The sequence below is a fragment of the Vulpes lagopus genome, chromosome 3, assembly GCF_018345385.1.
Source record: "Vulpes lagopus strain Blue_001 chromosome 3, ASM1834538v1, whole genome shotgun sequence".
Taxonomy (NCBI): domain Eukaryota; kingdom Metazoa; phylum Chordata; class Mammalia; order Carnivora; family Canidae; genus Vulpes; species Vulpes lagopus.
In genome coordinates, this window is record NC_054826.1 from 59040039 (window position 1) to 59107128 (window position 67090).

Genomic DNA, 67090 nt, shown 5'->3' on the forward strand with positions numbered 1-67090 from the left:
AAGTTCCACGTCGGGCTCCCTGCATGGACCCTGCTTCTCCCTCTGCCTGTGTCTCTGCCTGTCTCTCTCTGTTTCTCTCATGAATAAATAAATAAAATCTTTTAAAAAAGGGGGGGTCTCTAACTGATAGAGCAGATAGCATGCAAGAACAATAATGTAAACAGAGACATGGAAAAACTAAGAAAGAATGAAAAATAAATACTACTGATGAAAAAACTAACAGAAATGAAGAATGCTTTTGACTAATGCTTATTGGCATACTGGACACAGAAAGTATTTCTGAGCTAGAGAATAACCCAAAAGCTAATAAAGGAATACTTAAAAAACTCTATGCTTACAAATTTGACAGCCTAAATGAAAAGTTGACAAATTTCTTAAAAGACACAATCTGCTAAAACTCACATAAAAAGAAATGGACCAGGGCAGCCCGGGCGGATCAGTGGTTTAGCACCACCTTCAGCCCAGGACGTGATCCTGGAGACCCGGGATCGAGTCCCATGTCGGGCTCCCTGCGTGGAGCCTGCTTCTCCCTCTGCCTGTGTCCTTGTGTGTGTGTGTGTGTGTGTGTGTGTGTGTGTGTGTGTGTGTCTACTCTCTGTTCTCTCATGAATACATAAGTAAAATCTAAAAGAAGAAGAAGAAGAAGAAGAAGAAGAAGAAGAAGAAGAAGAAGAAGAAGGAAGAAGAAGAAGAAAGAAAGAAAGAGAACAAAAAAAGATAGAGGACATCAGCAAGATAGTGGGCTAGAAGGTCCCTATGCTTATCTCCCCCCAACAGCAACAAAAAAAAATTTTTAAGACTTTATTTATTTATTGATGAAAGACAGAGAGAGAGAGAGAGGCAGAGACACAGGCAGAGGGAGAAGCAGGCTCCATGCAGGGAGCCCGATGTGGGACTCAATCCTGGGACCCCAGGATCATGACCTGGGCCGAAGGCAGGCGCTCAACTGCTGAGCCACCCAGGCATCCCCCCCAAAAAATTTTTTTAATAAAAATAACTAACTGAAATAAGTTAGGTGGAGAAAGACAAACACCGTATGCTTTCACTCATATGTGGAATTCAAGAAACAAAGCAAAGAATAAAAAGACAAAAAAACAAACTCTTAACTGTAGAGAGAATAAACTGGTGATTAACAGAGGGGTGGGAGGTGGAGGGATGGGCGAAAGAGGTGCTAAGCATTGAGTACACTTATGATGAGCACCGAGTTAATGCACAGCACTGTTGAATCACTCTGTTGTACACCTGGAACTAATATAATACTGTACGTTAATCACACTGGAACTAAAATTTTTTAAATTTAATAAATAAAATGAGGTGAAAATAAATATAAATAAATAAATACCAAGAAAATAGCTCAGAGAAAGTTCCAGATGTCTAAGAAGCAGCAAAAACCCTGCGGAGCTCAACAGTTGAGAATGGCCGCATGGAAGGGTATAGGAAACACATGCACTTGTATCGTCCCATTCCCCAATCAAGAGCAGCTTGGAACCACAAGAGATCCCCTAAGAGGAGTCTCACTGCACGGGGCAAAGGAGAGCAGGACGACCCCAGAAAGCCTCAGCACTGTGAACTTGTGCAGCCTTTGCTCCAGAGTATCCCAGAGTCTGCACCAACGCTCATCCCAGCTGGTGGAGTCGCCTGGAGTCCCCTCCACTGTGTCTACTCCCTGTGCTGGAGCTGTCACCGTGGTGAGGCTTACCCTCAGAAACCCCAGTCGCTGCTGTGCCCCACTCTCTGCACTCAGGATACCCCTCTCACCATACACCGACTGGAGCTGCCTCTGCTTTGTGCACACACACACTCCCTCCCCACACACACACAGGCCCTGGCCCCAGGGCAAGGCTTTGTCCTACCATGACCCAGCAGCCTCTGCTGCCTTGCACCCCGCCCGCTGTATCTCAGGTTGCAGTTCTAAACTGTCATTGCTGGGCCTGGCCAGCTGCTGCCCTGAGCCCTGTCCCCTGGGTCCCTGGGTCTCACTCAGGTCATGGCTCTGACCATCAATGCACCTGGTCTGCTGCTCCCCCGAGCTCCATGATGCATCCAGGTTGCAGCTCTGGCAGGTCATCATCCAAGAACAATTCCGCTGCCCCGAGCCTGCAGAGTCGCAAGTCACAATGCTGAGCCGTCATTGCCTGAGAGCACTGCCAGCACTCTGAGCCCAGGAGACAGCTCATGGCCCTGACTTATCATTGCTGGGGCCACCCCGAGTCCCAGGACATGGCTCTGAACTGTCATTGCCTGGGAGCATGGCTGCTGCTCTGAGCCCAGGTCTCAAAATATGGCTTTAGTGAACCCTCTACCATGAAAGTATCCTGTTGCTGTCCCGTGACTACCCCTTGGGGCCAGATTTGAGATTTTGATCCACCATCCCCAGGCTTTGCTGCCACCGTGCCCTGCTGCTTGGGTCCCCGCCATTACTACAGCTTATCATGCCAGGGCCCATGCTGCTGCCTTCCCCACACCCCGCACCAGCTGGAGTCACTGAGCCCCTGAGGCCCAGGTCCTGGTTCCATGGAAGATCGCCACACACCCACACCTCAGACACCTGGGCTCTGCTACTGCTCTGAGTGCCAGCACACCAGACCAAGCGCTAAGCAGGACACCCTCAGCCAGAACTTCATCCCACAGATAAAAAAGAACTGGAGGACTTGAACAGCCTTCACTTCTGAGGGTCCCAGTAGCCCTGCTCACCACTGCCACCTGCATGACATCTGTGATGTCGGCCACAGGAGACTCCCACCATCTGCCCAACATCAAGCTCAGCTGAGAAAGCTATTACTATGCCCTCCCAAGAACCAAAGATGCTGCATCCGCACAACCAGTGCTCTGAACCACCTCCAGATGGAAGTCTTTCCCCACGGAAGTCATTCTGAAAAGGCCAAAAGAGATGACCATGCCCTCAAATGCACAGTCATCAACACAAAGCCAGCAGACACGAAAAGCAAGGAACCACGACACCACTACAACATCACAGTAATTTTCAAGCAACTGACCCCAAAGAAATGGAGAGCTGTAAGTTATCCGAAAAAAAATTTTAATTTTTTAATAACTATTTTAAGAAGCTCTGTGAGATTCCAGAGAACAAAGAAAACTCAATGAACTTAGGGAAACAATAACAATTGTTGGTGAAACCCTTGTGCACACTTGGTGGGAATGTAAACTGGTCCTGCCTCTGTGGTGAACGGTATGGAGGTTCTTCAAACAATGAAGGACAAAACAACCATCTCACTTCTGGGTGCATAGCCAAAGGACATGGTAACAGGTTATAGAAGAGACATCTACGCTCCTGGATTTACTGCAGCATTATTCACAACAATCAAGACATGGAAACAACCTAAGTATCTATTAACAGATAAATGAATAAAAAAGATATGGTATATATATGTAGATACATACTGGAGTGGAAACCATTCAGCCATGGGAAAAGGGAAATCCTGCCATTTGTGATAACATGGATGGACTTTGAAGATGATAAGTTAAATGACATAAGTTAGACACAGAAAGACAAATACTGTATGATATCTTCTACATGTGAGATCTTTAAAAAAAAATCAAACTTGAGGGACACCTGGGCAGCTCAGCGGTTGAGCGCCTGCCTTTGGCCCAGGGTATAATCCTGGAGACCCGGGATTGAGTCCCGCATCGGGGTCCCTGCATGGAGCCTGCTTCTCCCTCTGCCTGTGTCTATGCCTCTCTCTCTCTCTCTCTGGGTCTCTCATGAATAAATAAATAAAATCTTTTTTTAAAAAAAGAAAAAATCAAACTTGAAAAACCAGTGGAATAGTGGTTACCAAAGGCTGGGGGGATAGGGGAAGGAGCTGAGAGAGAAAGGTGTTCAAGGATACATGCTTGAAGCTAGTAGATACCTAAGTCCTGGATATCTAAAACAGTACAGGGACCACAGACAACAAAACTCTAGTGTAGGGACACCGGGGTTGCTGCCTTCAACTCAGGTCGTGATCCCAGAGTCCAGGATCGAGTCCCACATCAGGCTCCTGAGAAGAACCCCCTTCTTCCTTCTGTCTATGTCTCTGCCTCTCTCTCTGTATCTCTAATTAATAAATAAATAAATCTTTATTTAAAAAAAAAACAACTCTAGTGTAAACATTAAACTAAGAGTTTAGATTTCAGTTGTCCTTATCACTAGGGGAAATGATAATTATGTGACATGATAGAGGCCTTAGCTAATGCTACAAACACAATCATACCCCAGATAAATGTATCACCTCAATAGTTGTACATTTAAACTTATACAATGGTACATGTCAATTACATCTCAATTTTAAAAATTATCCTTATTTTCTATTTTGCCCTTTCTTTTGAAGTGATAATTTCTGAAATATAGTATTGTATATCAAGGTGTATGTTGTTCCACTTTTGTATAACAAAAATATCCTTGAAAAAGATATTAGTTTATTGTGTTCTCAAATTGCATTCTGTCCCATTGTATAATTTTGCAGTCATTTACTTTCTCTTTTTTGCACTTGAGGTATTAGAATGAGGTCAGTACATACAGATCTAGTTCATAGCTTATATCTGCAAACACACCAGTAGTGTGAAATTACTGCACTACTACAAACAGCCGTGCAGTGGATATGATTTATGGTGTGTCTAGATATCCATTTGCAAGGGTATATAACCTAAAACCCAAGTGTCAGAACATTCCAACCATAGTATTTATTGTCAAAGTACAATCATCAGATGTTATTGTGCCTAATATGAAATGTACATTCATTAATCATCTGGAAATCAAAACAGACATGCATGTGTACATGCACATGCACACCCAGATATTAGTGGCACAAATTTATCTGAAAAAATTCTGATGTGATTATTTGACAACATTGATACCATGCCATTAGTTTTATTTTTAAATTGTTTCCTAGGATGACTCTGGTCTCCTAGGTAATTCTCAGGATTTGTCAGAGGTTGGAGTTCTTAGTGTCACTAATCACTTTCCCAGATTTGCAACATATATGTAGAAAGAGTTCTATAACTTATTAAACTGAATCTGATGGGGATCCCTGGGTGGCTCAGCCGTTTAGCGCCTGCCTTTGGCCCAGGGCACGATCCTGGAGTCCCGGGATCAAGTCCCGCATCGGGCTCCTGGCATGGAGCCTGCTTCTCCCTCCTCCTGTGTCTCTGCCTCTCTCAATCTCTCTCTCTCTCTCTCTGTCTATCATGAATAAATAAATAGATAAATAAATCTTAAAAAATAAATAAATAAAATGAATAAACTGAATCTGATAACTGCCGATTGAAATAATTTAAAGTTTTGTATAGAGTGTGAGACAGGTGTTCCTTTGTTCTTCTCCATGTGAATATCCAAGTTCTCCCAATGCCATTTCTTGTAAAGCCTATACTTTTTCAATTGAACTGTCTTGCACTGATGTCAAACTGTGGATCTGGATGTGTGAGTTTGTTCCTAGACTAAAAAATCTATCCAGTTGATTTCTGTTTGGAACTGTGTCAGGACCACACAGTCTTGATCAACATAGCTTTGTAGTAAGTTTTAAAATTGGGAAGCCCCCCAACTTTGTGCTTCTTTTTCAAGATTGTTTTGGCTAACCCCAATCCCTGGCACTTCCAAACGAGTCTTAGGGTCAGCTTGTCAGGTTCTGCCAAAAAAAGTAATCGCAATGTTGACATAGAATGCCTTGAATCTGTAGATTTCTTTTGGGAGTATTGCCATTTTCGCAATACGGAGTCTTTAATTATAGGGGCAGGTGATGCTTCTCCATTTATTTATAGCTTTTATATTTTCTTGTAATAATGTTTTATAGTTTTCTTTGTGCAAGTTAAATCTATTCCTAAGTATTTTAATATATGGCTGCGCATAAATTTGTTTTCTTAATTCTATTTTCCATTGTTCATTACTCACGTATAGAAATACAACAGATTTTAAATTTCTGGATAAAACCCCCGAGGTGACAAAAGACCAGAATGAGGCACTACTTAGCCAACAGCAGAAACAGAAAATCCAAAGTCTTTCTTGCTAAGAACCTGCCTTTCCCAGCAAACAGTGGGACGACGTTTGTATCTCTGACACTAGGAAGCCCCAAAGCTGTTATTATTGGTTCCTATTCTAAGCACTCTTTGCAGACAATTTAAAAAACATGCAGAATTGTTGACCCTCTCAAGGAGGGTCTGTTGATAAACTGCATTATGACTGGTGGGTTCTTACCGTGAGTCCTAAACGGAGAGTTTGTCCTGTCCCTGGGTTCGATATTCTCCTCAGCAGCATTCAGATCTCAGTCATTTGTCTCAATCTGTGGTCTTCAAACCAAATCTAAATGGAAAAGAATGTAAGTCATGTAACTCAGTCTATACCACCCCAAACATCAATCCGAATGAATCACAAAGCTGGTTTGGCATCTGCGGGTGGGATGTTATCCATAACAGATAGGCAACAGGAGAGGGAGGAAGATGGCAGAGGAATAGGAAATCTTAGTTTTGTCTGGTCCCAGGAATTCAGCTAGATAGTCATCAAATCGTTCTGAACATCTGCGAACTCAACCGAAAATCTAAGAAAAGAATTGCTGCAATTCTACAAATAGAAAAGCGACCACTTTCTGCCAGGTAGGAGGTGCAGAGAAGGGAGTCCGAGATGATATATGGGCAGATAAACCTGCCTGGAGGGAGCCTCTGATACCTGGCTACCAGAAAGACCTGCTCTCTAGCAGCAGAGTGCAAAATTGGGACTTTTAGAAGTCTACTCCAATGAGGAGTGTCCCTGCCTGAAAGGTGCTCAGGGGGCAAAGCAAGGCGGAATCTGAGGTGGGACCGCGTCGTCTCAGGACCCCGGGGTCACAGGGAGATGGGGGTGCCTGAGTATGGCAGAGATCCCAGACATCAGAGTGGGAAACCTGCTGCATCAGCAGGCCCAGGAGTGGGCTGTCAGCTGGGGGTGGCTGTAAACTGGAAACGGGGGCCCAGTTGGCTGGACCACTCTCTCAGCAGGGGCCCAGCAATCAGCAGAGCCAGCTAGACACCCCCTTTCCTCCCCAGGAGGAGTGACTTGGGAGTGTGCTGCAGGAGTCTGCAAGGTTTGGGGACTCCAAATGGGTCATGTGCCTGAGATAGAAATGGTTGGTCACAGGCTGGGTAAGCATGGAGTGTGACAGGGACCAGGGACAGAGGAGGGATTGACTGCTTTTCCCTGAGGGTGCGCTGAGGAGTGGGGTCCCAAGCTTTTGGGTTCAGGGCTGGAGATTGGGAGGCTGCTGTTTTCACTCTCAGCCCCTAAAGCAGTGGTGAAAGCCTTCAGGGAACAAAAACCATCTAGAGCAATCCAGAGCAGATTAGTTGGCCTGCCCCCTGGCAAGGTCAGTACAATTCCCCACCCCACCCCCGCCCTGGGGCAAAGAGACTTAAGAATCCACACAACAGTCTCCTCCCCTTGAAGGTCAACAAGAACATCCAGCTAAAGCCAAGTTTACCAATCATTGAGAACTGCAAAACTCCAGCACTAGGGGGAATATAGCATATAGAATTCATGGGTTGTTTCTCATGATTCTTTATTCAATTTTAAATTTTTTTCCTTGTCCCCTTCAGCCAATTTCTTACTTTATTGAATCATTTTTTTAAGTTTTTGTTTTTTTAATTTTTTTACAGCTAGAGGCCATCCTTTCATTGTATTTAATTTTATTTTTGTAAATATGTAAGTTTTTCTTTATTTACAATTTTGAGATGTAGTTTCTTCTAACAGACCAAATTACACCAGGAATCTAGTGTATTGCTCTATGTGGTTCACCCGTCTGATTATCTCTAATTTTTAAATTTTCCTTTCGGTTTTGGGTCTCTTCTGATTTGTTTAGTGTACATTTCTCTGGGGTCGTTGTTGCTATATTAATATTTTGTTCTCTTATTCATCTACTCTTCTCTGGACAGAATGACAAGATGGAAAAACTCACCTCAAGAAAGAATAAGAGATAGTACTGACTGCCAGGGACATAATTGGTATGAGTGTAAGTAAGATGTTGGAACTAGAGTTCAGAATAGCAATTATAAAGATACTAGCTGGGCTTGAAAATAGCATAGAAGACACTCCCTTTCTGGAGAAATAAAAGAACTAATACCTAATCAAGTTGAAATCAAAACAGCTATTAATGAGTTTCAATAAAAATGGAGGCACTGACTGCTAGGATAAAAGAGAGAATTGGTGATATAGAAGACAAAATGATGGAGAAAAAAGAACTTGAGAAACAGAGAAACAACTACTGGATCATAAAGGAAGAATTTCAGAGATAAGTGATTCCATAAAGCAAAACAATATTAGAATAATTGGGGGTCTCAGGATAGAGAGGTAGAGGACCAAAAGGTATATTGAAGCAAATTATAGTGGACAACTTGCCTAATTTGGGGACAGAAACAGACACTCAAGTCCAGGAAGCACAGAGAATTCCCCTCAAAATCAATGAAAATTTGTCAACACACTGACATATAATAGTGAAAGTTGGAAATTTCAGAGACAAAGAAAAAATCGTAAAAACGGCTCAGAGCCAAGAGGCCCTTAACCTACAGGAGGAATAACATCAGACTGGCAGCAGACCTGTCCACAGAGACCTGGCAGGCCAGAAAAGACTGGCATTATATATTCAGGATGCTACATGAGAAAAATATGCAGACAAGAATACTTTATCCAGCCAGACTAGATAGAATGGAAGGAACAATAAAGAGCTTCCAGAACAAACAGAAGCAAAAAGTATTTGTGATCACTAAACCAGCCCTGCAAGAAATATTAAAGAAGAGCCTTTAAGTGAAGAGAGAGCCCCAAAGTACCAGAGACCAGAAAGAAACAGAGATGATATATAGACACAGTGACTTTATAGGGAATACAATGATACTAAATTCATATCTTTCAGTACTCTGAATGTAAATGGTCTAAATGTCCAATCAAAAGACACAGGGTATCAGATTTGATTTATTTTTTAATTTATTTTTTATTGGTGTTCAATTTGCCAACATATAGAATAACACCCAGTGCTCATCCCATTAAGTGCCCCCCTCAGTGCCCGTCACCCAGTCACCCCCACCCCCTGCCCACCTCCCTTTCTACCACCCCTTGTTCGCTTCCCAGAGTTAGGAGTCTCTCATGTTCTGTCTCCCTCCCTGATATTTCCCACTCATTTTCGCTCCCCTCCCCTTTATTCCCTTTCACTATTTTTTATATTCCTCAAATGAATGAGACCATATAATGTTTGTCCTTCTCCAATTGACTTATTTCACTCAGCATAATACCCTCCAGTTCCATCCACATTGAAGCAAATGGTGGGTATTTGTCGTTTCTAATGGCTGAGTAATATTCCATTGTATACATATACCACATCTTCTTTATGCATTCATCTTTCGATGGACACCAAGGCTCCTTCCACAGTTGGCTATTGTGGAAATTGCTGCTATAATCAGATTTGATTTAAAAAAAAAAAAAAAAAAAGGAGGACCTGTCAATATGCTGTCTGCAAGAAATCTATTTTAGATCCAAAGACACCCCCCAGATTGAAAGTGAGGGGGTGGAAAACAATTTATCATGTTAATGGATATCAAAAGAAAGCTGGAATAGCAATCCTTATATTAGACAAATTAGATTTTAAACCAAAGACTGCAATAAGCGATGAAGAAGGACACTATATCATAATTATAAGGGTCTATCCAACAAGAAGATCTATCAATTGTAAATATTTATGGGAGCAGCCAGTTATGTAAACCAATTAATAACAAAATGAAAGAAACACATTGATAATAATACAATAATAGTAGGGGACTTTAACACCCCACTCACTGCAATGGACAGATAATCTAAGGAGAAGATCAACAAGGAAACAAGGGTCTCGAATGACACACTGGACCAGATGGACTTCACAGATATATTCAGAGATTCCATCCTAAAGCAACAGAATACATGTTCTTCTTGGGTGCACATGGAACATATTCCAGAATAGATCACATACTGGGTCACAAATCAAGTCTCAACAAGTACTTAAAGCCTGGGATCATTCCTTACATATTTTCAGACCATGATGCTTTGAAACTTGAACTCAATCACAAGAGCAAATTTGGAAAGAACTCAACTACATGGAGTCTAAAGAGCATCCTACTAAAGAATGAATGGATCAACCAGGAAATTCAAGAAGAATCTAAAATCTCATGGAAACAAATGAAAATGAAAACATAACAGTACAAAACCTTTGGGATGCAGTAAAGGTGGTCCTAAGAGGGAAGTATATAGCAATACAAGCCTTTCTGAAGAAATAAGAAAGTCTCAACTACATAACCTAACCTTATACCTAAAGAAGCTGGAGGAAGGACAGCAAATAAAGCCTAAACTGAGCAGGAGAAGAGAATTAGTAAAGATTAGAGCAGAAATCAATGAAATAGAAACCAAAAGAACAGTAGAACAGATCAACAAAACTGGGAGCTGATTCTCTGAAAGAATATAAGAAAGATAAACCCCTAACCAGACTTACCAAAAAGAAAGAGAAAGGACCCAAATAAATAAAATTATGAATGAAAGAGGAGAGATTACAACCAACACCAAAGAAATACAATTATAAGAACATATTATGAGCAACTATATACCAGCAAATTAGACAATCTGGAAGAGATGGATGCCTTCCTAGAAATGTATAATCTACCAAAACTGAAACAAGAAGAAACAGAAAACCTGAACAGACCCATAAGCAACAAGGAAATTGAAGCAGTAATCAAAAATCTCTCAACAAACAAGAGTTCAGGACCAGATGGCTTCCCAGAGGAATCCTACCAAACATTTAAAGGTGAATTAATACCTATTCTTCTGAAGCTGTTCCAAAAGATAGAAATGGAAGGAAAACTTCCAAATTCTTTCTATGAGGCCAGCATCACCCTGATCCTAAAACCAAAGATTCCACCAAAAACGAGAATTACAGACCAATATCCCTGATGAATATGGATGAAAAAATTCTCACCAAGATACTAACCAATAGGATTCAACAGTACATTAAAAGAGTTATTCACCACAACCAAGTAGGATTTATTCCTGGGCTGCAAGGGGCAGGGGGGTCCAACATCCACGAATCAATCAATGTGATACATTGCACTAATAAAAGAAAGGGCAAGAACCATATGATCTTCTCAATAGATGCAGAGAAAGCGTTTGACGAAGTATGGCATCCTTTCTTGATTAAAACTCTTCGCAGTGTAGGAATAGAAGGAACGTACCTCAATATTGTAAAAACCACATATGAAAAGCCCACAGCAAATATTCTCAATGGGAAAAAACTGAGAGATTTTCCCCTAAGGTGAGGAACATGCAGGAATATCCACTCTCACCACTGTTGTTTAACATAGTACTAGAAGTCCTAGCCTCAGCAATTAGACAACAAAAAGAAATAAAAGGCATTCAAATTGGCAAAGAAGAAGTAAAACTGTCACTATTTGCAGATGACATGATACTCTATATGGAAAATCCAAAAGACTCCACCCTCAAACTGCTAGAACTCATACAGGAATTCAGCAAAGTGGCAGGATATAAAATCAATGCACAGAAATCAGTTGCATTTCTATACACTAACAATGAGACAGAAGAAAGAGAAATTAAGGAGTCAATCCCATTTAAAATTGCACCCAAGATACCCAGGAATAAACCTACCCCCCCCAAAAAAATAAAATAAAATAAATAAACCTACCCAAAAAGGCAAAGGATTTGTACTCTGAAACTATAAAACAGTTATGAAAGAAATTGAGGAAGACACAAAGAAATGGAAAAAAGTTCCACGCTCCTGGATTGGAAGAATAATATTGTTAAATGTCTATGCTACCTAGAGCAACGTATACATTTAATACAATCCCTAACAAAATACCGTCATCTTTCACAGAGCTGGCACAAATAATCCTAAAATTTTTATGGAAACAAAAAGACTCTGAATAGCCAAGGGAAGGTTGAAAAAGAAAACCAAAACTGGTGGCATCACAATTCTGGACTGCAGGTTTTATTACAAAGCTGTAATAATCAAAAACAGTACAGTACTGGCACAAAAACAGATATATTATCAATGGAACAAAATAAAGAACCCAGAAATGAACCCTCAACTCTATGGTCCACTAATCTTTGACAAAGCAGGAAAGAATATCCAATGGAAAAAAGACAGTCTCTTCAACAGATGGTGTTGGGAAAATTGGACAGCCACATGCAGAAGAATTAAACTGGACTATTTTCTTACACCATACACAAAGATAATCTCAAAATAGATGAAAGACTTAACCTCTGGGACCTTGGCTGCATGTTTCCAAAGGCAAGGGAAACAAAGTCAAAAATGAACCACTGGGACTTCATTAAGATTAAAAGCTTTGCACAGCAAAGGAAACAATGGACAAAACCAAACAATAATCTACAGAATGGGAGAAGATATTTGCAAATATCAGATAAAGAGCTAGTATCCAAAATCTATAAAGAAATTATCAAACTCAACACGCAAAGAATATATAATCCAGTCAAGAAATGGGCAGAAGACATGAACAGACATTTTTCCAAAGAAGACATACAGATGGCCAACAGAGACATGAGAAAATGCTCAACACCACCTGGCTCCAGGGGAATACAAATCAAAACCTCAATGAGATGCCACTGCACACCAGTCAGAATGGCTAAAATTAAGTTAGGAAACAACATGTATTGGTGAGGATGATGAGAAAGGGGAGCCCTCTTCACTGTTGGTGGGAATGCAGGCTGGTGCAGCCACTCTGGAAAACAGTATGGAGTTTCCTCAAGAAGTTAAAAATAGAACTACCCTATGACCTAGCAATTATACTACTAGGCATTTACCCCAAAGATACAAATGTAGTGATCCAAAGGGGTGCCTGCACTCCAATGTTTATAGTAGCGAAGTCCACCATAGCCAAACTATGCAGAGAGCCCAGATATCCATCCACATATGAATGGATAAAGAAGATGTGGGATACACACACACACACACACACACACATACATACATACAATGGAATATTACTCAGCCATCAAAAAATGAAGTCTTGCTATTTGCAAGACGTGGATAGAATTAGAGGATATTATGCTAAGTGAACTAAGTCAATCAGAGAAAGACAATAATCATATGATTTCACTCAATGTGGAATTTAAGAAACAAAAGAGGGGCATAGGGGAAAGGAGGGGAAAATAAAACAAGATGAAATCAGGGAGGGCAGCCCAGGTGGCTCAGCAGTTTAGCACTGCCTTCAGCCCAGGATGTGATGCTGGAGACCCGGGATCGAGTCCCACATCAGGCTTCCTACATGGAGCCTGCTTCTCCCTCTGCCTGTGTCTCTGCCCCTCCCTCTCTCTCTCTGTGTTTCTCTTGAATAAATAAATAAAATCTTAAAAAAAAAAAAGAAATCAGAGAGGGAGACAAACCATAAAACCCTTATCATGGGAAACACACTGAGGGCTACTGGAGGGAAGGGGTGTGGGAGGATGGGGTAACTGGATGATGGACATTAAGGAGGGCACCTGAGATAATGAGCACTGGATGTTATATAAGACTGATGAATCACTGAACTCTACCACAGAAACTAATAATACAGTATATATTAATTAATTGAATATAAATTTTACAAAAAAAAAAAGAAAGAATGGGTCTGGCTGGATGATCAGAAACAGTCACAGGTCATTTGAGTGCTGGCCTGCAAGGGGAAGGATTATACAGGGACTTGATCATTAATGGAGAATTTTAATAGAGTTTCAGTCTTGCCTAGTAGAAGAAGGGAATCAGAAATCTTCCTTAAGGGATCCCTGGGTGGCGCAGCAGTTTAGCGCCTGCCTTTGGCCCAGGGCACAATCCTGGAGACCCGGGATCGAATCCCACGTTGGGCTCCCGGTGCCTGGAGCCTGCTTCTCCCTCTGCCTATGTCTCTGCCTCTCTCTCTCTCTCTCTCTCTCTCTGTGACTATCATGAATAAAAAAATAAAATAAATAAATAAAAAATTTAAAGAAATCTTCCTTAAGGTGAAGTCTAAGCTGGGTTTTGAAGGATGTCCAGGATCCCATTGGTTGGGAAAGGCATAATGGGCAGAGAAACCAGCATGGGCAAGGCTCAGAAAACTAGACACAGCCTTGGTGTATATGAGCGACAGGGGGTAGATTCAGTACTGCAAGAGTGAAAATTGAAGACAGAACACGGCAGTGGCTGAAGAGACATGCAGGGATCAAGTCACGGTATTCTCCTTCTTGTGGCTTAGCTGGGGGTAACTGTCTCTGGCTACTGCTGTCCTCTCCCTTGGAGACTGAATTCAGAATTCTCCCCCCGACCTGAGCAAATTTAGTATGTCCAACAGGAAAATTAAGTGCACAAAAAGAAAAAAAAAAAGAAAGAAAGAGAGAAAGAAAGAAAAAGAAAGAAAGAAAGAAAGAAAGAAAGAAAGAAAGAAAGAAAGAAAGAAAGAAAGAAAGAAAGAAAATTAAGTGCACAGCTTACCAGGGGAAAAAAATGAAATCACAACTTAATGTTGTACAAATAATGCTTTTCATTTGATCACAATTGATCAAATTTTCACATTGATCATAGCAGAACGATTCTGAAATCCTAGTCACTGTATGTCTTTTTTTCTTCTTCTTCTTCTTCTTCTTCTTCTTCTTCTTCTTCTTCTTCTTCTTCTTCTTCTTCTTCTTCTTCTTCTTCTTCTTCTTCTTCTTCTTTAACTTCGTGCTACTGATAGAACTTAAAATGTCTGGCGCCTGGGTGCTTCAGTGGCTTACACATCTGCCTTTGGTTCAGGTCATGATCCCAGGATCTTGGGATCGAGTTCTGCATCATGCTCCAGGGAGCCTGCTTCTCCCTCTGCCTAGCTCTCTGTCTCTCATGAATAGGTAAATAAAATCCTTAAAAAGTATTAATAAAAAAAAATTTTAATATAAATAAAAAACCCTTAAAATGTTTGCTCATAAGTACTTAGCTGGAGAAAAGGATATATTGATTAGATGTTAGAGACTGGGAAGCAACAGGCCAGGGAGACCAGTAAACAAGTCTAAAGTTTCCAGAGTTACCAAAGGAGGCATGCAGAGAGAAGGTTCTACTTCTCTACTACATGCAGAGAGAAGGTTCAGGTAACGTGATCCAAAAGGCACATGTGTAAAGAGTGGTCAAATTGAAGTCGATTGTATTTGTGTTTTTCTCTAATAGTGTCCTTAAGAAAAAAACCACAGCATATTAAAATATTAAAATAACCAACTTTATTAGGACATCTAATCATTTTGTTTGAGTAGTTCCATAATATGTTATTACTCCAACCCTTATTCAAGAGAAGAGAGCAATCATATAATCGTTGAAAAATGGTTGTAGTGGCAACTCCATGGTAATGTAAACTGATCTGTAGGACAATTTGAGCTCTATAATATTCTATTTATCTATTAAATGAAGGTTACATTAAATTGTATTGCCTAATTAAATAAACTTAACCTGGTGATATTTGAAAAAAAAATAAAAAGAGATAAGTAATGTGTTATTTTAGGAATGATGTTATCATCTCAAATATTTGCATGAAATCCAGGACAACACCCCATCTGCACAAATGATCCTATCTTCTATGGTCATTCTCATGGCATACAAAGTAAATTTCCCTGATTCAAGGCACTCTCTCCATCTGTCTCTTGCTCTCTGGCTCTCTTTCTCTCTGACAACCAAATACAAGGTGTTCCCACATGAAGCACTTTCATTACTGGGGTTTGAGTAAATCCTGTCTTCCCTACTGAGAACCAATAACATAAAGAAAGAATAATTTTTTTTTCTTTCCAGCATTCTCAGAAACTGAGGTCATTATACAGCCTACAATTAATCTAAGGGTATTTACCTCTAAAAAGATATTTTTCCTTCTCTTTGCCAGTTTATTATCTTTTTTAAAGATTTATTTATTCACGAGAGACACACACAGAGAGAGAGAGAGAGAGAGAGAGAGAGAGAGAGAGAGAGACAGGCAAAGGGAGAAGCAGGCTCCATGCAGGGAGCTCAATATGGGACTCAATCCCGGGACCAGAAGATCACGCCCTGAGCCAAAGGCAGATGCTCAATCGCTGAGCCACCCAGGCGTCCCCTTTTTTCCAGTTTAAATACTGTTTCACCTGATATAATTGTGTATCTTTACATCTGTCTCTTTAATAACTAAAAGAAATCCAGCATAGTTGCATTTTTCACATCAATACTTTTATTCAAAATAATTCAGGACAGAATTTTACTTTGAACATTCTTGTTATGAATCGTGTTTGAAACATTAATTAAAAAAAAAAGACTAGCCTACAAACTGGAAATTTTCATGAGTTCGTACGGTCTTCTCAAAATTATACATCAATTATTGTTGTGCTGCCCATAATCTAATCACTAAAAACACAACATCATCCTCGTACTTATATAATTACCTGTACTCTATGATCTCAAAGTGTGATTTCATGATCTCCTACGGGGGAGGGAGGAGCCTGAGTCAGTACATTATCCTTCCCCCATCAGTGAAAACACACAAGCAATATTTCCACTCTTAGTAAAAATCATAAACAGAATTCTTGGGTCTTGTGTGGTATTTTTCCATTCAAAGACAGGACAAAAACTTCTTGCAAAATACCTAACAGAAGAGAATTGCTCAAAAATGTGTCGCCCAGCTTTCTTGTTACCTTGACTCTGAGGGAAAATGAAATAGAGATGAATGCCAATGTGAATTCTAGACTCTGGAATGCCAATTCCTTTGGCCAGTTGTTCCCTGGTAGCTATTCCAGAATAGGGGTTCTGGTCAAACCATGATTGGGAACTACCCCTTTGACTCGGGTTCAAAACAATCCTCCTTGGCTGGGCTCTCTTTGTAGTAAGTCTGATGAAGAAGAATGGGATAAAGGAGTATGAAGGATATGTTCACAGATTTAAAACTCTGGTGTGAGCACATACTTTGTTTATTCCAGCTTGAAAGTCTGTGCATCTGATAATGACTATATATTTTTACTTTAGGGATACAGATTAAGCCCTGCTAATAAGGACATGTTAGTACAAATACATATTTTGGAAAAGATGATAATCCATAATCTAAGTATACAAAGCAAGAGATTACAGAAAATCCACAATACTACATGCAGAGAGAATGGGAAGCAATAGAAACTAGGAAAATTCATGAAACTAAATGAAACGAATACTATGAAAAGATGTAAGTGTTATAATAACAAAAGATGACACTTTGGAATAAAGAACCCATTTTAATAAAATTAAATGTAAAACATGAGGAACTCCACTTCTTTCTCCAATTAAAATAACACAGTAGGTAAAAGACTCCACGGGATGCTTGGCTGTCGTCTTACATTTGAAATTCCAGTATCCAGTTTCAAAACAGTCATCAATCGTCAGACCCAGTATACACCATAGAAAGACTTCTCCTCCCAAAATAGAAAAATAAAATAAAATTTTAAAAAAAGAAAGACTTAAAAAAGAAAGAAAAAGAAAGAAAGAAAGAAAGAAAGAAAGAAAGAAAGAAAGAAAGAAAGAAAGAAAGAAGGAAGGAAGGAAGGAAGGAAGGAAGGAAGGAAGGAAGGAAGGAAGGAAGGAAGGAAGAGAGAAAGAAAGACTTATCCCTCCAGTCATGGCTGTGATTTAAACAATACAAATAGCACTAGGTAGTTTGCATCTATCTTAATACCCTTCCAAATATGACTTCGCTTCTGTGTTTTCCAGTTTATAAACTATTTTCTATAAGTGACTGTAAAAACATTTTGTTCTCTGGTGTGTCCGAGTTCTCTTGTTTCTTAATTTAATGCTGGCTTGACTTATTTAATGTATGGACAACCTTGTCTCACTATGTACTCTTCACTTTGCCTCCACTTTTCCAGAAACATTTTATCCCCTCAATATGAAGATCTGGCCGATGTGTCAATTGGACTAGTCTCAGCTCCTTGGTTTATCAATCACACATTCGTGTGGGTGCTAATGTGAGGTATTTTGGACCCATGATTAAAGTATAAAATCAATTGATTTTTTTGTAATGTTCTTGAAGAATGTTTAATAATATGGGAAAGAACTCTTGACATATGAAATGAAAAAAAGAGAGCACTGTCAAATTCTGTCCATTTGATGATTTCAATGTTGTTAAACTTAGGTAAGAAGCCAGGAATGTTACTAAAATATTCACGGTGGTTTCTCTAGATGGAGTGGGGTTCAAATTATCTTCCTTACCTTTCTATATATTTACCAAATTCTTTTAGGAGGATATGTTATTTTTAAACTTGAAAAAACATATTAAAAATAAAAAAGTCCTATCATTGTCCATGGTTCAGCTTCAATTGTACTGTTTCCTGGAAATACTCCCAGTGGATGTGACAAGTATTTCAAAGTTATGGAGATGAACATGACAAGAGCCTGTAACTGTCAGATCTGGTCACTGAATCTCAGCCCTTGGGTTTCTTTTGTGAACTCATCTCAATCCGTCTTGCTTTAGAGTTACTTATTGTGCTCACCTACTGTCTTCTCCCCAGTTCTTCCTCCCGAGGGAGACCAGAGGAACAGGACTGAGTCTCTTTTTTTGGTCCTGTTTTTTTCTAGGACCAGGCACAGTGAATGTTCCCTGTATTTGTTGAATGTGATCAATTAGATTATCGATAAAAAGAAAATTTTTTTTAAGATTTTATTTATTTATTCATAAGAGACACAGAGACAGAGACAGAGACAGAGACAGAGACAGAGACACAGGCAGTGGGAGAAAGAAGCAGGCTCCTCTAAGGGAGCCCAATGCAGGATTTGATCCCCGGACCAGGGATCACGCCCTGAGCTGAAGGCAGATGCTCCACCACTGAGCCACCCAGGTGTCCCAATAAAATAAGAAATTCTAATTGGATTTAGAATTGCAGTTCCACTGCAAGGCCAGTGGAGCTCATACTCTAAATAAAAAGATGCTGAGTTTAGGATTAAGACCTCTGCTTCTCACCATGGCCTCTAAGAGAGGAGCTCAGCCAGCCTCTGGGCACCCACACCCACAGTGGGCCAGCCCTCAGTCACCACTCCTTTTACACACTTGCTATCTTTCTTGGGCTACAGGCCATGCCATTTCCTTGCACCTCCCGGGCCTTCCCACCTATTCTCTGTGCATGAAAGGTCTATCCCTGGGGTGCCTGGGTGGCTCAGTCTGTTGAGTATCTATGCCTTCAGGGCAAGTCATGATCTCTGGGTTGGAACCCAGACTCAAAAGGAAGTCTGCTTCTCTCTCTCTCTCTCCCTCTCCCTTTGCCTCTCTCTACTGCTCATTTTTTCTCCCTTTCAAATAAATAACATCTTAAAAAAAGAAAAGGTGTATCTCCTTCCAGCTGGCCACTTCCCTGTTGTCCTGAAAGTTTTGACTCTGTAATAAGCTGACCTGGTCCCTCCCAATAGTGCATTCTGCTTTCCTTCTTGCCCTTTCCATAATCGTCACTCTTTATTTGTGTGAATATTTGCTCTCTGCTCCTCTTTCCTGCTTCTCTGGGATCTTCAGAAAGTCAGGTCCATCTTGATTATGGCTGATTCCAGCATCTGGCACAGAGCTTGGCACAATCATGGGCTAAGGTGAACAGAGCTGGCTCACTGACACCAAATAGGCTTGCACGTCAGCACGACTGGGACTCTGTGGAAGGGGCTACCTGGAGGCCGCCACCTTCCTGGAACCCCCTCCAGATGCTGGGAAGACAGGCATGCACCTCATTCTGCTTCCTTCACTTAAGAGACACGGTCTCATTTCCAGGCAGCTCTTCTCTCTCCACAGGGAGCATGGTGCCCCCTGGGAAAAAACTTCACTTGGCAAGCTGGGCCCCTCCCTTGGCCTCCGTGTCCTCAGCTTTGGTCCTAATCAAAAGATGATCTTAAATTTAAAAGCAGATTACCCAAGATAACTGGGTCGGGCGATTCAATCAGTGAATATTCTTAAGAGCAAAGCTGAGAATTCCCCAAAGAAGAAATTACCAAAATGGAAAGCAGCTTCAGCGCTTGCCTGCATTTCCAGAGAATTTTCCCTACAGATTTCATTCCCTCCTTTGCAACTGAAATAAAATCTCCATGTATTTTAGGACATAAAATACACTCTTTTTTTAAGATTTTATTTATTTATTCATGAGAGACACAGAGAGAGAGAGGGAGAGGCAGAGATACAGGCAGAGGGAGAAGCAGTCTCCATGCAGGGAGCCCAATGTGGGACTTGATCCCGGGTCTCCAGGATCAGGCCCTGGGCTGAAGGCAGGCGCTAAACTGCTGAGCCACCCAGGCTGCCCTAAAATACACTTTCTAAGTGAAATTTTCCAAGAGGCTTGCCATTGTCTCAGGTTGGAAGCCAATGAGGTGCCCATAAGACAAGATTCATCACATCAGAGATGGCAGGGAAGGTGTTCGCTCAAGTGCTCACGTGATGTGCAGAAAGAAGCTGAAGGAGACCCCAATGTACTAAAGAGAAAAAGACTCAGAATATTTCCTACCTGGGAAGGAGAGAGAGTGGGTGACCCAAATGTTTCTCTACCCTTGAGTGGCATGTTACTAGTACCTTCGGAAAAGAGGATTAAAAAAATAAAGACCTCTCCGAATTTGCTTTTCTATGTCCTACAGCTATTTATTAGACCAACAATCCAGTCTTGAGGCCTGATAAAAGGGCACAATACTTTGATTCAATTTGACATCACAAATTTGTCCATCGACAGGGGTGAGATATTCCAGCCATACCAACAGAAGGACATTAGATGCCAAAACTTTCAAGAAAATGCGCAAGATTCCCCACTGGTACTGTCAGGTTGATAACTGCATTTCTGGCATATTTCTATTAAAGATAAGAAAGAGGTCTTGGTTTACCTCACATCACTAGGTCTACACCCAAGGGTAGGGACCAAAGCATTAGCTATTCATAGAAGAAACAAACGCCAGGACCCAGATTAAAGGACAGTATTTTCACAGTTCAGAGATCCTTTGTGTACAAGGGATGCCCCTATAATGTACCAAATCACTACTTTCAGGAATTTTCTTGAAGGGGAGTTGAGGGGTGGGACCTCCATCTGTTAAAACAGTATGAAGTAGAACACTCCAGGGCACATACCTTGAGGGGCATATCAGTCATGGCTCATGAGGGAGGCTTTACCATGAAGCAAGTCAGAGCCATGGCATGGCATCCAGATCCTCTCTGGACACAGGTCTTTAATAATGAACCATCATAGGGGCATTTGGCTCAGTCGGAAGAGCTTATGACTCTTGGTCTCGGAGCTGTGAGCTCAAGCTCACATATTGGGCATAGAGATTACTTAAAAACTTGAAGAAAAAAAAAAAAAGAAGAAACCATCGTAGTTTAATAAAACCTTGATGGAAGATTACATAAACATTCCCAGGAAGTGGACCAGCAACTCCACGGTACATGATGGCCACATGGAAGCATCCAGGCCTTTATAAGTTCTTTGTGCCCCAATTTATCCTTTGTAGTTTGTGCAGAGCTCATGTATTCTTTCCTATTGAAAGCAGATGTGTGTTTTCCAGCTGAGTTCATTTTCAGTGAGAGAATGCCCCAAAGAGCTCAGGGTGTGGTCCCAAGAAGCAATTTTATCCACCAAAAAAAGGATTTTCCAATGCTATTTGCTAAGTCTTTTCAATGAGAAATACTCACTTATTTACAAGAATTTAAATCCTTATTGTAGAATACAATGTACTACAAAGAAATTAATAAAAACTTTGCACAAACCAAGTTTGGTCCCCCTATTCTTTCTTTTCGTCTTCTCTGTTTAGGCAATGATGAAACCTCTGCCTTTTTAAAAATTGTAGAATGGAGGCACCTGGGTGGCTCAGTGGCTGAGCATCTGCCTTCAGCTCAGGTCATGATCCTGGGGTCCTGGGATCAAGTCCCACATCAGGCTCCCTATGGGGAGCCTGCTTCTTCTACCTATGCCTCTGCCTCTGTGTCTCTCATGAATAAATAATTAAAAATAAAAGTTGTAGAATGGACAGGCAAATAGGCAGTGTTCCTCATGGGCCTTTTCCTAGGGGTATACCTCAAAGACTTTGTGTTGGTTTCTCCTATTACTGAGGAAATGAACAGCAGATCTGTGACTGCCATTTCAACCACACTGTTCTGATGTGCAGCAGAGGCATGAGGTGAATGCAAGACAGAGGATCCCATGGAGCCCTTGCAAGTTGCTAGAAATACCTGTAAGTTGATAGGAATTCCTTGTGACCACATCTTAGCTGAGCCAGGTAATAACACACTTGAAGAGGTTCAATACTTTATTGACCTGAACACTTGGCATACAGCTACCAGCCACCTGACTTTCACCTGTTCCCTGGCCAGAAGGGCGTCTCAGAAGCAGAAGCCGTTAAGGAGAGGCCCTGCAGTGATCAGGAACTATCCAAAGCCCTGCAGCAGGGTCCCCTCTGCAGCTGGCCAGTCACTTGCCACCCTCCTGTTCCTCTCCAACCTCAGTTCCCTGCTAGAGCTGTCTGGGGAGCAACCAGCCAGCCTCAAGTCCTGACCTTTGACTTATACAAAGTCCCAACACCCCCCCCCCCAAGCTTAAGATCCAACCTAGATCACTAAACAGTACATCCCAATTCCCCATTTCCAAAGGCAAAGCAGTGGCTTCTTGCACCCAAGGCTTCATCCCACTTCAACAGGTGGTGCCAACAACTCAAGGGACCTGGACCCAACCCAGGGAGCCAAAACTGGACACTTCTAGTGCCCAGTTCTCAAGTGCATGGAGGTTAGAGAGCGACAGGACTTGCTTGTTGAGTCCCCGTGCTGCACTTCACACACTGGCTGAATGCAGTGTCCTTGCAGAAGCTCCAGAAGTTCCAGCCTGGACTCTGACCCCAAACTTGCACCAGCTCTGGCTTGGATGCCTTTGTAACATGTGGGAGTCTGGGAGGGGCAGCAGGTGCCTTCTGACAGCCCAGCATGGAGCAGGATCCACCATCCAAGGCTGGGCCCCAAGGCTCCTCTAAGCTGGTCTGCAGGGACCTCAACCCACCAGAACCCAAACCGACTCCTAGCACTGCCCTTGGCCTGTGGAAGTCCCATCTACAGACAAATACAGGCCCCATACATACTAGCTGGGTCTTTCCAAACCTCTGCCAAAGGAAGAAAAAAAAAAAAGGAAAGCACAAATAAAAATTGTAAAATGCAAAATATATTACTACATATGCTCTAGGCATAAAGGGGGTGTTTCCAAGGACTTTACGGCAATAGATTTGAGAATTCAGGTGAGATGGACATATTTGGGGGGAAATTCAACTTGCCAAAAATAACTCAAGGAGAAATGATTGTCCTATAATCAGAATTTGTAGTCCAAACTCTTCCCATAAAGAAAACAGACCAAACAGATTAGCTGGCATACATAATTTATTCCAAAGCTATCTTAACATGATCTAAATGCCTAAAGATAGTGTCAGTAAATTTTTAGAGATCATCTCAGTCATAAACACAAATGCCATCTTAAAATATTAGCAACTCAAATAACAACTAATTCCAAAATACATAGGGATACCTCTATGACCTAACTGGGTTATTCCAAGAACACATTATTTAATATAAGAACTTATCTAAATCACTACATAAACAGGTTATCAGATGAGAAATCATATTATGGCAATCAATGGAAAAAGAAATTAAAAATTTCAAAATCTGTACAGAAGGAAATAAACTGAGCCAATTAGAAGTAAATGGACTCATTTGGCAGAAATTGATAAATAGATAATTTCAAACTGAATGGGAAATAGGAAATGTAGACAGTGATGCCACCCCTTGCTATTATAACTCAGTATATATAGACTACGCTTCCTTGCCCTAATGCAACTCTCTGTAAGTCAGTGAATACAAACCTAGCCTATGGTTTTGCTGCAGATGTATTTATATACAAGATTATTTACTGAAACTTATTTTTATAATACACCATCCTATAAAAATTAGCCAACTTGATTTTCACTGAACATTGTATACCAGAACTCGGAGTTGCTACTTCCCTACCTAATCTATATCTTATTTATAGTAACAGATGGAAGACATTTGCAAAATGAAGTAGATCTATATGTCATATTACCTTGGAAAGATGTAGACCTGCTTTATCCTGCAATTAGCGTAACAGTTTGGGTTAAAAATCTAAAACATGTAAAAACACATTTTATAACATAGGAGAAAGCATAACAGATGGACATAAAATACTGAAATGCTTGAGAAATGATTCTGTATTCTAAAACTCAAAATTATGAAAACCATTTCAAAAGTTACAGGCTCACAGACACCAGGCTATTTCCCAAAAACTAGTTAACATGGCTTTTTTTTTTTTTTTTAAGAATTTATTAGAGAGAGTACATAAGCAGGCAGAAGAGGCAGGGAGAGGGAGACTCAATCCCAGCACCGCCAGGATCATCACCTGAAGCAAAGGCAGGTGCCAACTGAGCTTCCCCACAACATAGCATTCAGATGCTCAACTGGGTACGTGGATCTTGGGATCTTGTGACATCCTGTTGATGCACATCCACGCTCTAGGTTAATTCCTAAGCAGAGTTCTCAGCCAAGGGGAACGGTGGGGGCTGCACACCGGCTCAAGTATAGTATCATCCGGGGGCTCTTGGGAGGTGTTGCAAATTTCTGCTTTAGATGGTCTCAACCAAGGGGCTGCATCTTAGAGTAGTCCTTTGTAACCTTGTACTTCTGCTTGCCTATCTTGTCTCTGGGGTGGGGGGAGGGGACAGTAACTGGAACAAGTGCTCTGCCAAGAGCCTCTTTCTTCCGAAGCCCTAACAGCTGGTTGACAGCTGTCTTCTGTCTGTGTTTGCTGGTTTCATGCTCCAGACTCTAGTCCAGCTTTTCTCCAAGACACTATGAACTGCACAGCCAGGGACCCTGTTGCCCTACCAGGATGGATCATCAGCTCACGGAGCTTTCTCGATGACAGCATTGATGTGCAGGTTCTAGAGAGGTCTTCACCATGGGTTGCCATGTGGATGACCACAGGATAATCTATGGCTGTTTTCTTTTGAAGCTTAGAACCATTTTCTGGAGCCACATTCTTGGTCCCAGTCGTGGTCCTTTGCAGCCCCCTCATTCCAAAGCTGCTGCATATCTTGTTCAAAGGGTGTTAGCAGAGACCTGACCACTGCCAGTTTGAGAACACCCACTGTTGTGACTGAAGGGAAGGCACATGCTGCCCTACATCCCCAGAACTCAGGTGCATGGAGGAGCTGATCCTGGAACACCTTTGTCTTGATCATTCTGAAGCCCAGGCTGCTGCTGAGGATATCTAGCAACCATTCTGCTGTTGTCCTTGATACAGTGAATACAGCGCTACAGTGAATAAGGACAATAGACCTGCTGCTGCCTCTCCCCCTGCTGACTATAAACACCGTGCAGGACAAAGGCCCTCGAAGTCCAGCTCTGCCCGGTGTCAGGCTCATACTTCTCAAGATACTGCACACAAGTAGGAGGAAGACTGTTTGCTGGTTTGTAGCTATAAAATGGATAGTTGGAATACAGCCCGCTTCCCAGGTTACCTTGATACCCCAAAGCATAGCTCAGTTCCTTTTCAACGCCTGGGACCCCGGTGTCACCTGAGCCATCCTGTTGACTGGAAACCCACTGGGTCTCTGGAGACAAATGGCCCACTCCTCCTGGAAGGGCAGCCAGGGTAGAGGAGCAGGTGTGCTCAGGGGCCCCGGTGGGGGCCTGGGGGTCCTGGAGGCTTCCATAAGGATGACCCTGGGCAGAGGACAGATGCAGTTTCCTAGTAGCAAAGATTCTCTGTCTCTCTTTAAGTGGCAGGCGGGCTCTTTTGTTCTGGAACCAGTTCTAAAGAGAAAAGAGATTCATGAATTATCAAGTTGCCTCATCTGACATCATTCCACAACACATCGCCATATACATTCCAGATACGTTTGTCCCACATTGGAGAGAATGCAGTTAAGCCTCGTCTCGGTGTCATCAGGGACTTTCCTCCTGACGTTAAGGGAGAGGAAAATAAAGGCCATCTCTCCTGGGGCTGCACGTGTGATGACGGAAGTCCAGAAGTCGTGTGGTGAAGCCCAACCACCTCAGTCCCCGGTGGTCCTTTTGTATTTCTAAATCTGCCCACAACCTGTTTGCAGCCTTGTTTGCATTTAGACAGAACTCATCCTTAGTTCTTCCCTAAACACACTGAATTTGCCCCACATCATAACTTTATTTAAAGCAGGATCTATGCCCAGTGTGGAGCCCAGCACGGGACTTGAACTCCCAACCCTGAGATCAAGACCTGAGCTGAGACCAAGAGTCAGATGCTTAACTAACTGAGTCACCCAGGCACTGCCCCCACATCACAACTTAAATTTTAGGGGCAGCCCTGGTGGCGCAGCGGTTTAGCGCTGCCTGCAGCCCAGGGCATGATCCCGGAGTCCCGGGATCGAGTCCCACGTCAGGCTCTCTGCATGGAGTCTGCTTCTCCCTCTGTCTGTGTCTCTGCGTCTCTCTCTCTCTCTCTGCATTTCTATGAATAAATAAAATCTTAAAAAAAATTAAAAGTTTAAAAAAAAAAACAACTTAAATTTTACTCAAGCAGCCTCACTAGATAGAATGAACTCCTGACTCAATGTATTCTAAGTTACTCTGCAATTTATTGTTTTCAAAGACTACACATAAGGAAGAACTTGATGCATGACTTGATTTCATATTTTATGTGACCCTAAGTATTCCACTTAGCACCTCTAATCTCCCATTTTTCCTCCCTAAAATGAGGATAGTTATATGTGCCAACCACAATACCTAGGACTTTGGGGGAAGGTTGAAATGATACCGTGCTTTCTAAGACAATCCATTCTAATGAGCCATGGTTGCTGTAGGTCAGTCAGTCATGCAGCATGGGTAACAGTATCTGAGGGGGCCTCTTGTCATTTTCTCACTCCTGGAATCCCCTCAATCTCCAATCTCCAAGTTCAGGGATGCTTTAGGGCATTGGTAGCAATGAACCTGGAAGGATCTCTGATCTACTTGTGATGATTGCTTAAGACAAAACTCATGCACAATGCACCTGAAATCCCCCAAATACTCATTCTTAGACTATAAAACATAGATAATTTTACAGAAAGCAGAGATGCAAGAGTCAATTTGTCAGAAGTTATAGGGCTGATTAGAAGATCATCTCATGAGGACTCATCCAAAAAAACAAGTGCACCCACTTTCTCTAGTGTAACAGCTTCCTAGAATCCTCCCCTAAGCTGTTTTTGCTTCCTTATCACATCATAGGCATTCTCTAAACACACGCATCCTTGAGTTAACCCTATAGTTTGAATAATCATGTGTATCCTTCCTATTATGAATCATCTTATGAATCTATCCCTCTGACATGTATGGATAATGAAAACTTTTAAGATTAAAAAGCAGTTTGAACTTGAGAAACCCAATAGTCATGAATCTAGAAATGTAAAAAACAAACAAAAACAAAACACACCAGTATAAAAATGTTTAAGTATCTAACCACTCAATTCCTTCCTGGTTATTACCTTATTCAGATTTTCTACGTATTTGTATGGAATCATTGATTTTTCCTTGCAATGTTTCCAGCTCATAAAGCTTTTACAAAAAAAATAAAAATAAAAAAAATAAAGCTTTTACAATTGAACATTACTAGGGATCCCCGGGTGGCTTGGCAGTTTAGCGACTGCCTGTGGCCCAGGGCGCGATCCTGGAGTCCCGGGATCGAGTCCCACGTCGGGCTCCCGGCATGGAGCCTGCTTCTCCCTCCTCCTGTGTCTCTGCCTCTCTCTCTCTCTCTCTCTCTATGTCTATCATGAATAAATAAATAAATCTTTAAAAATAAATAAATAAACAATTGAACATTACTTCTATAGTATTTGCCTATAATTTTACCTTCCAAAGCTACCTGTGTCTTCCTGTTGTCAAGGAACTAATAAACCCAGTGGTTTAGGGACAACAGAAGAAAAATACAATTCAAATTATGTGTATTAAAAAAAAAAAAAACCACTTCAATAATTTCATACAGCTGATGATTCACCAATCATTTCCAAAATCATATTGGAGATTCCCCAAGATATTCCCCCATGAACCAAGATATTGGTTCATGATGGGGCACCTGGCTGGCCCAATCAGAGGAGCATGTGATTCTTAATGTCCAAGTCATGAGTTCCAGCCCATTGGGTGTAGAGGTTACTTACATAAATAAAACTTTAAAAAAGATATTGGCTCGTGCAACAAATAGTTATGAAGTACCCACTGAAGCTGTGAGGTATTATGCCAAGTGGGGTGACACTATCAAGACAAGTCCTTTCTCTTGCACTTCAGACCTGTATATCCAACTGTTGGTTTCCTAACTCCTCCTGGAGGTCTAATTGCCTTACCAAAATGTCGTATGTCCAAATTGAAACTCCCTAGTGCCTCTGGCATAAAACCTCCATTCCTGGGCAGCCCGGGTGGCTCAGTGGTTTAGCACCGCCTTCAGCCCAGGGTCTGATCCTGGAGACCCAGGATCAAGTCCCATGTTGGGCTCCCTGCATGGAGCCTGCTTCTCCCTCTGCCTGTGTCTCTGCCCCCCTGTGTTTGTGTGTCATAAATAAATAAAATATTTTTAAAAAATCTCCATTCCTAGGCCTTCCCTTTTTCTTTTTTTTAAAGATTTTATTTATTTATGACACACACACACACACACACACACACACACACAGAGGGGCAGAGACACAGGCAGAGGGAGAAGCAGGCTCCATGCAGGGAGCCCAATGTGGGACTCGATCCCGGGACTCCAGGATCACACCCTGAGCCGAAGGCAGATGTTAAACCGCTGAGCCACCCAGGGATCCCAGGCCTTCCCTATCTTAAAGGCAACTCCAATCTTCCATTTGCTTAAGCCAACATTTTAGAGCCCTTCTTATTATATATGCAATCATACAGAATGCAGAGAATCTCTCAGCAAACCATCAGCTCTACCTTCAAAATAACAGAAGTCTTCCTCACTGTCTATACTTCCACAACTAGTGCCCTGATCCAAACCATCATTGTCTCAACTCTAGATAACTGCAATACCTTCTTAACAGGTCTCTGCTTACAGACTTGCCTCACAATCTGGAAAGAAACAGAACACAGGAAACAGGAACTTTTTCCAGGAAACAGAACACATTCATACCCACATTGAGATGAACAAGAGAAGTGGCCCAGATGTCACTGTATTCCATATGATGAAAAGCTATTAAACTTTTTAATTTTTTTACATTCTCCATGATGTCTACAAAAGATGCAAATGCAAAACTTTGAATATTTTACTTACATCAATCGCATATATTTGACAACAGAGTTGCCCAGCCAGTTCTTTTCGAATGGTAAAATCAGGGTAAGGATTCTCTTCAAATGTGTGATTAAGTAGGTACAACTCATCCTTGGTAAATTTACGTCTGGGTTTTCCATTTACTCTTCGCGCTTGTGTTTCTTTTACTTTGTTATGATCATCTTCAATTGAAGATCCTGGAGAATCTGTAAATGGAAAGACAAAAGCACTGGGGAATACTGATAGTATCTAGAGGGGGAAAAATGGTTCAAAGGCTAACCATTCATAAGACTTTTTTTTTTTCTTTAAGAAAGTAAACCCTACCTCATACCTGTCTATAATAAGAATGCTAATGGGTTAAAGGTCTATCTTTAAAATTATGAAAAAATGAGATTATGAACCAGGATATGGAAGGATTTCTTTAGCCTAAGACTCATACACTACATGGAAAAAGAGAGATGAGAAAATGTTCGGCCTCATTAGTAACTGAAGAAATACAAAATAAACCAGCTCACACCCATTTGATAACCAACAATGTAAATATATAGGGTTGGGGGGTGACGAAGGACAATAGTTTCAAGAAAGTAGGAAATATGCATCCATGTTGGTACACTGTCAAAAAGTGTTCTAAGAGACAAGGACACTATATAATGATAAAGGGTCAATTCATCAAGGAGATAAATAAAATATTTTTAAAAATTGTTTTGAGAGAGAGAGAGAGAAAATGAGCAGGGAGAGGGGTAGAGGGAGAAGCAGACTCCCTGCTCAGCAGAGCCTGATGTGGGGCTCAGTCACAGGACCTTAGGATAATGACCTGAGACAAAGGCAGATGCTCAACCAACTGAGCTGTCCCCATACCCCTGAGATAAAACAATTTTGAATATTTATGAACCAAACCTCAGAGTTTCCACATTGAGAACATTGACAAAAATTAAAAGAAATGGGAAACAATAATAGACTTCTATGTCCCAGTTTCAATAATGGATAAAACACCAAACAAAAGATCAATAAGGAAATAGGGGACTTGAACAACACTATAGACCAACAGAACATAACAGTTATAGAACACTCTACCTAACAACAGAATGTACGTTCTCCTCAAGTACACGTGAATATTCTCTAGACCACATGTTTTAGACCACAAAATAAGTCTTAAATTCAAGAATATTGAAATCATAATCCTCCCCACCCCCAATCATAATGGAATGAAATCAATAGCAGAAGATAAATTGGAAAATCCACACATCTCTGAAAATTAATCAACACCCTCAAACCACCAATGGTTTAAAGCCATAATGAAATTAGAAATACCTTGAGACAAATGAAAAACAGAACACCAGAATTTATGGGATGCAATGATAGCATTGCCAAGAGAGAAGTGATAGCTCCAAACAAGCACATTTAAAAAGATCAGAAATCAACAACCTAACTTTATAACTCAAGGGACTAGAAAAACAATCCAAATTCAGAAGACAAAGGATCTAATGCAGAGAAGAGTGCAGATAAGCAAAGAATAGATTTTTTTAAAATTGAAAAGCAAAACTATTAGCTGATTTTTTGAAAGGATCAACAAAATGGATACATCTTCGCCTAGAGTAACAAAGGAAAAAAATAAAATCAGAAATGTGACCACTGCAATTAATGTCAAACATAAAAATGATTACAAGAAAAAAAAAATGATTACAAGAGAATACTATGAACAAATGTACACTGACAAATTGGATAACCTAGAAGACATGGATAGATTTCTGGAAACACACAACATACCAAGATTGGGAAACATTGCTGAAAGGAATTAAAGAAGATACAACAAATAGATTATGTTTGTGGATTGGAAAACATCCTACGGGGATCCCTGGGTGGCGCAGTGGTTTAGCGCCTGCCTTTGGCCCAGGGCGCGATCCTGGAGACCCAGGATCGAATCCCACATCAGGCTCCCGGTGCATGGAGCCTGCTTCTCCCTCTGCCTGTGTCTCTGCCTCTCTCTCTCTCTCTGTGACTATCATAAATAAATAAATTAAAAAAAAAATCCTACCAGTGTAGGAGGTCTATACTACCCAAAGTGATTTACAGATTCAGTGCAACCCCTATCAAAATCCCAATGGCATTTTTTTGTGGAAATAGAAAAATACATCCTAAAATTCTTTTGGAATCTCAGGAGACCCTGAATAGCCAGAATGGCTTTGAAAAAGAACACTTTGGAGATCTCACACCTTCTAATTTAAAAACTTAACAAAGCTATGGTAATTAAAGCAGTGTGATGCTAACATAAAGACAGACAGATAGACCAATGGAATAGAGTCCAGAAATAAACCCTCACATTTACAGCCAATTGATTTTTGACAAGGGTAGCCAGACCATTCTCAAGGGGAAGAGATGGTCTTATCAACAAATGGTGTTGGCAAATTGGCCATCCACGAAGTTGGACCCCTTACCTTACATTATATACAAAAAATTAAAAATAAATCAAAGATCTCAATGTGAAGAACTAAAAAAATAAAAACTGCTAAAAGACAATGGGGCAAAACTCTCATGACATTGGATTTAGAAATCATTTCATAGGAATCAAAAGCACATAAGATGTGAGGGGAAAAAAAAAAATCAGACTACATCAAAAATTTTAATTATGGGGAATGCCTGGGTGGCTCAGGAGTTTAGCGCCTGCCTTTGGCCCAGGGTGTGATCCTGGAGTCCCAGGATTGAGTCCCACATCGGGCTCCCTGCATGGAGCCTGCTTCTCGCTCTGCCTGTGTCTCTGCCTCTCTCTCTGTGTCTCTCATGAATAAATAAATAAAATCTTTTTAAAAATTTCAAATTATGTGTCAAAAGACACAACTGACAGAGTGAAGAGACAATCTATGGGAGAAAATACCTGCATATAATATTTAATAAAGGGTTAATATCCAGAATATATTTTTAAAAACTGCTACTCAAGATTAAAACAAATGTGATTGAAATGGTCAAAAACTTGAGTATTTCTCCAAAGATATACAAATAGCTACAAGCACATGAAAAGATGTTAAATTTTACTAATCTTTAGGGAAACACAAATCAAATCCTTAAAAGAAAACTTTCATCATAGTTTGTCTCTGCCCAACATGTGTCCTTTATTTTTTTAAAGTTTATTTAAGAGAGTACAGGGGGAGGGGCAAAGGAAGAGGGAATCAAGCAGATTCCCAGATGACCACAGAGCCCAAGGTGGGGCTGGTTCCCAGGACCCTGAACTCACGACCTGAGCCGAAAATCAAGAGTTAAGAGGCTTAACCGGTTGACTGAGCCACCTACCTGCCCCAACGTATGTCCTTTACACTGTTGAGCATTGTCTCTACTTTCTACCAGCCCCAGGTTTCTGCTTCTGAATTCCTGAACTAACCAGAAAGTTATTTTTCTTCTTTCTCACTTTCACTGTTTCTCCTTTCCCAGGCGAAAATATAGTACACATATTAGGAGCAGGGCTAATTCTCAGTAGAGAAGCCATTGGCATTTGGAGTCAATTCGTTGTGAAAAACCATCCCACATATTGCCACATAGAAGCCCTGGCTCCCTCTAGTCATAGAGACAACCTAAAACCACCCCCACACATTTCCAAATATTGGCTCTAGGGACTCAACCCTTTCCTAACTGCTGCTGAATTAGTTACCGAACTCCTTTTGAGTCTCCCCTTCTCCACGTAACAGGGTCTAAGAGGATGTATAGCATGGAGGCATTAACAACAACAACAAATTAGATGAATAATCCATGTAAAGCATTTTGAATAAATCCCAGTTCATGCTAAGAACATAATAACTGTTGACTCTTAAGCCTTTTCTCCCAGAAATTCAGACTGTCAGGGAACCATGACCATTTTGTGTTCCAGACCACCCATAACCCAGAGCCAAAGATGATGGCTAACTGAATCCAGGAGAGGGAGGAAAGCTGGCAGCAAGAGAGCAGTCTGGAAGCTGATTCCTAGCCCTGGATCTCTATCCATAAACACAGTAATGTGGAAGATCCAAGCCTCCCTAACCTGTTCTGGAGTAAAACCCAAACAGTCTACAAAGACTACAGATTGCTTAAAGAGAAACATTACCCTAGAATTTCCAAATCTGACCTTTTTCATTAAGAGCCCCTCCTTACTTTGCAAGCCAAGAGAGAGATTCAGAAGTCAAGTCAGTCTGCAGTGAGGGGATTGCCTAAGGAGAACAGCTCACAACCTGTAATATTCAGGTACTTCTACTTGTGGGAGCATAAAGACTAGATTAGCTGCTATCAAAAAATAAATTAAATAAAAATTAAAAAGCCAGTGGATGAGGCAGGTCTTGAAAACACAAATAATGGTCATTTTCTTCTGGGTTTCCCATAAATGTTTCCTCAGAGAGTATTAGGAAAGGAGGGCAGTAGGTGGAGAGATCCCTACACAAACTGGAAGCTAATTAACTCTGCAAAAATGCTAATCTCATTTGTGCTAAACCCAATCCTACATCAACAGAAAAGGCCGGAAAAGAATTAAGAAGCCCCCATTCTTTGTAAAATGCATCTCCCTGGGCCAAACCTTTCCTGTTTTCTTGTGACCAACCGTGAGCATGTCATTTCCCCCCTCCCCAGACAGTGCTCTCAAGAGTTATTTGCTCCCAGTGTCATAATTCTTATTTAGGGTGCTAGGGAAGTTATTTACCTCTTTTACTTTGGGAAGTAACACAAATTGGAAGATAGTTAAATGCATTGCCCAAGGGCCTGAGCAGAAAGAGGCAGAAGGTGAAGGTCAAATCTAGCCTTCAGGCCAGACAGAGTGCTGAGCTCTGCAACTCCCAAGGCCTCAGATGAGGAAGGGGGCGGATGGATTCCCACATTAACCCCATCTAAGTTGGCTAGAGTCCAAGAGTCTTACAATTTAGTTGTTACTGGTGTTTTTTGAAGTATGTTTTCAATACAATACAGGAAAACACAGATAATCAGCCATAATCCCAACCACTCTTAGGAGTTACTTAAAATCGAATAAAAATTTCGCACGCTTCACATCAATTCTCCCGGAAATCCGGATATTTTGAATTATGTCTTAAGGTGCAAAGGACAATTTCCTTCATGGGAAATATAAGTATTTGAGCTCTAGAAGTTTTATTTAAATCCTTGATCCTGGGATCCCTGGGTGGTGCAGCGGTTCGGCGCCTGCCTTTGGCCCAGGGCGCGATCCTGGAGACCCGGGATCGAATCCCACATCAGGCTCTCGGTGCATGGAGCCTGCTTCTCCCTCTGCCTGTGTCTCTGCCTCTCTCTCTCTCTCTCTCTGTGACTATCATAAATAAGTAATAATAAAAAAAAAAAATTAAAAAAAAATAAATAAATCCTTGATCCTTGGGGCACCTGGGTGGCTCAGTCAGTTAAGTATCTGCCTTTGGCTCAGGTCATGATTACAAGGCCCTGGGATTGAGCCCCACATTGGGCTCCCTGCTTGGCGGGGAGCATGCTTATGCTTATCCCTCTCCCTCAACCCCTCCCCCTACTCATGCTCTCCATCAAATAAGTAGATAAAACCTTTAAATAAATCTTTGATCCTTAGCTGGGAGTAAGAGACTGATCCAAAGTAAAACAAAGCACTATTTTTAAAATCTCTACCTTCTCCCACAAACTTCAATATACCACTTTCCCACCCATTGCCCTTGAGCAGCACCCAAGATCTCCAGCTTGAGAGCTTTTTTGGAGATTCTAGCAGGGGAGCACACCTACCCGTATACCCATCACGGGAGGAGGGTCCTCCTCTATCGGGAAGGTTGACCTCTTCGACCGAATTCACAGCTGAAAGAGAGGCAAACGGAGTGGTAAGGGAGGAAGGGGACATGCACCTAGCCAGCCAGATCAGCTGAAATCAACCCTGTTGATCAACGGGGTGACAGATGTCATAGCCAGATCACCCTCACATCCAAGATCTCCAGCTTGAGCTACTATTGCTTGTGAGGTTCCATGTTCTACAGGGTATGGGGACATACAACACAGGAACAAGAGCGCTCTGTTCACCGAAAAAATGGCACTCGCGTCTTTGCTTAGGGATATCAGCTGGATATATATGGCCAAGACTGGAGGGAGGGGAGATCTGAAGTTTTTTTTTTTTTTTTAATTTTTTTTTTTTAATTTTTTATTTATTTATGATAGTCACAGAGAGAGAGAGAGAGAGAGGCAGAGACACAGGCGGAGGGAGAAGCAGGCTCCATGCACCGGGAGCCTGATGTGGGATTCGATCCCGGGTCTCCAGGATCGCGCCCTGGGCCAAAGGCAGGCGCCAAACCGCTGCGCCACCCAGGGATCCCGAGATCTGAAGTTATACCCTGCCCTTCCCCTCCACCGTCCCTACCCCCTGGCGCTCATTAAATCTATATAAAGAGTTCCCAGCAGCTCTGAAGAGCAAGTGTGCACATTTATTAATAAAAACTCAGTAAAAATAGCAAGCAAGCAGACATTCTTTTGTATCATCACAGACCCCTATGGACAGGCCTCTGGAATCTACCTACCTGCACTCAAACTCCGGGATGGAGGCTGAGGGCCCACTGGGCAGGGTTGAAGGCTACTGTCCTCCCAGGCCACACTCTGCATCTTCGGCTGCTCTCCGGACCCTGAGATAAAGGCCATTTCCACAGGAGTTTCAGGAGGACTTCACATCCTAAAGGCACAGCACCTGGGCCATCATTGCTTTGGGATCAGTCCGGCGCAGAGACAGAGATGGCGATGGGACCAGTGGACTCCCGGGTCTACCAGTCTGTGGTTGAGGGGCCTCTGACAGATGGCTCACAAATCACTTATTAGCCTACCACACAGAAGCCACAAGGTGTGGCTGGAACAGACTACAGAGCCTTCTTGCCCTAATTAAGGGTTCATCTAGACAAAAAAAAAAAAAAAAATCAAAGCCAAAATCCCCATATTTTCTGAATCTACTCTCAAAGAATAGGAATGTCAAGTCTCTTCTATATCCCAGGCTTGAAAAGTTCCAAATTATTTCTGAACTTCACAGAATATCGGATCATTTATGAAGTCAGAAAAAAACTAAAACCCCAGCACTGCTTCGATTCTTTCAGGATAGCACTTTTGGTTTGGGATTTTTTTTTTTTTTTTTTATCCTGTTAACTTTTCACCATACATGAAAAGAGAGAAGTGATCCATCACTCAACTGTGCTATCCAGCAACATGGCCCCTCTTATTTCATGAGGTCACCCATTCTGCTCATCCCAACACCCCCTCCTTATTTTGAAGTGAATCCTACACATATTATTTCACCCCAAAACACTTCCATTTATACTAAAACACAAGAAATCTTCTAAAACCAGTTCCTTATTGTCTGACGTTTATTAAGGTTGGGTCTACTTTTTCTAAATCTGCATCCCCATACAGTTTTACTGAGATATAATTGACAAGAAATTCCTTTTATGTAACCAAAGTTTCATTTTTAAGTACCCGAGCCTCTCAGAAAGTCCTACTGCCCAAATCCAGTGTATGGCAACCACCGTCCCATCAGTGACATGAGCTGTCCCCAGCTTCTAGGCCTGCACTCTTAAAAGATGAAAGCTCAAAGCCCTACAAAACACCAGAACATCAGGTAGGCTGCCTCCCACCAGAGAAACTCACCACTGGGACCCTCTTTGAACCTTGAGCCCAGGATCTTTCCAAGTGATGAAGTGACAAGCGCTGGAGCAGCAGTTATATACTCCTGAGGTGCCCACCCTAGACACGCCTTACACTTGGCCCTGGTTGGCTCCACCCTTGACACGCCTCTTGATGACTTCACCAAATTCACCTTTTCGAAACCTGGTTTCCATTCATTAAGCACCAACTGAAACTAGTTTTATTTAATCCCCATAACACCCTGACAAGGTAGGTAGTATTTTATCCCCACTTAGTCTTGAGGATACTGGAGGCAAAGAGGTTTAGGGCACAGAGCGAGTCTCTGACAGGGGCAGTCTGACCTCTGACCTCACATTTGTCACTATCACCCTATTACGCGTGACAGACCACAGACCGCTGGCTGCAGGAGGACGGACGCTTCAGATGGTTCACAGATGATCCACATTGCTTGAGAGATCCCTGACTGAGGCCTACTGGGTGAGGTTGGAGGCAGGAGAGACCAGATACTTACTAAATCAGGATTATGGATGTTGGATCATTTGCTACCTCTTCTACATCCTTAAGACAGTCCTTTGAGATCATGGAAACCTTCATTGGTGTCCTCACAGATGAGGACACCACAGGCCACTGGCGTCTTCTACACAACTGTAGGACTTTCCCTAAACATGTGGAGCAAAGTTTTTTTAGGCTTCAGGTGTGGAAAACACAACGTGTGCTTGACAACCATTTCAGATGATTTTGTCAGAACTCAGAGGGATCCACACGTTTCCCCCTGCTACAAATGTATGTGGCAGGCCCAAAGAACAGATTTTTCATACATTATCTAATTTAAATTGTAGCAGCCCAGGTGGGTATATATATTATTTATACCCAATATGCATGAGGACATTGAAGCACCAAGGGGTCAGACTCTAAAAGTAGGAAAATGTCTAGAGAACCATAAAGTAGATGAAAGTAAGGGTTTTATTTCATTTTTAAAAGATTTTATTTATTTATTCATGAGAGACACAGAGAGAGGCAGAGACACAGGCAGAGGGAGAAGTAGGCTCCCTGCAGGGAGCCAGAGGTGGGCGGGGATCAATCCCAGGACTCCTGGGTCATGACCTGAGCCAAATCAGATGCTCAACCACTGAGACACCCACGTGTCCCAAAAGTAGGGTTTTTAATTAGGCAAATTAGCGCCTGGTTGGCTCAGTAGAGCATAGGACTCCATCCCAGGATCATGAGCTGAAGCCCCACGTTGGCCAGTTGAGCATAGAGCTTAGCTTAAGAAAAAAAATTACTGAAAAAAGAAAAAAAATTACTCCGTATTCATTGGGCCAGTTGATGGCTGAGGTGGAAGGGGAGCCCAATGTTTCTGGCTTGATCCCAGCATAGATCCTGCCTCACCAACCAAAGTGAAGAAAAAGCATGAGGACCAACCCAGGCTTGCCAGGCAGATGAAATCACAGGAGAGCCCTTCAGTGAGCTGGGGCTGTAGGTGAGTCCCCTGCTGGCTGCTGGGGGCAGAGGCATTGATGGCCCCCCAGGGTATTGTTGGGGACAGTAAGCAGGCACTGGGAGGTAGTTGAGGGGAATTTTTGGGGAGCAGAAAGGGTTGGAGGAGTCTGGAGCCTAGGAGAGCAGAGCAAATCCAAATAAGATTGTAGCTAAACTGACTTCTCTGGCCCTTTTTTTTCTTCCCATTCAGAGTTCAGATCAAAACTGTTTTTGTTTTAGATTTTCTCAGTACCTTGCATTCACGGGGGTCCTCTCTCTGAAGCTGCTTCCCAAAAGCACTTTTACCAGACACCCTCACTTCCTTACGTAACTTGCTTTACATTTTTTCTCACCTGCAGTCCATCTCACCTCTGTTTCTACTCCATTTTTGGACACCCTCAAAGATCAACAAGTTAGTCCTGAAATTGCCCAATCTTAAGTTAGTCTTCCTCCCTAAGTCATCAAACATTGTTGGCCAATTTTTTCTTCTTTTTCTTGAAAACTCTTTTACTTCAGATGCTTTATAATAAGCTTGGCTTCGAGGTATATCCACTGCATTCTTTGAACTTTTTAAAAATACCCCATAACAATAAGAGCCCCACGTGTACCAGGTCCTGGGGTATTGAGGCCCGTGATAGGGCTGCGAACTGCACAAACACGGTCTCTGGGCTCAGAAAACCAGCATTCGAGTGAATTTTTAGTACTTAACTCCCAATTATCACCTGCAAAGAAATGTCAGAACTTACTAGAATACCTAAGTCAGACTTTCATGACCTGGCCATGCTTCTTTCAGCTTGGCCTTTGAGACTCTGTGGCCTCCTGCAAACTCTTAGCTCCAGCCAGGCCAGGCCATTTGCAGCTACCATGAACTGTCTACCTTCCTGGCCTATATATCTGCCTCCAGAGCTACGAAAATAACTCTCTCCCTCTGCTCTTCCCCTACATGTGCACTCGCTCTTCCTCTCTCTCTCAAATAAATAAATCTTAAAAAAAAAAAAAAAAGTTAAACTTAAATGCCCCAAAATATGTTAGTTCTCAGTTTACTTACTTCAAAGATGCAACATTTTCCTTCCACACAGGTATTTGAAAGAGCATTCCATTCATTTATTTACTACATACCGATTTCTGAGCCCTGACCCTGTGCCACAGTCGTTCTAAGGAGATTAGCAACAATGTGTTCATTATATCTAAGTCTGGGTCATTTTTTCTTTTTTTTTTTTTCTTTTAACAAAGACGTTACATTTGCCTCTAGGTGATACTCCTTTCTTTTCCTTTCTCTATGTATGTGCTTAATGGGAAATTATTAGGTATTTTCACTCAAAAGGGACATTATTAGGTATTTTCACTTCCTTCCCTCCCCTACCCCATACTGAAATATTGGTTGTTCCCAAGAAGTTGATCTCTGTCAAATTGTACGCAATGTGCAGCAGTATTCCACAAGAAAGTACAATTATTTACGCAGGCATGAGGATGCTTGTGAGGGTTAACCACAAGGCCACAAGCCCAGTGGAGGTAAACTGAGGACAGGCCTAAGAGCCTTATAGGAGTCCCCCAAACCAGCCCTGGAAATCAACACCTGGATTTCTGGGATAAAAATAAAGGTGTGCTTTTTCATAGCTGTATGCAACCGTAGCTAATATAATAGACAACCTGAGAAAATGGCTACAAATGCCTTTAAAAATTCTGAAGTTCAACAAACAGGAAATGACATGTTCAGAGTCACAAAATATGAGTATAAGCAGAAAAGTTACTCCATAACTAAAAGTAAACACTGACAAAGCTATTTCATGTCCCTATTGAAGTATTAAAGCTATTTTCCATGGGACGCCTGGGTGGCTCAGTGGTTGAGTGGCTGCCTTTGGCTCAGGATGTGATCCCAGTTCAGGGATCAAGTCCCACATTGGAATCCCGGTGAGGAGCCTGCTTTTCTCTCTGTCTATGTCTCTGCCTCTCTCTGTGTCTCTCATGAATAAATAAATAAAATCTTTAAAATAAATAAATAAAGCTACACTCCATGACTTTGGCAAACTGATGATTCAGAAATTGTCTTTAAGCATATTGGGTCTTGCTGATTTTATATAAATTGCCCATTCAATTTATATATATAGAGAGAGGCAGAGACAGAGGCAGAGACACAGGCAGAGGGAGAAGCAGGCTCCATCCAGGGAGGCTGATGCGGGACTCAGTCCCAGGTCTCTAGGACCAGGCCCTGGGCTGAAGGCAGGTGCTAAACCGCTGAGCCAGCCAGGCTGCCCTGAATTGCATTTTCTTAAACTGAATTTTAGCCGTTTGCGTGCCTCTTCCTCCCATATCACAATACTTCGTTCACTGAAATGTAACAACAGTAAGAACAACCAAAAAACATTTACTGAATTTTTACTTTTTGCCACCTCTAACCACTGCCCAAGCACATATAAAAAAATTAGAGTCCCACAGGCCAACATCCGGCACAAAATCTAATCAACATCAATCATCAGCATCATTTGAAGATCTGTAGGTGGGACAAACACACCCTCCTTCCTGCCAGAGCTTCAACACACCCTACTTCATTATCTCCGCCCCCTTCATTCATTTGTTAATTTGATGGCCCAGGGACATGAGTGTTTGCAAACCCTGAATGCAGGATGTCAAACTTTGAGGTCAAGATGGTCATTTTGTATTAAATTGTATTAAAAGATTAAGTTATGTTGCCTCAATGAAATCTTTATCTATTTGCCTGTCATCCGAGAACTACACTGTCCCCGCCTGGACTGCAATTGTCTTGTTCACAGTCTTATCTAGCACTTTGCTTGACGCCAAACAGGTCCTCAGGAATATTTACTGACTATTTGAATGAATGATGTAACCTCTCCTCCATCCCTATGATACTACTTTATCTATCTTTTGACTTCCCTGCCTCCCCTGCTTCCAAGTCAATGTGCTTCCATCCAATACACACCATTTTCACTCCACTGACTCTTAAAAAAGATATCTTCGCTGACCCACCTTGCCTAAAGGATCAAAACTCAGTTTGACACCGAATGCCATTCATGATCAGGACCCTGCCTTCCTTTCCAGTCTCACCTTCCTTCCGTCAATTTCACATTGTTCCTTCTTCAACAACAAATTGCTTCTAATTCTCAGGACACTCCATGCTCTATCCAGATTCCTTTCCCAATCTGATCCTAGAGAGTATGGGGGATTTTTCCTTATCAGCCAGGGCCCACGTGGCTCACCAGCACTCCCCTAGGGGTGCTGTTATCTCTGTACCTCATGGTACTGCAGTATATGCGTATCTGTGTAGGGAGGAGAGGTAAAAAAAAAAAAAAAAAAATCCCCAAGTAGATAGCCAGTCATCCTAATTTACTGAATAGTTCATTTTTTCCTCCTTAATTTGAAATGTTACCTTTCACATAATGTAAATGGTTTGGTACATGTCAAATCTATCTCTGAAGTATCATTTTCCATTGATTTATTTGATTTGGGTTTCAAATACCAGATGTTTTAGATTATTATAGTTCCTTATAGTGTGTCTCAATACCTGGTAGGCCAATCTTACAAGGAAAAAAATAGTATCTTATTTGGATTTTATTTTGCATATCCCAGTTGCCACTAAGGTCGAGGATCTTTTCATGTTTCTTGGCCATTCAAGTTTTCTCTTTTAAGAATGTCTGATTCAGGGACGACTGGGTGGCTCAGCTGTTGAGCAACTGCCTTTGGCTCAGGGCATGATCCCAGGGAGCTGGGATCGAGTCCCAAACTGGGCTCCCTACAGGGAGCCTGCTTCTCCCTCTGCCTGTGTCTCTGCCTCTCTGTGTCTCTCATGAATAAATAAATAAAATCTTAAAAAAAAAAAAAAGAATGTCTGATTCATGCCTTTTACTCTTTTGTTGATGATATATATTGAAGCATTCCTTCTTACAAGTCTTTGAACCTTATGCTACTGTTCATGAGAATGAAGTTCTTGATTTAGATACAGTTAAAATTTGTATCTTTGCCTTTATGGCTTTTAATTGTAGTATTTTGCTAAGAAGTTTCTTTTCCCTCTCCAAAAGTTGTAAAACTCTTTTCCCATATTTTCTTCATTGTCTTCAATATGTAGGTACTAATCTATCCAAAGGAAAGAGATAAAGTGTAAAGGGTGAGATATTTCTTTGCCAACCCAGACAGGGTGGCAACATAGAGCAAGTGGAGGATCAAAGTTTTAGCAACCTCTGTCACCTGTGAAGAGGGTGAGTTAGATAGAAAAGAGGAAACCCTTTTGGTTTTGTTTGTTTTTAAGTGTACATTTGCTAAGGGTTTCTTTATTTTATTTAAATTCAATTAATTAATATGTAATGTATTATTGGTTTCAGAGGTCTCTACCTCAGTGATTCATCAGTCTTCTGTAACACCCAGTGCCCATTATATCCTGTGCCCTCCTTAATGCCTGTCACCCAGTTACCCCATGCCGCCATTCCCCTCCCCTCCAGCGACCCTCAGTTTGTTCCCTATGATTAAGAGTCTCTTTCTCTTATGGTTTGTTTCCCTCTCTGATTTCATCTTGCTTTATTTTTTCCTCTCTTCCCCTATGATCCTGTTTTGTTTCTTAAATTCCACACGAGTGAGTGTCTTTCTCTGATTGGCTTATTTCACTTAGCATAATATCCACTAGTTCCATCCCCGTTGTTGCATGTGGCAAGATTTCTTTTTTCTTTCTTTCTTTCTTTCTTTCTTTCTTTCTTTCTTTCTTTCTTTCTTTCTTCCTTTTTGATGGCTGAGTAATGGTCCTTTGTATATATACACACACCACATTTTCTTTATCCATTCATTTGTGGATGGACATCTAGGATCTTTCCATACTTGGGCTATTGTGGACATTGCTGCTATCAACACTGGGGTGCAGTTGCCCCTTCAGATCACTACATTTGTATCTTTAGGGAAGAGGAAACCTTTGAGAATTTCCCGCTGACATCTCCACTTGACTGTGGGCTCTTTATGGATCGACATGAACTACTCATATCTGAGTAAAGATCATCTGGTACCTTCATCTGGACTCCTTACATGTGCATGATGGTCTAATGTAAAACCCTTTGGTTATGGCTGTACCGCTCTTCCCTACCATAATCAGGGGTGTGAGGAGGGGAGGCACAGGGCACTAAGTAACTTGCTGGGCTCAGAGCATGGTGGTGGAAGATACGAAATAAAAACCTAGCAGGGCACCTGAGTGGCTCAGAAGTTGAGTGTCTGCCTTTGGCTCAGGTCATGATCCTGGGGTCCTGGGGTGGGGTCCTGCATCAGGCTCCCCGTAGGGAGCCTGCTTCTCCCTCTAAGTGTCTGCCTCTCTTTCTGTGTCTCTCATGAATAAATAAATCTTTAAAAACAAAACAAAACAAAAAACCCAAAAACCTAGCTTCCCATAGTCCTTTGCCCCTAACCATGTTGCCTCTTACAATTTTATCCTTAGTTATTTCTCCTAAATCTCCCTTGATGCATATTTAACACCAGAAGAAAAATACTAAAAAAAAGCCTAAAATTAGGGAAGTTCTTAAAAACTTATGGTAAGGTAAAGGTTTGGTCAGTACTGTACTTTGTGGAGAACTGTAGATCGAATTTGAAAAAGGTATTGCATGCGGGTGCAAGTGGTAGTGATGTAGGAAATGGTTGGGGTTGGGAACCATAGCAAAGAAAGAATTCTTGAGACATGTTTTGTGCAAAATGCAGTTTTATTAAAGAACGGGGACAGGACCCATGGGCAGAACGAGCTGCACTGGAGTCCTGAGTGGCCTATTATGTACTTTATAGGCCACTGGGAGGGGGTGGAGGACAGCATCAGCCTCCAAGGTATTTTGGAAAGAAAGTTTTCAGGACCCTGAGGGGGCTAGCTATTGTTAGGAAAAAGGTCATCTATTACTATTTAGTAAAATCCCTCATGAGACCCTTCAGATGTATATCAGTGGGTCAGACGCTTGGAGGATGGTCGTTAACCTATATCTTGGGGGGAAGAGATAAAAGAAGTTTCCAGAGGAATTTTTCTATGTTAAAGTAGACTCATAGGACCCTAGAAGTCAAGGCTAAGATAGCCTTTTGCTCTTAGCAAAGTATTAACATCGAGGCAGGAGGCAGCTGAGTTCCTAGAGGAATGTCACTCTGCCAGTTTTAAGGACTTGTCAACGGCTGTAAAGTAATAAGGAAACTTAACAATTTTTCTTTTGTCTTTGTTTCCCATATCAGTAGAACATAGGAGGGAATGACCCAGAGAGGGCAGAAGTTAAACCATGCTTTAATCTGGGAAGATTGGAAGTAATGTTACTCAATCAACAGAACTCTTGGTGGCTGAGTAGATAAGAAGGCAGCCAAAGAAGGGGAGTCTGAGTTCCTGGAAGAAGGAAATAGCTAACATAAACAGGGAAGCCTTTGTGAGGACTGCCTTAGAAGATAAAGTGGACCTGCCTTTTTTAAGATTTTATTCATTTATTCACGAGAGGTAGAGGGAGAAGCAGGCTCCCCACAGGGAGCCCAGTGCGGAGACAGGATCCCTGATCCCCAGATCCCCCAGATGAAGACCTGGGATCACATCCTGAGCCCAAGGCAGGTGCTCAACTGCTGCCCCCTCCCCAGGCGTCCCTAAAGTGGACCTGTCTTTGAAGTGCGGTGTGACACCTTGTGAAGGTTAGCAGCAGGGCAGGGGAGGGAGGCTAAGGCTGGAGACAGTTCAGTCATCCAGATGGAGGCAAACTTGAATCTCAAAGGTACTATTTTTTTTTTTAAGATTTATTTATTTATGATAGAGAGAGAGAGAGAGGGGGGCAGAGACACAGGAGGAGGGAGAAGCAGGCTCCATGCAGGGAGCCCAACGTGGGACTCGATCCCGGGACTCCAGGATCGCACCCTGGGCCAAAGGCAGGCGCTAAACTGCTGAGCCACCCAGCGATCCCCTCAAAGGTACTATTAATACAGAAAGAAGACCCTAGGGAAAACCTGTATCTAGGGGACAGGAAATAAAAGGAAAGCTGAAAAAGCAGAGGTGTTCAGAGAAGAGAACCAAGAAGGTCGTTCTTGATGGAAAGAAATTAGGACTAAGAAAAACTGTTTAGGATTGGTAACTCAAATATTAACAGGTGCTGTGGTTTATCTGGGAAATGGACTGTATCCTGGAATTCATTTTTTAAAACATAGCCCAACACAGTCATGTAAAAAAACAAAAAACAAAAAACAAAACAAAACAAAAAACCGAGGAAACAGAACCTTCCCGTATCAACTGAAGAAGTTATGGAAATATTCCACACCTCATACAGCATGGGCCTGAAGAGTGCCGGAACGTGGCTATCACTTGATTTCCAGTATTCAACTTATAGGACTTCAGACATTTCTCTGTCTGAAGACAAAAAGACAAAAATCTACCGTGCAGGGTGGTTTTCAGAACTAAATGAGCTAATCCTTCTAAACACAGTACTTAGAACAATGCCCCGAACATAGTAAGCACCCAATAAATACCACCTATTGTTTTTTACCCACATTTAAGGCCCAAGTAAAATAGTATTTTTCTCATGAAGTCTAACCAGAGCACACTTGGGTTTGATCTGCAGCACTTAGTATAGGGCCTGACACACAGCTCAGTAATTATAACCAAAACTCAGGAAGCACTATGGCCCAAGCACTTTTGTGAGTGCTGTTATTATAGGTATTAACTCTTTTAATCCAACCAAGAGCCCTGAGGTAGGAACGGCTATATCCCCATTTTACAGATGGAGAAGGCCCCGTATCAAGAATAAATACCTAATCTTTTTTTAAAAAGGATTTTATTTATTTATGCATGAGAGACACACACACACACAGAGAGGCAGAGACACAAGCAGAGGGAGAAGCAGGCCTGACTTTGGGACTATATCCCAGGACCTCGGGGTCACGCCCCGGAGCTGAAAGCAGAGGCTCAGCCACTGAGCCACCCAGGCGTCCCCTTAAAACCTAATCTCACTGCAGTTTCATTCTCTCCTCCCCTCCCCTTTATAACCTTTAACCCATAAAACTGGAATTTCTTGGTCCACACTGGGAGGTAATCCTCTGATAGACCCCTTACCCTTTATCGGGGTGACATTGCCTAAAGCAATAAATTTTTTTTTGTTTTTTTTTAATGCCCCCTCTTTGCCTTTATAAAAAAATCCTTTTCGGCAGCTCAGCAGAGGTCTTTTCTATTTGCCAGATGGGTGCCGCCCCACTCATGAACCTTTCAGTAAAGGCCAATGTGACCTTTCAAGCTACTCAGTCAAAGTTGTGTTAAGGGCGACAACGAGTCGCAGGGGGAGGACGGGAGGCCAGGTCGCCTACTGCACAGCCCTGCGCCCAAGGCCCGCGCAGTCCGGCTCCGCACACCTTCTCCGACCAAGAGGAGGAGCGTCACTTCTCTCGGGGTCGCGGGCACCGGGGGCGAAAGGCAGCGTGTCTTCCAACATCTTTCCCAGAGGCCCGGGAAAAGCGAGACTGTCAGAGGGGGTCTCCCCAGGGCCCCCCGCTGCCCGCGGAGCTCCCCAGCCCGCAGGTGCCTCCGGCTCGCGGGAGGGAGGAGCGCCCCCGGGCCCCGCCCCCGGGCCCCGCCCCCGGGCCCCGCCCCCGGGCCCCGCCCCCGGGCCCCGCCCCCGGGCCCCGCCCCCGGGCCCCGCCCCCGGGCCCCGCCCCCGGGCCCCGCCCCCGGGCCCCGCGCAGAGCCGCAGCCTCGCGGTCCGGCGGGGGCACCGCAGGGATGGCGCCGGCGGCCGGCGGCGAGGCGCACTTCCAGAGGGGCAGTCTGCCCTGGTTCACCGCCATCGCCCTGTCCTTCGGGTATTACACGGTGAGGGCAGCGGGGAGCCGCCCCGCGAGCACAGCGAGCGCTCCCCGGTGCGCGGGCCCCGCGCCGGCCGGCCCCGAGCGGCTGCGCAGGCGCAGTCGGGCTCCGCGCGCTGGGAGGACGCGCAGGCGCACTGGCCCGCCTCTGCCCACGGCCCCGAGGAACCAGTTAGCCAGGCTTTCCCGGGATGGGGCGGGGGCGGCTCCCCACCCCGAGACTCCGCGTGTAGCTCTTTCAAGATGGTGGTGACGAAGTCCGAGGCCGGCAGGGCCGCTTCCGCCTACTTCCGTCCGGCCAGACGTTTGCCCGCGTTGGTCACCGTCCTGGCACTGGGCTACTTGGCGGTGAGGCGCGCAGCGGGGCGGCGCGTGTCTTTTGGCCCGCCGGGCCCCCGTAGGCCGAGAGGCCGGCTGGTGCGCCTGCGCGGCGGGCGGTTGCCTAGGTTACCAGCACGCGCGGGAGGTCGGTGGGCACCCGGGGCCGGGGTCCGCTCGGGCCGCCTCGCCTCTGCGTCGCCGTCCTGCCGCCCCGGCCGAGAGCGAGCAGAGTTCGCCGGGGAGGAAGGCAGGCTGTCGGGCCTCCGAGGCGGGATGCTGGGGGCCGGCAGTTGGGGGTTGCTCGGAAAACGGGGTGAGGCCTGAAGGAGGGACCCAGGGGTCCTGAATGTGCTGGCGGCGCTGTGGGCTGAGGAAGGGGGAGGGGCCGCCCCGACTGACACCGTCTGTCTGTCTGTCCTTTAAAGGATCAGCCCGGGTGGCCCAGGGCGTGACCCCGGGGTCGCGGGATCGAGCCCCACGTCGGGGTCCCTGCAGGGAGCCTGGGTCTCTGCCTCTCTCGTGAATAAATAAATAAAATCTTTAAAAATAATACTAATAATTTAAAAAGGGATGATAGGAAAGACGCCCAGAGGCGTAGGCCCGGGACTAAGTTGATGTAATGGAGAAGAGAGGCAGGAGGTCCCGGACCCCGGGGGCTTGGGGTGCGTCGTCGGGTCCCGTCTCCCGGGCTCGGGTTCCCTCCTCCGTAAAATTCGGTGTCGAACTGGAAAATTGTCGGAGGTGCGTTTCTGTCGTATGATTCTGGCTTCCTGACTAGTCAGAAAGTAAGAGGGAGGAGAGCTGTGGGGCCTTGGAATCTGGCAGGTGCTGCCCCTTCCATTCCCTCGGAGTTTGGGGGGCTGGGGAGGAGGCAGGGATGTTTTGGGCTTTATTTACGTTTCAGATGCCAATGGCTGAGATCTGCACGGGGCAATGAGTTTGGATCTGTGCACACTGAATGCTCAGAAAAAACCTAAGCTGGCAGAGGTTACGACATAGGGAGGAAGGGAAGGTTGGTCACATAACAAAAGCCTAATGCAGTTGGGTAGTTGCTGTTAGGGCCTCTTGTCCTACTGATTTTCCAGCTCTGGGAAGTGGATCGTTCCCGGTTTTTAGATGTGGGAAGAGTGAAAGGAGAGAAAGGGATTCTAAATTAAATGGGGGTTTGGCTCAAGCCATGGCTTCTGCTGTAAAGAAGCTAGCCAGGGCATAGAAACTTAAAATTTATGAACAACCTGTATGAAATAATGTTTAAAGTATTTTATTTATTCATGACAGACACAGAGAGAGAGAGAGAGAGGCCTAGACACAGGCAGAGGGAGAAGCAGGCTCCATGTGGGGAGCCAGATGCAGGACTCGATCCCAGGACCCCAGGATCACACCCTGGAATGAAGGCAGATGCTCAACCACTGTGCCACCCAGGGATTCCCTGAAATAATGTTTTTGGTGGAATTCAATAAGAGTAGAAGTCATCCAGCCTGGGCCCTGAGTCTGATAACCGCGGAGCTTCCTCTGCATTAATCTCGCGGTGGCATAGCTTTTAGAAAACAAAAGTGGAGAATGGAAGCCCAGAGATCCTTTGGTCTCTGGTCTTTCTTGTAGAATCAGGATTGTTTCACAGTCTCAAAAATAAGCATTTGCTAATTTAAGTGACCTAGTAGGTATCGCGTGCCTCTGGTTCTCTTGCAGTGGGTTGTCTTCTGGCCTCAGAGTGTCCCTTATCAGAGCCTCGGACCCCTGGGCCTCTTCACTCAGTACTTGGTGGACCATCATCACACCCTCTTGCACAGCGGGTAAGGAGGGCTCCAGAAATGGGATGTGGACCCTACAGCGCCAACCTACTGTCTATCTGGAAGGCCTGCACTTGCCTTTAGATATCTTAAGAGTGTTGCTGGTTCACATTAAGGCACCTTTTTAAGGTTTCTGTGTTAGATTCCATCAACAGATAACCATCACCCTAAGCTAGGCTGACTTTTGTTTCAGGTATTGGCTTGCCTGGCTGATTCATGTGGGAGAGTCCTTGTACGCCATGGTTTTGTGCAAGTAAGTGTTTTTGTTTTTGTTTTGTTTTGTTTTTTTAAGATTTTATTTGAGAGAGAGAGAGAGAGACCACAGCAGGGGGAGGGGCAGAGGGAGTGGGAGAAGCAGGGAGCCCCATGTGGGGCCCCACCCCAGGACCCTGAGATCATGACCTGAGCCCAAGGCAGATGTTTAACCAGCTGAACCACCCAAGCGTCCCACAAGTAAGTGTTTTTATTTTTATTTTATTTTTTAATATTTTATTTATTTATTCATGAGCAACAGAGAGAGAGAGAGAGAGAGGCAGAGACACAGGCTGAGGGAGAAGCAGGCTCCATGCAGGGAGCCTGACGTCGGATTGGATCCCGGGTCTTCAAGATCATGCCCTGGGCCAACTGGGCCACCCGGGCTCCCCGCCCCCCCCTTTTTTTTTTTTAATATTTTAAGTCTTTTTAATAGGTCTTTATCGCTTTTCTCTTGGTATCTAATACGAGTTGAGAGTAGCCACATTTAAATAATTCATGCATTTGTAGGCGGAGTAGAGTTGAATCTCCACACCTAATACTGAGCCCAGCGCCAGGGGAGTACTCAGTGACTATTTAATGAATGGATTCATTTCACTTGTGTTAGCTACTCAGTTTATTTAGTACTTAATTTAGATGATTTTTCTCATTAAAGAAAATTCCCTGTTAGCTCCACCTATAGCAAAGATTTGGAGGTTGCCTTCTAGTTTGACAAAGAGCCAGTTTATTGACGGAGCCTAATGATTCTCAACCCTAGTTTCACAACTGAATCGCCTGAGGAGCTTTTTTGAAATACACACGTGTGGTTTCCAGATCCAGAAATCTCGGTTTGGTGGGCCTTGCCTCAGCAATGGGAATCTATTATTTTTTTTCAAGCTCCATAGATGACTCTGGGATGCATTGCAAGCTGGAAAAGCCTCTTAGCTCCACCCAACAGAGCAGCTGTACGTTAATACTATGTGAGGGTCCTAGGAAAGATTCTCTCGACATTAGTGCTTCATGTAACCATGTACAGACAGTAAAGTGTGATGAAGAGGTGGTTACAGTAATGCCAGATTACTTTGCAGTTAATTTTCTCTGGTCAAGATGAACTATCCCCTCTATTACTGTTGTATTACTTATAAAAGTGAGAAATAAGATACTTTATAACAACCATGTTGTAATAATAATAATATTTACTGAGTGCACACTATGCCAGACACTTGCTAAGTGCTTTAAAGAGATAATGTTATTCTATCTTCTGGTTTATGAAACAGACTGGATTTTCCAGGAGAGGAGCAGAAAGCAGCTTTGTTCTTTCTCACCCTGTGGATTGTTGCTTCTCTCCCACCCTAGCCCTGGATGAAATCTGAAGCACTTCCCAGTCAACTATCTGACACTCTCCTGCCTAAGTCCAGGCTATTTATTAAAAGCATAAACTGGAACCTAAGTCAGAATGTCTCGTCATCCAGCTGGGGCTCAGGAGCCAATAGGAGAAGAGAGTGTAGTTGGTGCCTTCTCTCTGAGGCGCCTCTTTCTCCTGTTCACTAGCAACAGTTGCTTGTGGTCCATTGGGTGGGAACAGTGAGGGGAAATAGGGCACGCTTCTGCCTTGTGTCAGGCAGCTGCGAGCTATGGATGTTGCATACCTGGTGTTGGTTCTTTTGCTCCAGGGGGGCCCGGGTGGATTTTGAGAAACCAGGCATCTTTAGGGATGGCCCTCCTGTAGTTGCCTTGGTGGTTCCTTCAGATGCCGCCTCCAGCCTGCCATATGCAGATTCCCCTCAGGATCTGTGGTTGGGGAGAGTTGTTCCTTTACTGAGATCTCTTCTGCCCTTCAGTTAGGGCCTCTGGGGCAGGGTCCCTTTGAAGCCCACCTGTGCCTCTGGCCTCCCAGCAGATCTGAACAGCTCAGAGTAACACCTGCCCTCCCCCTCCAACAGGATAAACCCACGAGTGCATGCAGTTCCCACTGCAGAATCCGATATTAATCTCTTCCCCTGAATTCCAGGGGACTCAAGGCAAGCTCTCCAAGTAGTTGAAGCTGTTCTTGGAGCTTGACTTAGAATAGGAAGTGCTCCAGTGCTCTTTGCAGTGGTCCCTTCAACCTCACAGCAGAATTTTAGCTTGGAGGAGTGTGGTCTAACCTCTTGGACACCAGTACTTGACACCCGTTCTGTTAGTGGCATTTGGAGCCTCTAAAGAAAACCAAAAGACTCAAATTTAACATTTTGCTCTCCAGGTCTTTGAAGGGTAGAGGGAGAGCAGGCCTAGAGAGCTTAGGTGACTGTTACTGTGCTTTTGAGATCATTTCTATAAGGATCGCGTGTTGCAGTAAATCACTTGTCACTGTACACCAGAATAAATACTCCTTTTGAATTATGAATGAATTTTGAATTATGAATTTTGAATTAAGTGAATCTAGCAATAAAAAGGAATTGGTGAATTCCTTTTAACCAGAGAGAAGACTGGACTATATGTTTGACTTTATAGCCACCATAGTATATGTACATAGTGATACAAACTCTTCTATAACTTTCTCTATTGTCACATATGCCTGTTTTTCCATGTCTGTACCTATGAATTTACCTCATTCATTTTCTTAGTTGGCAGTATTCTATTATATGGATGTGTCTTAGTGTAGCTCATAAATCCCCCCCCTTTGCTAGACTTCGAAGTCTTTCATTTTTTATTAAGTAATACTGCATGAACATGAATTCTGCTGGCCCTTGTGTTGTTGCTGATTAAAGGGAAAGCTTGTAACATTTTGCATGAGATTTTTTTCTAGAGTTGTGTAGACCTCCTCTATCAGAGTAAGGAAGTTCCATCCTATTTCTCAGTTCCAGAACTTACATTCAGAATGGATGTTTTAATTTTTCTCCTTTAATCTGCTAGTGTGGGAAATTATTTCTACATATATTATTTTTAAATTTTGTTTTAAATTAGAAATTATCCACATGAGACTTATTTATATACAGATGAGACTAGCAAGCCATTCACTTCAGTTGAGATATTTTTTTTTGAGCTTTGTTTTAGGCACTTTAGTTTGGATGACTGCAGTGAGATGTTTATTATCATTAGGTGCCAGGCTGTTTACTAAGCACTTTGTGTGTGTTATTTTGTAAATCATCAAAACTTGCTAAGATAAATACTGATATTCCTATTTTTCTTTCTTTCTTTCTTTTTTTTTTTTAAAGATTCTATTCATTCATGAGAGATACACAGAGAGGGGGTGGGGCAGAGGGAGAAGCAGGCTCTATGCAGAGAGCCCAACGTGAGACTCGATACCAGGTCCCCAGGATCAGGCCCTGGACTGAAGGCGGCGCTAAACCGTTGAGCCATCCAGGCTGCAACTTTTTTAAGATTTTTATTTATTTGAGAGAGAGCACGAGGGGGCAGGGAAGGGGGGAGAGGGAGAAGGACTCTGGGATTATGACTTGAGCCAAAGGCAGACATTTAACCATGTGAGCCACCAGTTGGTGGCTGATATTCCTGTTTTTCAGAGGAGGAAACAGATACTGAGAGAGAATGAGTGTGACTTGCCCAGCATCACAGCTAGTAGTTGGCCTAGCTAGGATTTTCATTTGCTCTGCCTTCAACAAAACACTTCCTCTAAAGCCATCCCAGTGGTTTTTTTAACCCTGTCTGCTCTTCAAAGTCTCATGAGAAATCGGTTTATAATACCATGCCCTTGGCAGTAGCCACACCACATCCGAGGGAAGAGTGTGCCATCCTAAATGCACAAGAAAAATAAAAATAAATGAGCTAACCATGTGAGTTAAGAAGTTGGAGGAAAATGGCAAAATAAACCTAATGCAAGTAAATAGAAGGAATACATTTTTTAAAAAATGGAAGATAGTAACTCTTATGAAACCATAATGTTACAATTCTGCTGGTTAAGTTTTTTTCTTTTTTCTTTTTCTTTTTCTTTTTTTTTTTTTTAGGTCTAAAGGCATCACGAATGGTCGGGCTCAACTACTCTGGTTCCTACAAACTTTCCTCTTTGGGATAGCATCTCTCTCCATCTTGATTGCTTACAGACCAAAACGCCAAAAACAAACTTAAAGAAGATATCTAAAAGCTTTCTCTATACTTTGACATTCAGCTTCACCGTTTTGGGGGTGGGAGGGATGCTGGGGGTGCTGGAGTTTACTTGATCTTTCTACTTTCCAGAAATTTAAGACCCTCTGGTTATTCATCATTCTTTCATACGCTCTGGTTGAGCTTGGCTAGAGAAGCGAAAAAGATTTCAGCTTTCCAATTCTGCAGACTCACTTTTGTGGCAGAGGGCCCCCAGCTCCCTTCTTGGGGTCTTTGGCAGTGTTGATGCTCTTTGTGTCATCTGGTTTAAGCTGTGTGCTAAAATTGCTTGTTGGTATGACTTTGCTCCCATCTTCTGACTAAGACACCATACCTTGACCACCCCACCTGAGCTCTCCTTTCCCCAGATTTCGTGTACCTTTCTGAACCAGGACAGAGTAACATTTCTACAACACATCCATTCCACATACACTGGGCACCTGTGAAGCAGGATCTTACCTTCTCAAACTCCCATTTCTCACACACCAAGAAAGATAAGGTTAAGATAAGCAAGTGCCAGGAATGGGCCAGGCCGAGCAGTAACATAGAGGCACAGAGGACAGGTTGAGGACCAGGAGGAAAGGATGGGGCAATGCCTTCCCTTAAGCCAGTCAGGAGTGATCCCCACCTCCACGTAGTCCCTTGGACACAGCACTCAGTGGTGTGCAGGGGTCTTATGGTCGCTGCTAGATGGCTCCTTCTGGTCGGGAGCACATTTTAGCTTGATTTCTTTTCTCAGGACCTGTCCCATTGCCTTGCACACAGGTGTTCTATCAGTATTTTCTGGTCCTCTGAATGAAAACTTTCCACTAGTTCAGTATCATTCCAGTTGTTACAGGAAAACTGCAGAACCCACTCAGTGTATTCTCTTCTAAGGAGCACAGGCCTGCCCTTGACTGGTGGTACCACCACTCTGTGGGTCCCCCAGTAGGGAACCGGTGTCTTTTTCATACTTGCCTATTCTTAGTCACTTTCTTTTTCTTTTTCTTTTCTTTTCTTTTTTTTTTTTTTTTAAGATTTTATTTGAGAGACAGAGGCAGAGGGAGAAGCAGGCTCCATGCAGGGAGCCTGATAGGGGACTCGATCCTGGGTCTCCAGCCTCACGCCCTGGGCTGAAGGCTGCACCAAACCGCTGAGCTACCCGGGCTGCCCCTCTTAGTCATTTTCTACAGACTGTAATGTCTCCCTCCAGCTCCAGCTTACTCACAGACATTCCTGAGCTAGAGATTCTAACTGGGAGCTACTTACTACCTCTCCTACTCACCTGACCAGACCTTTTTACTACTACTGACTGGCAAAATGACTCTGTCACCTAAGGGCCATTAGGGTTCCTTTCCTGGAGGACCACCTGCCTGCCACCTTCTCTAGGCACTAGACCTTATTTCCCATCTGTGATGTGGTAGGGCATGTTCTCTGCCTTAAGCAAACATTTATGAGAGACAGTCCCCTCCCCGCAAAAAGAGACCTCAAGTAAAACTACAAGCCTGAAAGGTTATGGATTATGGGTTGTTTCTGGTGGAGATCACTTTCTACAACTAAATCTCCATTTTTCCTGTTTCCTCTTTTGTTGAAGGGGTTGCCTTTTGGTAAAGAAAAAGATTTTTAATCGTAGAGTTAAATATCATGGAAATCCCAGACAGATTTTTTTAAAAGCATGGTCCTCTGGAAAGAGAAATAGTAATGACGGTAATATTAACGGTGACAGCAACAATATGGCAGATTATTGAATGAAATGAATTAACTTGAATAAATGCTGTGAATTGTCTCCAAATGCTTTTTTTTGTATGTCAGTTTTGTTATATTGTCACATATTTGATTCTACATTTTCCCAAGTAGTCTCTATTATGGAACTGTGTGTACAGTTCAAATATCAAGACTTTTTTTCATTGATAAAGTAGAGTGCCCTAGTTGGAGGGCATATGCTGTGCTCCTCTTTAGGTTTATAGAGTTGCCCAGAGCCCGCTTAACTCCATGCACACTGAGTCATGGCTGGGCATGAGTATCTTCTTTCATTATAGGATTTGTCCTCCTTCTGTTTTCATCTACATTTTATTCAGCATCTGATAGAGTCTATGCAGCAAGTAAGAGGAGTATTTTTACTTTTTAGATGCCAAAAGTATAAAATCTTGTCCTCATATGGGGTATTATAATGGCTTCCAGCAAAGAAGGATCTTAATGAGCAAATGGTGTGGCTCACTTTATAGACCCATAAAGTGCCTCCCACTGAGGAGAAGTAATCCACATCACATCAATAGAGGCCAGATGCCAACTGGATATTGTGTTTCTCCCATCCTCCAAGGTCCAGGTGCATAGAAGTTAAGTCATTGAAGCAAAAAAATGGGGACATTGTCTTCATGTTGAAGCTGTAATGGTGACATGGGAGAAACATCCTTGTTGAGTTTGGATAAGAAAAGGCCAGAGGCATATCCACAAAGCAACTGTGGAAGGCCGACAAACAACTATTTTCTTACCTCCTGCACATACCCAGAAGATGTCAAGAGCATGTGTAGTTGGGAAAGCAAAGAAGAGAGGACTAATGGAAAAACCCACAACTAAGGACCTCAGCACCAGTGTACAGTTCTTCCTTGTAAACATCCTGCGTGTTCAGGACTGCACGCAGTCTACATCTAAACATGGTTTTCAAGCTATGGTTTTAAACAAGTCCTGGGCTTAAGAGGTCATATTCCAGATGTGTAGAGATGGCTCTTGAGCAAAGCAACCTGCCGTCAGAGCCCTACCTGTTTACCCAGAGGGTCCGAAAACACAAAAGAGAAGTTGGAGAAACTGCCACTGAGATTAGAGAATACAGGGCAGTCACATTTTTATCTTTGCCTGGGCCCTTCCTGGAACCTTGTTAAAGCTCTTAGTTTAGCATAAATATGTATCCTTCCCTTATTGGCACAGGCAAAAAGATGTTAGTAGGGCAGCTGAGTAATTGTAAGCAGCCGAGACACCTCTGCAAGGCTCCTTATCCACATCAAATTGGGAATTACGGTTCTCCATCAAGGTTGGACAGTAAAGGACTGTAATCATTTCATGTGTCTCTTTGAGGAAGAGATCTATCCTGATTCCATAGTGCATACTTGCAAATCCTACCCAAAATACTGTGCTTGTATTTTCTATAAACATTTTAAGATGGCTCCTGAGCTTGTTTAATAGGATTGAGTATACCAATTGCCTCATTTTCATTTGTAGTGAGTCATGAAGGTGGATTAGGGGAAATATCTTGGACACTCTAATATCCTTCAGAAAAATGTTCATGACACTGTCGGGGTGGGAGATTGCGCTGTGAATGGAGGTTTCGGTCCCGGGATTCATAAGGATCCAAGTTCCAATAAAGACAGAAGGAAAGTAGCAAGCTTGAAGCAGTTTATTATTTTTTTAAGATTTTATTTATTAGAGCTCATGAGTAAGGGGGAAGGGAAGTGACAGAAGCAGACTCCCCACTGAGCAGGGAGCTCAATGCAGGACTTGATCCTGGGGTCCCCGGATCATTGAGAGGAAAGCAGACACTTAACCAACTGAGCCACCCGGGTGCCCCTGAAGCAGGTTATTATAGCAGAAGTACACTCTCAAGGTGGGAGAGCAGGGAGGTCCCTCGAAGTGGGACCAGCCCCTGGGTTGTTTTGGGATTGGATATTAATGGGTCTCTGGGCTGGGAAGAGCTGTGAAGTACAGTGGGGCGGTCTCTGAAGGGGGCTGCTTCCAATTTTTCTGGGAAAGTCCTCCCACAGGTTGGATTTGTTCTGGAGTGGTCAGGACAGCCTTTCTCCACGGGTGGGGCTGTACCCGCAATGTAAATACATTATAATGAGTCTAGGGGTTACCCTGGGGCAGGACCAGAGACAGGAGGAGAGCCCAGGTTTTGCACCCGTGGCTCTTGATCTGTTGGGCCCAAGGTCTTAGAAGCCACACGGTCAGGATGCTGAGCTCTCCAGCTTATAATGTAGCATTTTTTTAATCTATCACCATCCCTGCCTCCAGCTCTAGTCTCTATCATTTCCCTTCAAGGACTTGGGGCTCTGCTTTGGGCCTTCCTCCCACTGCTCAGATCTAGCTTCTACCTAACAAAAAAGAACTTTCACTTTTTCTTTGTACCAAGGTGTTGCATGAGATGTTTCTAGTAAAAAGAAATTAGTTGATAAAAATTCCCACTAAAATTAAAATCTTGACATTGCTATAAATGAGAGTAATGCATCTATAATATAGAGAAGCAACCCCTAAACCTCAGCCATGTAGGGACCATGCCCACAGCACTAGTCAGTACACATAATTCTACAGTACACATAATTCACTTTAAAAAAATCTTCCTAGGCAAGAATAACTAGGAAATGCCTCACTTGGTTTGCTCATTATACATTTTTCTCTATACATGAGAATAATGTGCAATTATCACCTAAACCACCCTGCAGATTAATGATACATTCAGCAAAGTAGTAACAGTTTACAAGTATTACACTACCCTTTGACCTGGCTCTAGCCACAGGATTTTAGGCAAGTTTGTCACCTTCTTGGACTTTAGTTTCATGTTGAAAAAAGAATAAAAATGATTTTACACTGTGGCTGGGATGAAAATAGGATGGTAAATTTAAATAACCTAGATAAAGTAACTTTTAAACTACAACATAATAATAGTTTTACTGGAAGGTTGCTAATTGTCAGTGATGCTTCTCAAGCTTAACCATGCAGATGGATCATGTGCAATCTCCTGCAGAAACGCAGGTTCTGTGTGTGGGGGTGGGGGCAGGTCATGACATTAAATTGAAATAATTGCCTTTTTTTTTTTTTTTTTAAAGATTTACTTACTTATTCATTCAGACAGAGCGAAGCGAGAGGCAGAGACACAGGCAGAGGGAGAAGCAGGCTCCCTGCAGGAAGCCCGACTCAGGACTCGATCCCAGGTCTCCAGGATCACACCCCGGGCTGCAGGCGGTGCCAAACCGCTGCACCACCGGAGCTGCCCAATAATTGCCTTTTTAAGGGGAAATATACTGATAAGTTTAGGGAAATGGGATAGACATGAAATTGAGGAATTAGGAGCAAGTGCCAGAAGAACAAAAATATGTAATAGATTTTATATAATTTATATATACAATTTATATAATATACAATATGTAAGTATATATATGTATAATTGCTTTTATCTGAAAAATTTTAAACCTTCAGAAAACTTACATGAAGAGTACACCTTCATCTTCAGGTTCACCAGTTTTTAACGTGTTGCCATATTTCCTTCATCCCTCTTTCTCTCCCTCCATATAGAAGTGTTTCTCCCTGGGACAGCAGCTGCAGACAGCACTGCACTTCACCTCCAGTGTACTCTCCTAAGAACACAAGCATTGTGCTACATAATTATTACATCCAGGAAATTTACCATTATCTTCACAGTTCAGATGAAAATCTCCCCCACTGTGCTGATGATGTCACTCAGAGCCTTTGGGACAGCACCGGGTGGGAGAGTCCTGGATCCCATCCAGAACCACACATGGTATTGAGTCATCAGGTTTCCTTAAGCTCTTTAATCTAGAGGGGTTCCTCTGCCGTTTGTTTTTCTTTTGCCTTTAACAAGTGATTTACTTTTAAAAAAAGATTTTACTTATTTATTCATGAAAGACACAGAGAGAGGCAGAGACACAGGCAGAGGGAGAAGCAGGCTCCCTGCAGGGAGCCCAATGTGGGACTCGATCCCAGGTCTCCAGGATCACGCCCTGAGCCCAAGGCACCTGCCTTGCTCAACCTCTGAGCCACCCAGGCGTCCCTACCAACTGACATTTTGGCAGCGCCCACGCCAGCTATGTTGCAGAATGGCCCCCAATTTTTTCTGCCTCTTTGTGATCAAACTGAAGGCAAACCCACTGGGAGGAGCACAGCCGGGTCCTTTTCAGTGCATCTCATTGAGAGATACGCGGTGATGTTTGTCCCATTATCCATGATCCTAAATTTCATTACTTGGTTAAGTTGGCTTTTGGTTTTGTTTTGTGTGTGTGTGTGTGTGTGTGTGTGTGTGTTAAAGTTACCTTCCCTCCCTTTGAATTAACATGAGCTGTGTGGGTGGTACGTCAATACCACGTGACCACATGTTGCCTAAGGTGGAAAGATGCTTTGATGAGTCTTGCCTCAACCAGTTTTTACCATGGTGTTTATAAACTGGGGATGCCCCTAGTGTTGTCATTTCTTCTGCATTTATTGGTTGGCATTCCACAAAGAAAAGATTCCCTTTCTCCTTGCTCCACCTACTTTCATTTATTTGTTTAATATTGGAAGTTTCACTATGAACTTGAGGATTCTTTTTAAGTTTTCGTATTATAAGCCATTTCTATCATTATTTATTTCGATGTTCCAAGTTGGCCCTTCCAGATGGTTCCTGTGTCCTTTTGAAATGCCCTCATCCGTTTTTGAGTATTTTCAACAGTGATTTTCCTACCCTGGCCCTAGAGTCAGCCAAGCTGTTTGGCTTTCTAATTTAATGGAAGAAATGTATTTAGAAACTAAGGTCTGGTCTGTCCCTTGCTGCCAAGGGTTTCTTTGCTACAATATCATTCAGAGGACAGACTTAAGAACGTAGATTTTTTTTTTTTTTTTAAGTCAGGAATTGATACAGATACCTTGTCACAGCAATTCTGGCCCTCCTTGTGTCTCCTCTTCCCAACAGCAAGAGTCAGAGCCCTAGTTTGAACATCAGTATGTTTTCTTAATCACTCAATCCTACAAGACACACAAAATAGTTTTGTAAGAGTTCAACTCATCAACCAGTATTACTACAGACAACAAACTTTTTTTTTTTTTTTGCACTCTTTTGATTATGGACTTATATTTATTGTCTCCTTGTGAATACGTTATGAATTAGTTTGGCACTCAGGTTTCAGGTTCATTTGCTAATTGTTATTCAATTTCAGGGTTTTCTTTTTCCCTAATCTTGCTAATTTTATCTCATCTCCCTTAATACATAAGCCAACAATAAGGTTCAAAAGGCAAAACTATTAAAAGGTATATTTGCAGAGGTCTTATTCCATTCTCTACCCCTACCCTCTCCCTACGGGTAACATTAGGAGGGAAAGTAAACATGAAATCTCTTGCCAACCCAGAAAATCTTCTCCACACATGTAGAAAAGAAAGAAAACAGTTTTCTTACTGAATAAGCAGACTGCGATGTGCATGTACGAGTGAGATTGCCAAGACAAGGAAATCTCACCCTCCCGGGCCACCAAGCAGATACACCCCATGCCACACGTGTTCTCAAGACAAACCATAACTAGTCCTCGCAAGAGGGTCCGACAGCACCTGTCCCGTCTTTTATCCATAGTTCTTCCCAAACTCATATGACAATTGGGGTGACCCCCTATAGTAATCACCTTCATTGTAAGGGAAGACAAGGCATCTCTCTCTCTAGTCATGAGCCGGTAGTCACATTTTGGGACAAGGCTCCTAGGCTAACCCTCCCAGGGTTACCAGGAGGTGGGGCGGGGGGCGGGGCGGGGGGCATCTTCCTCGAGGTTTACATTTCAAAGAGATGGCTCCAGGCCTTTATTTTATTTTCTGAAGATTTTATTTATTCATTTTAGGGAGGGGGGGAGAGAAAGAGAGAGAACACCAGAGGTAGAAGGAGAGAGAGAAAGAAACTTAAATTTTTTTTTTTTATTTGAGAGGGTGCAAGAGAGAGAGCACATGGAGGAGGGGCAGACAGAGAGGGACAGGACCCTGGGATCAGGGCCTGAGCCCAAGGCAGATACTTAACTGACTGAGCCACCAGGCATCCCTGAGGGAGAAAGAAATCTGAAGGCGACTCCACTGAGCACAGAGCGGGATGGGGGCTCTCTCACAACCAGGAGATCCTGACCTGAGGCAAAAACCAAGAGTCGTGCTCAACCAACTGAGCCACCCAGGCGCCCTGGCTCCAGGCCTTTAGGAAAAACACTGCTGGGTGCTGCTGTTTTCCAGAGACTTAGTTAGCTTTTATATAAGATTTATATGCTTATCAAAGGGACAGGGAAACAACTCTTAAATACAGTTTACTCATAAGTACACTGATAAATACAATTATATTATTGTGTTATATGCTATTTATTTATTATATTACATACTCAGAAACCTCCTTAAGGACACTCTAAGAAAAAGTAAGGGAGAAAAGATCCATTTTTCCCTTTTGGCAACAGGGGAAAATCGATCTTATTTTTATTTACTCTTTGATCTACCCTTTATTTACTCTTTTATTTATTCTTACCCATAACAGATATCATTAATTTTGACTTATCCCTCCTGTGTGTAATTTTGCAAATGAAAGCAAATACATATTCTTATTTTGCCTTTTCCTTAGGTGTTAGTTCCTGTAATAGATGCCTACTATGGGGTAGATCTTCCAGACTGGGCTGAGGCTCATTCACAAAGCATTTGACATAGGATTTGGGGGGGCCTCCCCTGGGAGGGTGGTATATCAAGCTAATAACTCAACTTTTAAAAAAATATTTTATTTATTTATCTGACAGAGAGCACAAGTCATAGGGGAGCATCAGAGGGAGAGGAAGAAGCAAGCCCCCGTCCAAGCAGGAAGCCTGATGTGGGGCTCAATCTCAGGACTCTGGGACCACGAACCACACCAAAGGCAAATGCCCAACCAACTGAGCCACCCAGGTGCCCCTAAGAACTAATTTTTTTTTTTTTTTATGAACCTAAGAACTAAATTTTGAAAAACTTTCCACCTTCTATCCCTCTAGAGCCCTCTAAAATCTCAATGAACTGGAGCTGCTTCCCTGATAGAACTTCAGAAAACTCGAGTTGAATTAATTTACCTTGCTACTGGGAAATAAAATCACCCCCAAAAGACAAGATCTAATAAACAGAAAGCTCCATAAGAGGGAATCTTTCAGGGGAACCTGGGTGGCTTAGCTAAGCATCTGACTCTTGGTTTCAGCTCAGGTCATGATCTCAGGGTCATGAGATCGAGCCCGCGTCAGGCTCTGTGCTGAGCATGGAGCCTGCTTAAAATTCTCCCTCTGCCCCTCCACTGCTTGAGCTCTCTCAAAAAAGGAAAAGAGAGAGAGAGAGAGAGAGAGAGAGAGAGAGAACCTTGCAGGTACTTTACTTTCCAAAGTAAAAGCATAGCAACCATCTGAGAGAACTGATAAATAGTAAGTCACGACGCTGTGATCCTTTATTACTCTTGTTTCACTGAAGAGCGAAAGGCCTCATGGGATAGTGGAGTAGGGTCCTTGGCTTTTGAGTGACAGCTCTGTTCACATTGTTACCCAGTACTTATTACCTATGTCACTGCGGGTGAGTTTCATTATCTCTTTGAGTGCCAGTGTCTTCTCCTTTCTTGTTTTATTTCCTTTTGTCATCATGTCCCTTCTGCCCCCACTCCCAGGCAGCAATTGCAATGTGCTGCTATGCATGTGTTCTTGCAAAATGTACACTGTTGTTTTGTGAGCAAGTGTAAATGAATGGTATTGTGATATATTAGGACTTAAAGACCCGATCGTCAATTGCTACTAAACTTTGACTTCTCCAGAAGGACTCCAGGAAGTGTGAGTTTGCTAACTTAACCTGGTTTTCTTTTCTTTCTTTTTTTTTTTTAAGATTTTATTTATTCATGAAAGACAGAGAGAGAGAGAGAGAGGCAGAGACACAGGCAGAGACACAGGCAGAGGGAGAAGCAGGCTCCATGCAGGGAGCCTGACGTGGGACTCGATCCCAGGACTCCAGGATCACACCCTGGGCCAAAGGCAGACGCTAAACCACTGAGCCACCCAGGGATTCCCACTTAACTTGATTTTCATTTCATTTCTGACAATTTGCCAACAAGAGCTGAGTTGCTCATATTCTGTGTTGCTCCCTTGGAGGGGGAATAAACCTGTCTCCAAGAGAGTGTGGGAGCCAGCTGGAACCTATCTGTCTGTGAACAAGACAGGTAACAATAGAAAGAGAAAGTCCAGGCTCGTATAGCTCAACTTGGATGCCTCCAAAAATCTGCCTTAATTTTGCTCAACTTCAACAGAATGACATTGAACTACACAGGCTATGTGCTGAAATCATGTTTATAGTCCACCTGTAATCAGAATGCTGGAAGGGACTGTAGACACAACCCCCTCATCTTACACTAGGGGAAACTGAGTGCCCATGAAGCAAGGTAACCATCAATGTCACCCAGCCAGTTTGATGGCAGACCTAGGTCCCTGAACCCATATTTCACCAAGCGGCCTGTCACCAGTGTTGGATGAAACATCCAAAGTATTGTTCTCAACAGCATGCCTCACCGGCCAAATATTTTACACATATTATCCAAGAATGGTGCATGAAGAGTGAGAATTATTTCCATCACTGTTAGCTGCCCGAAACCCCTACATCCTGTTCATGTTATGGGTGCCTGCCTTTGATACTGTCTCCATAGCAATGCACAAATATTGCAAACATTGCAGACCTAGGGGTTTTCTTGCCACTGGTTAAAGATGCGGCAATAATATGTTGCATATGTGTAGAGAATCAGGGTATTTATAGCATTTACGAAGATTTAACATCTGCACTCTTGGTGAGTTTGCTGGGCTTATGTTCTGGGTATTACAGAATATTTCCTAGGAAACTGAAAATAAATATATTATGGAATTTCACTGTTTCTTGTGTCATTAGTGTTGTCCTAGTGTCCTGTCATGCCTGTTGCAAAACACACTGTTGGGCCACAGGCCCAAATTCCTTAAGTAATCCCATGATATCCTTTGAAACTGCAGGAATATCACAGAATGGCTTCTATGTTGATAATAACAAGAGGAAACAGGGATCCCTGGGTGGCGCAGCGGTTTGGCGCCTGCCTTTGGCCCAGGGCGCGATCCTGGAGATCCGGGATCGAATCCCACGTCGGGCTCCCGGTGCATGGAGCCTGCTTCTCCCTCTGCCTGTGTCTCTGCCTCTCTCTCTCACTGTGTTCCTATCATAAATAAATAAAAATTTAAAAAAAAATAAAGATTTAATAACAAGAGGAAACATTACTTGAACTCTCACTGTGAGCCAGGCATTATGCTTAGAGCCTTGCTTGCATTCTTTCCTTTAAACCTCAATAATCCTTAGGAAGTAGGGGCTGCTCCCATTTTCCCAATTAGAAGGCTGAGGCCTAATGATGGAGGCCTAGCCCTTTAGCAGTCAGAGAGAGCCAGAGAGCGGTAGAGCCAGGAATCAAGCCTGGATCCCTGTGAGTACAACGCCTATGATTGTAACATGCATTCGTGGCCCATTGGTTCTGGATGACAGATGTAAACGCAGCATAAAATCATTCTTTAGCATTAATATATTCACAATGAAATACGCTGCTCCATGAAATACCTGTTCAAAATGGGTTCCACCATCCAATTCCTTATATAGAAATGATTCCATCTATATACCAAGCAAAGGATCCACTTGAAATGTCTCTTTGAAATGGCATCTAGTAGGAAAGACATTTCCATGTGAACATGAGTCTGAACAAGGACTGGCTAGAAGCCGATGGAGAGAGAGCCCCAAGCAGGTGAGCTGTAACCACTCCATCCAGACCAGGTGGGGCAGGCAGGTGAATGGACACTGGCCTTTTAGGGCCTGTGAGCCAGAGACCAGGCATCTTCTGTTTGTGTGTGTGTGTGTGTGTGTGTTTTAAGATTTTATTTATTTATTCATGAGAGACACAGAGAGAGAGGCAGAGACACAGGCAGAGGGAGAAGCAGGCCCCACGCAGGGAGCCCAACGTGGGACTCGATCCCGGGTCTCCAGGATCAGGCCCTGGGCGGAAGGCGGTGCTAAACCGCTGAGCCACCGGGGCTGCCCTTAGTTTGTGTTTTGAGACCAGGCACCTTCAAGCAGGATCCAGGTGGAGATTAAGAGGCCACTGGGATTAGAGGGCTCTGGGCAACCAAAAGGGTGTGTCCAGGAGCAGGGTGAGGCTGAGTCATATCGAGGCAGGGGGAGGGGATTGTCATGAAGAATGTAGCAAGGAGAACTCAGCCTTCATCCCTCAGAAGCCCCAAAATAGTTCTTTTTTTTTTTTTCCAAAATAGTTTTTATCTTGGGATCTGTGGATGGATCAGTGAACCGTTCATATTGTCTGAGATCCGAAGAGGCCCAGCAAACCGACAACCTGGGGCCTCCAGGAATTGTTCTTTGGGGGACGGTGGGGGACACTGGTGGATGCAGCACCAAGGCTCTCAGAAACACCAAGGAAAATGGACTTAGTGAGATCAGGAGCAGAAGACGGTAGCAGCTGCCATCTAACCAGCTATGCCACGTTGATCAGATCTTCCCCTCTTGAACCTCGTTTCCTAAGGAGGCAGTTAAACCTGATGACTTACAAGTTTCCAGCGTTAAAGCTCCTTAAAATTCCAGAAGCACTATTCACTACTGCAACAGTGCACTGAGATAAGTTTTCAAGTCGATAGTTCCCCACCGCTGATAGTTTTCAAGTCGAGTGAGAGTAGCCACTGGCCTAGTAAGCCCTGCAGAAAATTCCTACCTTGGTAGGACATTGAGATTCGACTTTGGATCATAAAAACAATAACAATGACATTATTAATTATTACTGATTAACCACTGCTTGCTGATGCCCAGCACTGTCCCAGGCATTTGCAAGCATGTCCTCTGGGGGATTGCTAGCGTTCCCATCTTGCAGAGTCACTCGGGGCAGAGAGAACGGGCCGCTTCCCATAGGACTTCCCTGCTGAAAGAGGCAGAGCTGAGACTGCAGCCCGGGGCTCTGCAGCCCTGGCCTGGGTGCTGAGTGCGAGATGATGCGGCTGCCTACTGCTTGGGGAAGGCGGGGGGGGGGGGGGGGGGGGGGGGGGGGTAATGCAGCCAGCAGGCTCCCCACGGCGGGTCCCGCCTGCTGACCCGCCTGCCCACCTGCAGGGCTGGGGCTCCGCTTACCCCGCAGCCCTACCGGGGGCAGAGATGGTTGGAACACTTAGTTTACAACTGAATTTAGACCTCAGTCCGAAACACATGATGCGCTTTCCCATTTAAGCTTCACCATGCACAAATTCTTCAATTATTTGAGGTTCATAAAGGAATCAAATCTGCAGACTGGTAGGAACAGTTTAGAATTCTCCAGTCATCTAGACTTTTTAGTCCTAGGGAACTGAGCTAAAGGTAGAGTTGTTCCAGGGCAGAGACTTGCCTGTATTTTCTATTTCCTTCCTTTTTTCCTCCCTCCCTCTCTTCCTTCCTTCTTTCCTTTTTTCCTCCTTTCCTTCCTTCCTCCCTCCATCCCTTTCTCTAACCCTCCTTCCCTTCCTTCCTTCTTGTTTCTTCTTGGTTCAGTGGTTTGCAAATTTGAGGTGCAAAATTCTCAGTTTCAGTATGATTTAAAGAGTGTCCAAGGACTGTGTGACCTCAGGTCACATGCGGGGTTGAGGACCAGCCCCTTAGCAAGATGCCCTTCCATCATCTGGAGCACGTCTACAGTCAAGAGTAGGCTTTGGAGTCCAGTGTGACCTTGGGCAGGCTTCTTATCCATTCCCAATCCCATTTGTAAAATGAGGGTGATGACAGGGCTCCCTCACAGGAAATGTTTGCTGAAGGGGGGATTAGTGGGTCTGAGCCTCTGCACCCTGGTCTCTGGCACATGTGCCCCTTCACACTCAGATGTACT

At 43.2% G+C, this 67090-nt stretch overlaps 1 protein-coding gene across 1 annotated transcript; it reads left to right on the plus strand.

The window, feature by feature from the left end:
* The first annotated feature begins 46936 nt into the window (after positions 1-46936).
* On the plus strand, positions 46937-55264 carry TMEM254 (transmembrane protein 254). Its single transcript, XM_041750633.1, has 4 exons — positions 46937-47078; positions 49082-49185; positions 49376-49435; positions 53358-55264. The coding sequence occupies exons 1-4, from the start codon at positions 46989-46991 to the stop codon at positions 53476-53478; spliced, it is 375 nt and encodes a 124-aa protein (XP_041606567.1). The 5' UTR covers positions 46937-46988; the 3' UTR covers positions 53479-55264.
* The last annotated feature ends 11826 nt before the right edge of the window (positions 55265-67090 follow it).

Bases quoted from the DNA above. Each gene is read 5' to 3' on its own strand.
- TMEM254 (XM_041750633.1), top strand. From the start codon at position 46,989: ATGGCGCCGGCGGCCGGCGGCGAGGCGCACTTCCAGAGGGGCAGTCTG. The intron at 47,079-49,081 runs GTGAGGGCAGCG...GTTCTCTTGCAG, and splicing joins TGTCCTTCGGGTATTACACG to TGGGTTGTCTTCTGGCCTCA. The intron at 49,436-53,357 runs GTAAGTGTTTTT...TTTTTTTTTTAG, and splicing joins TACGCCATGGTTTTGTGCAA to GTCTAAAGGCATCACGAATG.